At 41.8% G+C, this 70,330-nt stretch overlaps 6 protein-coding genes across 7 annotated transcripts; all 6 read right to left on the bottom strand.

The window, feature by feature from the left end:
* Positions 1-1,768: 1,768 nt before the first annotated feature.
* Positions 1,769-3,389, bottom strand: LOC307016268 (zona pellucida sperm-binding protein 4-like; the record flags this gene model as incomplete). Its single annotated transcript, XM_079645307.1, has 6 exons — positions 1,769-2,012; positions 2,083-2,203; positions 2,288-2,770; positions 2,862-2,992; positions 3,072-3,169; positions 3,240-3,389. The coding sequence occupies 4 exons, from the start codon at positions 3,387-3,389 to the stop codon at positions 2,577-2,579; spliced, it is 573 nt and encodes a 190-aa protein (XP_079501433.1). The 3' UTR covers positions 1,769-2,012; positions 2,083-2,203; positions 2,288-2,576.
* Positions 3,390-3,629: 240 nt separating this feature from the next.
* Positions 3,630-7,088, bottom strand: LOC307016727 (uncharacterized protein). The gene is made up of 13 exons (XM_079646000.1): positions 6,954-7,088; positions 6,806-6,876; positions 6,627-6,722; positions 6,417-6,541; positions 5,859-6,002; positions 5,693-5,779; positions 5,441-5,605; positions 5,268-5,364; positions 4,966-5,183; positions 4,727-4,883; positions 4,200-4,408; positions 4,000-4,117; positions 3,630-3,874 (listed from the first exon to the last, which is right to left on the bottom strand). Exons 1-13 carry the CDS (start codon positions 6,971-6,973, stop codon positions 3,645-3,647), a joined length of 1,737 nt encoding a protein of 578 aa, XP_079502126.1. The 5' UTR covers positions 6,974-7,088; the 3' UTR covers positions 3,630-3,644.
* Positions 7,089-24,589: 17,501 nt separating this feature from the next.
* LOC307016733 (uncharacterized protein) lies at positions 24,590-29,916 on the bottom strand. The gene is given in 21 exon segments (XM_079646007.1): positions 24,590-24,848; positions 24,919-25,039; positions 25,124-25,265; positions 25,417-25,606; positions 25,698-25,828; positions 25,908-26,005; positions 26,076-26,245; positions 26,328-26,505; positions 26,508-26,710; positions 26,836-26,953; positions 27,036-27,244; positions 27,559-27,715; positions 27,798-28,015; positions 28,100-28,196; positions 28,273-28,437; positions 28,525-28,602; positions 28,682-28,825; positions 29,233-29,357; positions 29,443-29,538; positions 29,622-29,692; positions 29,770-29,916. Coding segments are annotated over 21 exon segments (2,802 nt in total). The 5' UTR covers positions 29,790-29,916; the 3' UTR covers positions 24,590-24,777.
* A 10,929-nt stretch (positions 29,917-40,845) lies between these two features.
* LOC307016725 (uncharacterized protein) lies at positions 40,846-46,478 on the bottom strand. Its single transcript, XM_079645998.1, has 21 exons — positions 46,348-46,478; positions 46,200-46,270; positions 46,022-46,117; positions 45,812-45,936; positions 45,299-45,442; positions 45,133-45,219; positions 44,881-45,045; positions 44,711-44,807; positions 44,409-44,626; positions 44,170-44,326; positions 43,345-43,553; positions 43,145-43,262; positions 42,840-43,039; positions 42,657-42,771; positions 42,405-42,574; positions 42,229-42,326; positions 42,019-42,149; positions 41,738-41,927; positions 41,445-41,586; positions 41,240-41,360; positions 40,846-41,169 (listed from the first exon to the last, which is right to left on the bottom strand). Exons 1-21 carry the CDS (start codon positions 46,365-46,367, stop codon positions 41,099-41,101), a joined length of 2,745 nt encoding a protein of 914 aa, XP_079502124.1. The 5' UTR covers positions 46,368-46,478; the 3' UTR covers positions 40,846-41,098.
* Positions 46,479-46,635: 157 nt separating this feature from the next.
* Positions 46,636-53,342, bottom strand: LOC307016729 (uncharacterized protein). Of its 2 annotated transcripts, none has more exons than XR_013801881.1 (2): positions 48,824-51,176; positions 46,636-47,615 (listed from the first exon to the last, which is right to left on the bottom strand). XR_013801881.1 is itself a non-coding variant. In XM_079646003.1 (2 exons), exons 1-2 carry the CDS (start codon positions 52,865-52,867, stop codon positions 47,488-47,490), a joined length of 1,095 nt encoding a protein of 364 aa, XP_079502129.1. In that variant the 5' UTR covers positions 52,868-53,342; the 3' UTR covers positions 46,636-47,487. The 2 variants fall into 2 exon arrangements, 1 of the variants encoding a protein (XP_079502129.1); XM_079646003.1 differs by lacking the exon at positions 48,824-51,176 and adding an exon at positions 51,901-53,342.
* Positions 53,343-59,986: 6,644 nt separating this feature from the next.
* On the bottom strand, positions 59,987-65,255 carry LOC307016267 (uncharacterized protein). Its single transcript, XM_079645306.1, has 21 exons — positions 65,121-65,255; positions 64,973-65,043; positions 64,794-64,889; positions 64,584-64,708; positions 64,034-64,177; positions 63,868-63,954; positions 63,616-63,780; positions 63,446-63,542; positions 63,144-63,361; positions 62,905-63,061; positions 62,414-62,622; positions 62,214-62,331; positions 61,909-62,108; positions 61,726-61,840; positions 61,474-61,643; positions 61,306-61,403; positions 61,095-61,225; positions 60,814-61,003; positions 60,522-60,663; positions 60,317-60,437; positions 59,987-60,246 (listed from the first exon to the last, which is right to left on the bottom strand). Exons 1-21 carry the CDS (start codon positions 65,138-65,140, stop codon positions 60,176-60,178), a joined length of 2,745 nt encoding a protein of 914 aa, XP_079501432.1. The 5' UTR covers positions 65,141-65,255; the 3' UTR covers positions 59,987-60,175.
* Positions 65,256-70,330: the final 5,075 nt, after the last annotated feature.

Below are 70,330 nucleotides of genomic sequence, written 5' to 3'. Positions count from 1 at the left end.
CCTGTAGTTCGATGAAGGCGTGGGCCGAAGCTGTTGCCGAGGCGAAGGAAGAGGCCAGACAGGGTCCCGAAGCACGCCACCCATGGGCCGATGAAAATGTGAGCGATGTCCGAAACCGCCTTCGAGGTAGTGAAAAAGCGAGAGGGTCCACGCGAGGCCGACCAGACATGATCGAACCTCATCTCAGGCACTAAGGAAAAGCTCAAAGGTTGTCCTGTCCAGGATCAAAAAACAAGTGGGCGAAATTGCGAGAGGATCCACACGACTTGGGCGAACCTCCTCTCCGGCACCACCAAAAAGAGTTAACAGATTGACAATGTCAGCCGTTATCCGCTAGCTCTCAGTCATCGTTAGCTGCTAGCCGTTAGTTGTCGTTGTTAGCCGTTAGCTGTCGTCGTTAGCCATTAGCCGTTATTGTCAGCCGTTGTTGTTAGACGGCCGTTAGCCGCAAGTCGGTAGCCGTTATTCGATGTTGTCAGCCCCGGAGTCTCTGCTAGGCGGCGTGCCTCTACCAGGGAAGGTGCCGCTGCGTGTCGGGGCCAGTACCTCAGGGGTAAAACACAGGGCGGCCAGGAAGAACCGGTCAGCTCCTTCGGCTAAAGCGCGGGGCTCAACACTAGCCGTGTTAGCAAGCACTGTCTAGACATGCAGCCGCATGTCTGGAAGAAACAGTCCCGTAAACAAGAAGTCGGGTTCTTTCGTACCTAGCAGGTCGCGTATCGTCTCCATGTGGTCGGAAGGCTTGCTGTCTCCAAGTGCCGGATAGATGTGGGAATGGCGAGCGACGTCCCCGGCCATTCTGCAGAGGACGCACCGAGCCTCAGACCGTGTGCACGAGGCACCCACGGACATCTCCAAAAATCCCCGGCAGTTTGATAAAAACGGCGTTTCTAGCCATTTTCGGTCCAGTCTTGGAAACTTCTGCGAGACTTATGTCAAGGTCACCAGTGTAGTGCAGAGAGAAGGGAGTCGGAGGCGGTGCATCGAAGGTGCAAAGCTGGCTTTGAGCAGCAGAAAAGCACATGTTGCCGGCTTGAAGTCCGGGAAGAGAAGGGAAGAAGAGAACACAGTAGGTACAGTAAACGTGTACGTGCGGACCAATACCCCCAACCTGTAGTTCCATGAGTGAATTATGATAAACAGTCATCACCACAGGCTTCACATTCCTATGACAGTGTTAAAGAAAGTCTCAAACAATACATGTAATGTAATGACAAAGTGAGAGAAACACGATGGATGTTAGATTTAACCGGGGTCACAGAATTTGACGGATAGCAGAATAAGCTGTAACACTAGTAGCCTACAGACTTGCTATACATCGCCAAAGATTGAACAAACAGTACCTGGACTGTAAGCAGGAAGAGATACACTTTGTATACAGTTATTCTGCACATTTGAAGTTCTGGTTTTTAAACTTAGAGTGAGCATTTCCAAGTATTTGAGGGTTGTCTTGCTCCATTGGCTGTGAATGTTAAGGTTTGTTGTGTTTCCTAAAGGCGGAAGTGAGGACAGTCAAACATCACATTTTAGTGCGTCTCCAGTAGGCGGGGCTTATCAATGGGGAAATAATAACTTCAGAATGTATTTCATTTAGCGCCCAACACAACTTATCATTTTGTTTATTATACAAGATGTATTTTCTACATATGTTGATGATTCTCTGCATTTTGTTGGAGTTATGAGGGTACTGGTTGACACAAAACCTGCTTTTACAGTTGACCACAGAAGATGCAACACATTGATAAAAGAGACTATGAATAAATGTGGCTTTTATTTTTTGTATTCGTTTATTTTTCAAAATGCGCGAGTCGTTATCGTCATCCATCAATTTAAAAGGCAGTACATTCATAGATAAAACTGTGTTCCCCTGGTCCTGGAGCCAAACAATGAATACATATACATAAGGTGCAAACGACACAATGTAAATACTTCAGAAAATATTCAGAGGTTAGACAGAATAATTGCCCCAGAGGAGATCTGCTTTCGGCGTGTTGAGTCGGTGCTTCTTCGCTCTGCAAAACGAGTAAAGATTACCAGCAGCACATCCAGATTGAGTCTGATCAAATGTAGTCAATCACTTACCCCTTTTTACACCTGCAGGTCTTGAGTAGCTCTGACCTGGAGGATGCACACACTGGCCTCTGCAGGAACCATCTGCCTGGCTGCTTGTGTCACAAATCACTGCATCACAGTGGACATAGATCTGTGGACAGACAGGATGATTTATTACACAGGGCTACATGCAGCAGTGGCCAAAAGACTCCTGACTTGGATTTACAAGTCTTACCTGGTCTTTCAGAACCTCGTCATCTTTAGTGAAAGTGAACATCTTTACAGAGAAGCGCTTGATGTGGGACGGGACTAAAACTCTGGAGTCACTCACAACGGGATGGAAAACTGTGGCATAGCTGTCATTGTGATTCTCACAGCTAGTGAAGGAATTTGAAAGTTAAAATAAAGCTGCCATTAAATGAAATTAGAATGCTTTTTAGTGAATCATTAAGACAGTGTTTACACAACTCACTTCTGGCCAAAGGTCTCAGTCGAGAACATGTAGTAGTTAGTTTTGCACAACATTACCTGTCCACAATGATGTCCCAGCTTGGCAGAGATGTCCTATCTTCATAAAGGGTTGCCCAACAGTTCTCAGCAATGAGTTCCAAGTGCGGGTCGGTAGAATGCATCAGCTCCACCTCAAAATACAGAGGCTGCCGCAGATATTTCACCACTGGATAATCCTCTGCTTGATAGAAGAGCTCGTAGGATGGATCTGCAGGAGAAGAGTCCCGTTAAAGAAAGGAGGCCTGGACATTTACAGTGTTTTGTATGCATGAACAAGATGTTGTAAAATTCCACCATGCCTTGGGCTAGCCTAATCTGCACCATCAGCTGCCCGGCGCCGATCTCTGCAGCGGGCTCAAAGGTTCTTGGTTTAGCGCTGAAGGCAACAGCCTGAGTCTTATTGACCACATAGAAGCAGGAAATGGTTTGCCTATTAGGGGAAAAATAAAATATATAAACGCATACATTGAAGGTGTTCATCTCCAATTATACAGAATCAAATATTTTACCTGTAATCAGGATCAACTGGTGATGTGTTGCCTGCTCCTTTGGCGTTGTTGTAAGACAGGCGGATCTCATTTTCATACATCATGTAGTTGTCAAAGAACTATTTAACAAAAATACATTAACATTTGACAAAATTCCCCTTTGATATTTAAATGTGATTTCACACTCACCGTTCTGGTGGTTCCACAGGTATCCACACTGAAGGAGAAATATGCAAAGCGATCGTCGCTGAACTGTGGTGTGCAGGACTGGTCCTTTAGCGTCAGCTGACTTGGCTCCAGATTACGAGTAGATTCAACCTTCACAGCCACAGCGGTCATTGTGCCATTGGGGTGGCACTCTGGAGGAAGAAGCAGGCAATGTGTAAAGCAACAAAAATCCATCAATTAAAGCAGCAAATATACTTAGATGTCACATCTTACCAGTTGCTTTTAAGGGGAAGTAGCAAGCCAGATAGAGATCAGCAACCACCCAGTCGTTTGTACGATCCAACAGAAGCAGGTCAATTCTGGATTTGACTGATTCTGCAGTGAGCAGCTGTGGAAAAGAAAGTAAAGTTGGCCAATGCAGAAGATCTATGGTGGGATGTTGTAGTTTTGACATACCTCGAAAACAGCGTCCTTGGCAGTGTATGGCAGAATGAGGCTGAGGTGTGTGCCGTTCTCATAGAAATTGTAGTCTTCAGCCATCTCAGCCGTCAGCTCTCGAGGTCCAACGATAGCCTTGAAATTAGAGCCGTGACTCCCGAACTTCACGCTGATGTGAAACTGGTTCTGGTCACAGGTGCCAGCCATGATGGGTAGCACTAAAGCAGCAAAACATGCATTATCCATTTGATTGTGTAGCTTTTACTCCAATATGTTTCATTTCATTTTAGAAAACACAATTTGCATAAAGATATTTTCAAAAGCAAATTCAATATGATCTCACCAACATCCTGCAGAGAGGCCTGCAAGTCGACCGGGAGAGCAAAAGGAGTTTCTTCAGGCAGGATGATCAACCCAAAGATCAGAGGGAGGAAGTAGGATGTAACCATGCGCTCAGGATTCTGCAACAAATGAAATAAAAGCTCAGCAACACTGAAAATATGCTGGTACAAAGTGATATTTTGTATCTATAATGTCACATACACGTTTTAAGACAACATCGGCATCAAAGGGCACTTGAAGAGAGAAAATCTTGGAGCCATTAGCCAAGCTGTGTTCCTGGACTGTGAAGCCTTTGGCATTGCTCTCCTCAACAGTGAGGACCCCGGTGGAGAAGGTGATGTTCCTCAGCTCAACATCATGGAGGAAGGTTCCCAAGAGAACGCTGAACACCCGAGTCTCTGGGACAGTGTCTGAGGAACAGAAAGTGGCAGGTTTACAAATTTTAAACCAACCTCAACATTGATAGAGAACAATTGAGTAGTTGGCCTGAGTGCTACTTTAAAAAAAAAAAAAAAACACAATTAAAAAAGGCACTCTTTGTAAGCAAAAGTGGATTATACTGTACTTGGCTTTCTTGAATTCCTATACAAACACACCATTTTGGCAAAAATGACCACTGAAACAGGCCTCGAGTTTGTGTCAGACTTGTTGATCCAAAGCTAGGTAAAAGTCTAACCTCTTTTTGGTCGCCAACATTTTTTTCATACTCACTAGGAAATGTGACTTACCATCCTGGAATTGGGGAGATTGAGGCATCAGAGGAGTCATGATGGGGAACAAAACCTTGTATCTGGTATCATCTTGGGTGTCATCTTCCCTCCACAGTACCTCTAGCATGGGCTCCACGAAGTAGGTGATGTGGTACTGGTCATCTGGGGCATGGCTCTGCAATAATTCATGACATTTCAATAAAACATGCAAATGCACTAGTGACTCTTGCATTTCTAATCTAGAGATTTCCCCCAACCTTGTAGTAACCATCAGGCGAGCCCACTGGGATCTCGACGACGATGTGGAAGTCTGTGGTGCTCAGTGTGTACCCCCGTGCGACCATCTGAGATCTATCAAGCCTCTGCCCGTTGATGCCCATGTGCATTTCTGAGACTGTAATTCTGCCGTCCAACAGAGGAGTCACACGGCGAGGTACGTGCCAAGAGATCATATCCTCGGTGAAGAGGACGCCACCTGTTAATGACAAAATGGAGCTGTTGAGGTTAACTGTGCAACAATTAAGCTTACTGTGAAGGAAATATGTTGCTCAGGACTCACCTTTGGGACAAGCAGCTGCCAAGTTCACTACATTCAGACCCTGTGGTGCCATGTAGTAGGCGCTCACCCTGAAAACTTCCATGGGGATTCCAGCCACCTAAAGAGAGGAGAAGTTTAATATAATTGACAAGGAGGGAAAGGAAAGAAACACTGTATAAGAGTGTGTTGCTTACATCCTCTGAATAAGTCTCTGCTGTATTGTACGGGCTTCGCATAACCAGACGACTAGAGGTAGTTTTGGCAGCGTAGCCGGCTTGTTCAGCCTCTTGCAGCACCATGGCCACTGGTTCTGGGGTGTAAAACGTCATCTTCCAGATACCTTGTGATGCACCAGAGGCCTACAGGAAAGAACAAATAATAATTAAATCCTCATTGGTGTAGGGAGGAATTAAACTGTAGTATCTGAACAGTTTAATTCAACATACTTCAGGATTGGCGTTGAGCTTGTCGTCTTTACCATCCCGAGTCTGACCCTTAGCTTCAGCGTCAAGGTTAGCCATGTGGTGCGAAACCTAAAACAGAAAATTGTGGTTTTAGCATTAGTTTCCATACACACAAGATGGTGGAATCATTAATTTAAAGATGACCTACTTCCATGTAGTTCCTGTCACAGAGGATCTCCCTGGAGGCCCAGCGAGTGTAGCTGCAAGTCTGATACACGTCATGACTGACCACGTCTGATGGATTCTCGCCGTACATCTGGAGTCTCAAGCCAACGTTAAATGTAGCATCATCCTATAAATATAAAACAAATTGAGAGAAACTCCGTAATATTCTTTGGTTCCAGCTTTTTTTTCATTGAAAATGTAATATCCTTGCCTTCAGGGACACATTTGAAGTCTAAATGGATATTTCTGTATATAACAAATGAGTCAAGAAAGTACCTAGTAGATGAATTGAGGAATACAGTTGAATGGAGCAGTGTTAATATCTTAGGGATGTACCAAACAAAAAAGGGAAATGTACTTTGTGTCTTTTAAGGGTAAGGGGTTAAAAATTAAATTCAGGGAAACACAAAAATGGGAGCAACCATGTGCTTGTTGAGCCATTAATTCAGTCACTCGAGACAGAATTAGCACATGTGGCCCCAACTAAACTTAGTAGAAAATGACATTGAATGCTGTTAAACCACTTTAGCTCAAAACAAACCTTGTTGTCCACAAAGCAGCCCATCAGGGAGGTGTAGATTCTGGTGTTACCCCACGGGTCAGACTCCATGCTGTATCCACACTGAGCAGCCATGCTAGGTGTCAACAAAATGTGCTTGGTGCCATCTGAGGGGAGAGAATAAGCTTTGTCAGGGACCCCTTTCCTCAGTGATGAACCAATCAGCTCATTATTAGCAGTTTGAGTACTTACTGATAGCCTCCACCTCAAGCTGGTTTCCCACTGCTAAAGCCTTGTCCAACGACAGTCTCATTACATTTGCGGCACAGTCAGACCTTAACCCACTGCCTGTTAAAAGAAAAGGCTTGTGAGGAGAATGTAAACCGACTTAATATGCTGTATAAAATGACTTCATGAGAATTGAAGCTTACTTGATTGTGAATTTGGCTTCACATTAGGCCTGGCTTGACCCAAGATGATAGCTGCAGCCATCCATAACAAGCTTGAACACATAAAACACATCATTTAGAGACAATTAAGTATACACATAGAAAGAAATTCACAAGAAATGTAACTTACATGCTCCCAAGCCTCAGCATGGTGCCGTTTGTAAGCAGCAAAACCCAAAACTACAAGAATACAGTCAGTATCAGAGCTTGGCAAATGTCCAGCACACCTTCCAACAAAAACACAAGTCTCAAAGGAAGGGGACTGGATGATTAACTGAGACATCAGCAGCTGCTTTATATTCCACTTAACGACAAAGCACAGGTGAGGCTTGTTAAGGATTCTCCACACACACACACACACACACACACACACACACACACACACACACACACACACACACACACACACACACACACACACACACACACACACACACACACACACACACACACACACACACACACACAGGGTGAGCTGATGTATGCCTAGTTTATTAAGAACATATTGTAAAAACATATGTATGGAAAGGAAAACACACATTCTTCAGTAGTGTAAAAAAAGTATTTATTGTTCAGCAAAAGTAGATTTGTATTTGATATTATACATATATTACATTTTTATATTTCAAGAAGCAACAAAAATAATCCGCAGTTAATAATAAATTAAACTTTTCCTTAAAACCACATGTTCATTTGTTGTTTTTTGCCTTTGAGCCTCTTTATTATGACTCTAATCTAATAAAAGATTATTGTTTGTGCATATTCTCAAACCTCCTTGCAAGATGATGCACTAACATTTATTACAGACAGTAAAACCAGAGCTTATCGTTTCACCCGGGTCGATTAGTCTGCTCTGTCCAATTATGCAATGATATATGTACAGGCCATAACAATATGTTCCAACTGGAAGAGTGTTGAGTCAGTGCAGAAGAAGGAATAATCAATGCTCTGCTTAACAAAAACCATATCAAAATGTTGCACCCATCCCTGTGGGATTTCTACTTGGTTTCATAGGTTCTAACTGAATGTTTTTGCAGCAATAGTTTTATTTTCATTGTTTCTGTTCCTTGTGTAGGTTATTTTTTATGTGGTTTGTGTTTACTTTAAGGTTCATCTTCATTCTGATATCTTTAACAAAGGGTTCACGTTCAGATCAAATACGATTCTAATTTTCGATACGATAGCTGTACATTATTGGAAATAATTTGACAAAACTTGACCGATTTTTTTTCTTCAAGCCAACAGATTTCAGGATTTATAAAAAGGTAAATTCTATAGTTTATGGAGTTGTCAGTATCCCCTGTCTATCTTGTGCTGCTGGTCCAGAAGTGTCTGTTTCAGGCTCACTTTGGCATCTTCAAAATCTGGATTCATCTTCAATACTTGTTGGAAGTCACTCTTGGCGTCATCGAAAAAACCTGTAAGACATTAAACATGTTCATAGATAAATGTCATGATATGTAAAGTACTGCCAAACTAGCTCATTAAGAGTCAGCAGCTTTAAGTTATGGGCATCATGAGAACAAGTGAGTACACAGCTTCATCTGGTGTTAAAAGAAGAACACACCAACTGACTCGAACACACATTAACCCATCTAATGCTGGGACCACACCACAACACAATTAATGACAGATTTTATAAATCTATATTAAAAGAGAGCTGGTTGACTTCTCAAGAAAGAGTCACTGGCACAAGGTATTCTGCTAAAACAACAAACAGGAAGCTTGTGGAAAGGCTATTTAAAGAAAGCTTAGTTTCTATAGTTCACTGAGCCAGTGCTGTGCTTTTTTGATTGATCATTTCACCAATCTATGTATCTACTAGGGATGTAACGATATACCGAACATCGCGGTATCGCGGTAAATAAACGTCCCAATACCGTCGTGAGACTGACTAACTCTACCGACAATTAAAAAAAAAAAAAATGTAATCTTTTTTTTTTTTAAACCTTTATTTAACCAGGTGGTCCCATTGAGATCGTCGATCTCTTTTTCAAGAGAGACCTGTCCAACATGGCAGCAAGTAGGTTACAACATGAACATAAAACAACACATAACACAAAAGGATATCGTATTTACAGGGCTACATTTACACACCTAGAGACATTGACAAGTACCAACAATATATTTATATCTCGCCCTGTCAATAAGCCTCACCTTCTTGGTGGAGAGACAATGCACAGTTTGACCCACTGCTGTCACCCATGGCCAAAGCATATCTCTCCGTCCCACTGAGGTGGCGTTAGACTTTTTCGCTGTCCGTCATTTTGACAGACAGGATTGTAAAATATCCGTCATAATCCCTTATTACCCGTCGGGTCTGAACAGTTCACGAAAGAGCACGCTCGTGAACTGTCAACGGGGGGGGGGGGGGCGGTGTTATGCCGTGTGTGTATGCACCTCGCGGGAGCGCGCACAGCGTAAAGCAAAACCTCCCAGACATGTATTGATCTGTACGGCAAAGTACGGTTTGGAAACTATATCATTTCCTTTTGGAGGGCATGCATAACACGGCATAACACCAGAGCCTCGCTGCGGGGAAACGTTGGCGTTGTTCCAAGTTTGTTCTAATCTGTCAAAATGACAGACGGCTTTCAGATTTTTCCGTCATTGTTAAATAAAATATTCCGTTAACGCGACCACTGCTGTCCCAGCAACATCAGTACCAAGCGAGAGAGTTTTTTCCAGAGCAGGGGATATTGTAAATGCCCAAACATCCCAGCTTCTAAATACCTGGAAACCGTGGACATTCTCATATTCCTAAAAACCTGTCTGATGATGCTGAGTGAGTGACTAGTGAGTTTGAGTTGAGTTACTTGAAAAACCAAAGTGAAACTTGATTTATTTTATTGAAGGGTCTGATTATTAAATGTCCTTGTTTATTTGTGAGATGCAGTGGCACAAAGAAAATGCCTACTTTGTTTGGTAGTACTAGTAGGTCCAAAAACACTGCTTTTCTTGTTCCTATCTGTTACTGTCACTTTGTTTTTGACACTTTAAAATACTGCTATCCTACTAAAATGCTGTACAAATCAGATGTATTATGTAATAAAGAAACATTTTCCGAGTAAAAATGTTTTTATTGAAAAAGAAATTGAATTTCTTTTTCTTTATTATTCAATATCGCGATAAATACCGTACCGTGGACTTATTATCGCGATATTATCGTACCGTGAGTTTTTGGTATCGTTACATCCCTAGTATCTACTGTACCACAATGTGACCATGTGACTCCAAATCAATGCAGCATTGTATTAATACACCTCTTTTTTATAGGATTTTAGTCGACCTATTCTATTTAATTTTGTTTCCTTTCTGGCATCATGTGAAGCATTGTCCTAGCCAAAGCAAACCAGATATTAATCCTACACTGGACAAAATATGATATAGGAGCCAATGAACATTGCAGCCAATAAAGAAACTCCATAGTTGTCATGACTACTTCTGAAGCAATTGGAGTCGGGACTCAGAGAGACACGAGGAGAGCTTGAGCTTTGATGGCAAACACTGACAGTTTATTTGGAGCTTCGGCCAGAGAATTCACAAGACATGTCACGGGCCACGATCTGAGCTTACGTATTTCAATTTTTTGGCAGATTCAATACAGTGGGTTGAGTCTTACTTATCGAACAGAAAACAGTGTGTTTTGGTCATCGGTACCAAATCCCCCTACCTTGTCAACCCTGTTGGGGTTCCACAAGGTTCCATTCTTGGACCATTACTGTTTTCTCTGTACATTAATGACTTGCCTAATGTATGTCCTGATTTGAATGTACAAATGTATGCCGATCAGCGAAGTGCAGTCAGGGGAGGCAGGGGAGGCAGAGCCTCACCTGTCATACTCCAATGTAACGGAAAAACAACTAAAGACAAACTAAATAGTAATAATAATAAAATGTCTCCACTGATCTATGATGTAAGTGTGATTTGTGTATGATTCCAATCGCTTTTTAAAGTCAAAATCAGCCAATTTGCCGAGCTCCGCTACAACTACAGGTAGCGATGAGAAGTGAGGCAGGGACGAGCTCTGCCTCTCGTAAGCCCACAGTAACTTGCTGGAGCACGGTTACTAATTTAGCGTGGGCACAAAATAAGTGCCCGCGCTCAAGCCAGTTACTGTGGGGTGAGGTGAGGCACAGATGAGCTCTGCCTCACCTCAGAATGTGTCACCCCACAGAAACTGGCTGGAAAGCGGGCACTAAGCGCATGCCTGTTACCATCTCACTGTAGGTCACCAATGTAATGTTTGTAGATCCCTTTATTACATTTATCCTCGCCATCCATAGTCTCTAAATAACTTATTTAACGTATATATGATATTTAGTCTCGCTGGTCTCATCATATAACGGCAATGAAAAAAGCAGCAGGAGAGGCAGCCATAACCTCTGCCGCACTGAAGGGGGCGCACGTGAGCCCACAGGTTCTTGTTGCTACTGTTATTCTACGCAGAGACGGATAGACACAAACAACAAACTAGACTTTTGAAACTACAGGAAAGATAAGGAGGACTTTTACAAAAAACTAATAGAGATTGTTGTCCAGAAGGAGAGCATGGACTTAATCTTCAGGTCAAGGTAAGACCACAATTGTAATGAAAATGGGATATTACTAAGAAAGAACAATCCAATATTTGGATTTTGGGTATCCTTTTGTTGAACGGTCTGTTTAAAAGGAATCGAAGCATCAGACTAAAAAAGCTTTTGAAAATAACCGAATATTTTCATTAAGGTCCAGGGCCGTGGGAAGTAGGGGTGCTGAGGGTGCTGCAGCATCCCCTGGTGGAGGACAGGGGATCTGCACTTCCACAAGATATAATACAAAAAAACCGAATTTTCAGCCTTGATGTAACAACATTCATAATTAAGTAAAGATAACACCCTTTTTCAACCCGGTTACATTTTCCATTCACTTTAGTCGAAGTTATCTCAGTGGGTCTCAAACGTTTTGATCACAATTTATGTAAACAAATATTTCCAAGGCACACCTTTATAATTATTAGGATAAATAAAAACAGGTTTGAAATCATTTCAATGTATACTATAGGACAGTAAACCAAAAATATCATTTAAAACTGGAGAGATTTTAAAATATACATAAATAAATAAATGGTAACTGGTAAAATAAGATATGAATGAACAACACAAATAAAATAAGTTACATGTATTTGTTATTGGCTATGGTAGGTTATTGGTTATGTTCACATACTTATTTGATAAATAAAATGCAAACCGATCTTTTTCATATGGGTGTTTAGAGTTGTACCCCCTAGATCAGTCTCTAATTGGGCGCTCAAAGTGCACCAAATTGAAGCATTTTACATTAAAATGTTAAAAAAAATCTTTCCGGGGGATTACCCCCGGACCCCCCGAGAGGATGTGAGGTCCACCCCCCCAATTAAAACATGTTATAATATATAATACATTTGAAGCCTTGTTATATCAGCTGTCCACCATGTCAATATATTTCTCTTTTTGCAGTGTATTGGTCTTTTGTAGAGGTTTTTCATTGCCAGCTAAAATCTTGCCTATATGGCAGCACATTGGTCAGAACCAGCCCTGGTGTCATCCCCACAGCACCCCCCATTTGAAACATGTTCCCACGGCTATGTTAAGGTCAAAATATAACATTTGTAAATCTGACTCTGAAAGAGTCAGTGCCTCACCAACCATGAGTCACCGCACGTCACTGATGCCGATGATGCGGTCATCTTTGTACAGGGGGAAAATACTGAAAAGATTACATCCTTTCTCTCAAATGCATTGGACAAGGTTCAACACTGGCTGAACAACATTTGCTTACAGTTAAATGCAAAAAATACAGTTTGCATGATGTTCAGTAAACGACCAGTCAAAATCGAAGGATCCAATGTGTTTTTAAACGGAGCAGAATTGGAACTAGTCCCCCACTTCAAGTATCTTGGAGTCATACTGGACTCAAACTTGACTTTTAAGAAACATATCGAGAAATATCCAATACCGTTAAATTCAATTTGAAACAAATCAGACTTTTCTTAACTGTCAATGCTGCAAAGTCATACCTCCACTGTATGATTCCATCCCACATTGAATACTGTTTTACAAACTGGTCGTTTGCTTGTGCCACAAACCTGAAACCAATAGAACAGCTGTACAAGAGCGCTATCAAGGTGTTTGACAGAAAGCCAAATTCATACCACCACTGTACCATCCTTGAAAAACACAATTTCTTGAGTTTTGACGATTTTAAGTCTTTTAAAAGTCTGTGTTTTTTTTATAAATGTTTACATTCCCTTAGGGGAATTCATCCACAAAAAACACAATGGACACTGCATAGGTCAGAAACCAGAGGAGACTGTGAGGTCCACCATAGACGGACCACTTTTGGACAAAATGTCCTCTCCTTTAAAGGCAGCTCATTCTGGAATAGCCTCCCAACTGAGATACGGGATTGTCCCACTCTCAATAGCTTTAAAGGTCAACTAAAAGAATGGTTGAGAAATAAACAGACGTGCAGTCACCGCTAAATGCACTTTAATACAGGGGTATCTTCTCTTGCACTTTATATGTCGTAGCTGCTATATTGTACTGCCATGTGGTAAATACTTGTGTATGCTGCTCTTGCTCTTTTGAACTTTTTGCACATCATGTATTTTGTTTTAGCTTTGTTTGTAAAATATAATTTTCTTAAATGTTTTAAGTGAGGGACTGCGGATGGAAATTAGCTCAAATCTAAATCTGGCACTGTTACGCTTGACACATTTGAATGTTTTAAGTGTTCATTACTGTGCATTGTCCCTGCCAAATAAACGATTAAATGATAGGGCAGCCCCTCCTTATGGGAGATAACGGCTGCTCAAGGTTGGTCAATTATTCCCCAACAATGACAATATTCATATAAAAGGCAATTGAATTCTACAAAGAGGTGTGTATCCATCTCGTCTAGTTATGTTGTACAATGCTGCATTGATTTGGGGTCAATAGCTCACATTATATGGAAGCCATTTGTTGAAAGATTTGTTTTATATTCTTATAAAAAAAAGAGGGACTAAAATCCACCAGAAAGGGCAGTAGAAAAGCACATGTTGCCGGCTTGAAGTCTGGGAAGAAGAGAAAGGAGGGAACACAGTAGGTACTGTTAACTGTGTTCGTTATTCTCCCGACCAGGAGAGAAGCTTTAAAATAGGAGACTAAATGGAGTCTCTGTGAAAGTTCAATTGGGTACTTTAATTAAAAAAGGCGCGGTAGTGTTACAGACAGAATATTGTTCCGGCAGAAAAACAGCTGTGATCTGGCTCTTCTCGATAGGGAAGAGAAGAGAATGGATCTCTCCTCCGGTGCTGTTTATATATCCTCTGCTGGCTCCTCCCCGCCAGCCGGCTCGCCTCGTCTCCAATGTCCGTTATTGCATTTAAACAGAGGATAGGTTCTTTTCACATTCAATATATGCTTAACACGCCGTTTCTCCTCATATTCTCTTTCATCACTTTTCATTTAACACATTCTAAACGCTGTAATCAATACTCTAAACAATACTTCTCGGCTCGTTTGGTTTCCGGTCATTCCGGATGTTGTCACATGCTACTCTCGTCTGTAAACAATAATGTATTCAAATAAACTGTACCTTCATTTAATATTCAGCATGGTAGTACCTCGACATCTATAGTTGTAGTGTTAAATCCGTAGGTTTCGGTTTGCACCACTCCATATCATTTCGCTACTCAATTCACCTCTTTAGGAAATCGTATATTAGCCACATGCTAAATGCTAACCGGAGATGAAGGATTTTCAGAATAAAAGCTTAACTGCTTGTGCACAAGAATTTCTGGTTTTTCAGTATAAAAGAGCATTAAAACTGACGGCATGTTTAAACTACATTTCCCCATTAAAACATTGATTTTAATTTCTAACAGTCCCTCCTTACACACCTAAAAGGTGTGTATAATACTGAAATCAATGAGTTCTTCATCTGAACTTTGCATATTACATATCTCATATTAACAAACATACAATCAAATGGAATGGTTTTACAGAGGGCTTTACAAAAATACAAAATAAATTCTTGTCTGTGTTCAAACATAAAAGTTTTCCCTTGTGCATAACTTCTAGTGTTTACATTCAATATCATTCTTCAAAATAGCAGCAATGGCTTGGTATCAGAACATTTCTTCGTCCCTCCTTTCACAGAAACCGTTCTCATACCACGCTCAGTGTTAAGGCACTTGTTTTTACAAAGTGAAAAGAAATAAACCATTTTAGAATAGCAATAAAATAGTAAAGTCAAATAAAATAGACCATCTTGGTATAGTATAAAATAAATTGAAAATAAAAATACACTATCTTGGAATAGTATAAAAATAAATTGAAAATAAAAATACACTATCTTGGAATAGTATAAAATAAATTGAAATGGATTCACTCCATTTTAGCATTTTATTTTGCTCACTTCTTCACATGATTTCATAATGTAAAGAATCACATCAGCTGGACATTCATTGATCAATCTCATCTCCGAACATCCATATCATTTAAACTAACTCATCATTGTCATCAACATCTGAATACGGGGGTGGGTCGTCTTGTTCTGCTAGCATTTGTAACTGTCTCCTCCTGAGAAATGTACCCTCCCTCCTTTCATACCATTTAAGGTATGAAAGTAATATGTTCTCTAGAAGGGGCCGTCGTGATCAATCGGTACGTTCTACTCTGGGGTACGGCATTCTAGACAGTCATTTCTGGGAGAAGATTTTGGTCAGTTACAACAGTTGTAGAGTTTCATCACTTAAAAGTTCCTTCTCATTACTGGTGGTCTGTTCTAATGCAGTGATAAAGTCCCTGAAATGGTGTGAGAACCAGTGGAATATCAATAACTCATTATACTAATTTATTTTCAATTCTTGTCTACTTAAATAGCTATGCTAACCCCTTTAACAGAACCTTGGGTGCTAGAGCATGTGATAATTACTCCCTCCTTTAACAAGAACTTTAAAACAGAAGTCATTTCATTAATGGTTTGCAGTTCAATTCAGGAATTTACACCTATGGCAGATATGTTTCTCCTTTAAATAACATCTCTAAAAGTCAGGTCATCACTGATTGAATGGATGACCTTTAGGAGCTGGTGGCGCTTGTCTTTTAAAACTCATACTCTGGTGCCGTGCGCTCCCTCTGAAGCTGCAAGTAAGATTTAAAACATCTGCAGGGTGGATCGAGCGACCCCTTCTCCCTGAACGATATTTGTTGTAAAATATGCACCATCACAATGAGTGATCCAAGGCCCGCATGTATTACTCCCAATTATATTAGTTTTTTTTAATTAAAATGTGCAATCTCTCTTTTGTCTTTTTAAAACTCTACATCTTGGACAAAAAACAACTGTTATTTCCACCTTAATCTTCCCTCCTGAGGTAATAACCATGCTACAATGGAGAAATCAATACTCTAGATTGGAATACTATCTTTGGCTTGGTACTAGCGCTACCTTTAACATTTTCCATACAAATAAAGTAACAAATTAAATCTTACCCAAATTCACACATGAATAAAAAAACTCTTAAAGAATAATTTGTTCATATGATGAAAAGATTGAATAATATGTTCTACCCTCAGTGTGTTTTTAGGGTTATTTAATAGTTTCCTCTTTCTTTCTTTATAAATTCACCAATTGATTAATTCATGGCTAATAAACCTTTTTCTTTACGTATTTCTCGTTGGTGAATAAGTGTGTTTATGTGTAAACTCACTCACTCCCGTTTTCCTTCTCTCCCCCTCTGGTTGTCAAGCCACGCCCCCCTCACGTTCTGCCGGACCATGCCAACTCCTCCGTCCTGTCCTCTTCTCCGTCCACCTTCTCCTCAGTCCATCTGCGCTTGGACCCTTCCGCTGTAACTCTTTTCAGTGTCCCATTTGCTTTGCTTTTCATCTCCTCCTTTAGTCTCTACTTTGTTGCATGGAGGGCGTATTCTGCTCTCATGTCCCACACTCTGCTCTTGTGTCCAAATCTTGTGGCTCAGCTTGGAACTTCAGGTCCTGTGGGGGACCGATGAGAGTGTGCCTTTTTATGTAACCTGTAGTTCTGGATTCCTCAGGTGGAGATGGTTCTGGATAAAGTCTTGTCATTGTTGGTTCAGCTCTGCTTCTCTGTCTGTTCGATGGAGGAGGAGGAGTCTTCCGTGGTGAGGTCTTTTGTCTGCTTGGAAGTTGGGGTCGTAGCGTTCTGACAGGCGGAGAGATAGAGAGAGAGAGATCTCGGGACGCATTATCTATAGTTAATTCTAACACACTGAGGTAAAATAAATCCAATCTTTCCCACTCTATTTTCCTAACCATACTATCTTTCTTTGATGTTAAATGTCATCTAAGCCCAGTTAATGTTTTCTAATAATTGTACCATATCCCTAAACATTGTTTTCACCCACTGTAACATGTTTACTCCAATTAACTCTTTCAGGAAACCACTTTCTTCCATAAATGTAAATACCCAGTTGCTTCAAGCACCACATATTTCACACACTATAAAGGAACGTCTCCATATTTTCTCCATCACTTTAAATCTCACTGTTATTTAGAACATAAGTAACTTTGGTGACTGGACATATCTGCAATGTCGCCACTGTCTGCTAGGAAATTTTGTTCATAGAGTTTGTACGTACAAAGCTATACTTTTGGGTTAGTAGCCTGTTTCAACTGTAATCATTTTCAATAATTCTACTCAGGTCACCGGTCGGTTGTTCATAAACTTAACAGGGGGTGTTTCTGGTACAGACTAAAACATGGATCCAGTGTATTTAGTGATTCCCCTAATCTGTAAATCCCCATCACTTACATATCCCGATCACTTAAACCCATCTCATCATTTGATACAAGAACTGCATATAGGGGGGTGAATCATCTTGATTATAACCGCCTCTTGTTTGGGAACGAGTATTTCTAACTCCTCCTCTTGTTGCTCAGCTGATCTTTTGGCTCTGAGGATAAGTGAAAGTCTGTGAAACTCAGCTGGAGTCTTGTTAGTGATGTGGGCATTCCCTATGAGTGAACTAATGGTTCCATGTTTTACTTGATATTGTACTCCCCATCCAACCAACAAGGTGCCAAGTGTAATGAGCACAATCAACAATGCTATTCTGACTCTTATCCCTAGGGGACCCCACAATTGGTTTGGCTTTGTTATTGTCATCATCTCTATTTTAAACCTGGTTGTGTCCGTTACAGAATTTAAATAATGAGTCCAAAAATAACATACAAAAAATTGGACTCTTTTTCAGATGTAAAACAAAAAAATAGGTTTTCACATTAATGTACAATCTATAAAAATCTATAGACAATTTGTCTTTTGAGCTGTTTCTATCTTTATCTTATTTATATTTATTGTTTTGTTCCAGCTCTGCCAAATCAGTCCTAACTCCCAATAATGTTCTGGAAGTTGCCAGTGAAGGGTGACAATGTGTGAGGTGGTGTCAATTTGCTCCTTTTTCTTTACCTTTAAACCGGAGCGCGTGTGAAGTTTGTTACAACCTTTCACGCTTCCGTCCACCGGGGATGAGCCCACTGTCTTTTGTGAACCTTCACCCTCACCCAATCACCTGGCCGAACAGGAGTCTCTTCTGGTGTCTCGTCTGGTATCTCTGTAGCTTTCCTAGCCTGCTGTGTAGACAAAACTTGCATAATATTACTCAGAGTTCTGACATATTCATCCACTTCTATTTGTCTAATATCTAAAACTGGACCACTCCCTCCTTGGAGAAGGCCCAAGCTTTGGCATACCTCTTGTTGTTTTATGACCTATTGTTGACTACATGTTATTATTTATTAACTACGTCACTGAAATCAACATATCTGTATAATCATGACACTCCCTCCTTTGAGCATAAAGTGCTCAATTAATATTGCAATGATTACCCTATTCTGAACAGGACATGTAAAACCCATAACGTTGCATTAAATAAATATAACTTCTCCGTGTACCCACAAGGCGTACAAAAATATCATATGATGTATGGCTTTCTGATGGCATAAATGCATATTCACAAAACATTTCCCATTAGCACTTCTAAAAGTTTACTTGTTTCAATAATGGCTTTGTTTCAATAATGGCTTTTGTCATGGCATTATGCATCATCGTTGCTGCGAAAAACAATACCCCTGGTGTCGCTAATGCGTCTCAATAACTCTAGGATTAGAGGATTGGTTGACACTGCTGAACTAACATATGATAAAATAATCTGTCTCCAAACTGGAGGGAAAATATGAACTATTCTCACAGAGGGTGACCTGCATGAAGGGCTGGTGCTCCTCACTCATAATGAGATATTGCCTTACGCACTACACTATAAATCAGTAAAGTTACTCAAGAATAAATAAATAAAGACTGATTCTTGAAACTGTTGTAAAAACCCTACAACTTCTTCATCCAAGCTCTCAATCAGTGTTATGTTATTTAATCTGCGGCTCATGCCTTAAAACAGATACTTCAGACCGATTATAAAATTGTGTTTATGAGAAAAATGTAATCTGACTCCATAAATCACATAATTGTTTGATTAAAAACTGCACTTCTGGAATGGTTTAAATGAAGTTCCCCTTTAAACACAGCCCCGGTCTTCGGACGGGGTCTATCTATGTACTGGCTGGAAAATGTTGGGCCAGTCTGTCGCTCCGTCACATCTTGACCTCACTAGTTGTGTGGACACAATAGTTTTCTGTGTGGGGGAACAACATCACTTGTAATCTGTATCCTTCTCATAATTACAAAAATAGTCTGCTAAATGTTCTACTCTGCTACTTCTAATTGATGGATGCTCTGTGTAAATGCAAATTCAAAGCAAAAGGAGCAAATTGAATTTGCATTTCAAGAAATGGCGATTGCCCTGTCTTTGTTTTTCCACATGTGGGGTGTAAACAAGATGGCACCCGATTATTTCGCACTCTGACCTGTAGACAAAGAGATTTGTCCATGCGGCTCTCAGGTGGGAGTTTAAACAATGGCGAGGTGATCTTTAAAGGAACCGTAACAAAGTAAACCACTGGTGTGGTATTATAAACCCTGAAATCCAAGCCAAAAAAACACTTAGTTTAAAATAACCACATTTCTATCTAGCTTACTATGAAAAAAAATGGGCTTTATCTTATTGATATCATCACTTAAAGTTAGGAACCCTTACGCACTAGCTATAAACCTGTTCACGTAATATTTGACTTTATAGTCGACTATGGTTAACTGTTGCTATTTGGACACGCCAAACTGGGACTAATATGGAGACCTATCAGCCACTGATAATAGACCGTCGTCTTATTACTGCACTGCTGCTGTAACTCCGATTACCGTAACCCACCCGCAATATCTTTTTTTAAACAGAACAGTTTTAACCACTGATTAAGGCTTAGACCTTAACCAAGCCTTTCTTGAAAAGGACTTTCTTCACTGACTTCGGTCTTAACCCTTAGTTGATTCACTATGCCCCGCTGGTTTTCACTTACTCGGCCCTTAACCGATTCGCTATGTCTCCAGATCTTAACAAAAAATCGTTAAATGGGCTATATACCCTTACGTCATAGGCTAAATAACTATTAACGTAACCAGAGACACCCATGTGAAAGCAGCAAGGCACCTATCCGAAGTACAATGTCCACACACTATATATTTAAAATTCAACACCCACACGTGGTTAATAGCATGCAGGGTTAATGGAACAAAAGAAAGTGTGAACTCACCCTGCTTGTGACAAAACAACGCCTCGTGGTTTTAGAGTGATTATTTTATCAATTTGGGTTGTTTTAACATTAAAATGCACAGCTATTTTCAGGATCAGCCGGCTGCCATCAAACACACAAATCTAACTTTGCCTAGTTTAACTAGTGAAGAATCTTTGTCATAACAGGCATCTTCTTACCGATTGATTTGAGCTCTTGTGTGTCGAATGGCTGCAAGCGTCTCCAGGAAACAGCCGGTTGGTTTTCTCTCCTCGGTCAGCGAGATCACGTCAGGGAACTCACCAGATTGTTAACTGTGTTCGTTATTCTCCCGACCAGGAGAGAAGCTTTAAAATAGGAGACTAAATGGAGTCTCTGTGAAAGTTCAATTGGGTACTTTAATTAAAAAAGGCGCGGTAGTGTTACAGACAGAATATTGTTCCGGCAGAAAAACAGCTGTGATCTGGCTCTTCTCGATAGGGAAGAGAAGAGAATGGATCTCTCCTCCGGTGCTGTTTATATATCCTCTGCTGGCTCCTCCCCGCCAGCCGGCTCGCCTCGTCTCCAATGTCCGTTATTGCATTTAAACAGAGGATAGGTTCTTTTCACATTCAATATATGCTTAACACGCCGTTTCTCCTCATATTCTCTTTCATCACTTTTCATTTAACACATTCTAAACGCTGTAATCAATACTCTAAACAATACTTCTCGGCTCGTTTGGTTTCCGGTCATTCCGGATGTTGTCACATGCTACTCTCGTCTGTAAACAATAATGTATTCAAATAAACTGTACCTTCATTTAATATTCAGCATGGTAGTACCTCGACATCTATAGTTGTAGTGTTAAATCCGTAGGTTTCGGTTTGCACCACTCCATATCATTTCGCTACTCAATTCACCTCTTTAGGAAATCGTATATTAGCCACATGCTAAATGCTAACCGGAGATGAAGGATTTTCAGAATAAAAGCTTAACTGCTTGTGCACAAGAATTTCTGGTTTTTCAGTATAAAAGAGCATTAAAACTGACGGCATGTTTAAACTACATTTCCCCATTAAAACATTGATTTTAATTTCTAACAGTACACAGGAGGTACAGTCAACATGTGTGTACGTGCGGACCAATACCCCCAACCTGTAGTTCGATGAAGGCGTGGGCGAGGTCCGAAGCTGTTGCCGAGGCGAAGGAAGAGACCAGACAGGGTCCCGAAGCACCGCACCCATGGGCCGATGAAAATGTGAGCGATGTCCGAAACCGCCTTCGAGGTGGTGAAAAAGCGAGAGGGTCCACACGAGGCCGACCAGACATGATCGAACCTCATCTCAGGCACCAAGGAAAAGCTCAAAAAGGTTGTCCTGTCCACGATCAAAAAACAAGTGGGCAAAATTGCGAGAGGATCCACACGACTTGGGCGAACCTCCTCTCCGGCACCACCAAAAAGAGTTAACAGATGGACAATGTCAGCCGTTATCCGCTAGCCGTTAGCTCTCAGTCATCGTTAGCTTCTAGCCGTTAGTCGTCGTTGTTAGCCGTTAGCTGTCGTTGTTAGCCATTAGCTGTTAGCCGTTATTGTCAGCCGTCGTTGTTAGACGGCCGTTAGCCGCAAGTCGGTAGCCGTTATTCGGTGTTGTTAGCCCCGGAGTCTCTGCTAGGCGGCGTGCCTCTACCAGGGAAGGTGCCGCTGCGTGTTGGGGCCAGCACCTCAGGGGTAAAACGCAGGGCGGCCAGGAAGAACCGGTCAGCTCCTTCGGATAAAGCGCGGGGCTCAACACTAGCCGTGTTAGCAAGCACTGTCTGGACATGTAGCCGCATGTCTGGAAGAAACAGTCCCGTGAACAAGAAGTCGGGTTCTTTCGTACCTGGCAGGTCGCGTATCGTCTCCATGTGGTCGGAAGGCTTGCTGTCTCCAAGCGCCGGAACGATGTGGGAATGTCGAGCGACGTCCCCGGCCATTCCGCAGAGGACGCACCGAGCCTCAGTCCGTGTGCACGAGGCAGCCACGGACGTCTCCAAAAATCCCCGGCAGTTTGATAAAAACGGCGTTTCTAGCCATTTTCGGTCCAGTCTTTGAAACTTCTGCGAGACTTATGTCAGGGTCACCAGTGTAGTGCAGAGAGAAGGGAGTCGGAGGCGGTGCATCGAAGGTGCAAAGCTGGCTTTGAGCAGCAGAAAAGCACATGTTGCCGGCTTGAAGTCCGGGAAGAGAAGGGAAGAAAACACAGTAGGTAAAGTCAACATGTGTACGTGCGGACCAATACCCCCAACCTGTAGTTCCATGAGTGAATTATGATAAACAGTCATCACCACAGGCTTCACATTCCCTATGGAAAATATGACAGTGTTAAAGAAAGTCTCAAACAATACATGTAATGTAATGACAAAGTGAGAGAAACACGATGGATGTTAGATTTAACCGGGGTCACAGAATTTGACGGATAGCAGAATAAGCTGTAACACTAGTAGCCTACAGACTGCAGACTTGCTTTACATCGCCAAAAATTGAACAAACAACTGTACTGGACTGTAAGCAGGAAGAGATACACTTTGTATACAGTTATTCTGCACATTTGAAGTTCTGGTTTTTAAACTTAGAGTGAGCATTTCCAAGTATTTGAGGGTTGTCTTGCTCCATTGGCTGTGAATGTTAAAGACCCTGTGAAGTGTGCACCTGTGCATGATCTGTTATGCTAATACGTATAGTAATGACCAAAATTGTCCCCTGGAACCCATATCAAAAGATGTTGGAATAGCAACGAATTTGATGAGTTTTGAATTTGCCGGGGAAATCTGCAGTCGACCTTCGCCTTCGTGGGCGTGGCTTGCGATCTACTGCGTGACTTCACGAGATGGACGCCGCCGCACTGTTTACATTCACCACCGTTCATTTTTTCTCTTTTTCAAAGTCGAATTTCTCAACGTTTTTGAGCTAGTATTTTCCTGGAAAGTGTGTCGGAGTCGACTGGAAGTGATTGCCAATCGAGAAAACCTGACAATGGAGGCGACAGTGAAGAAAGAGGGATGAAAAACACAGGGGAAACGATGCATTGCCGCTGGCTGTAGTAATGTCAAGTCTGCCGAAGTGGCGATGTTTCTGTTCCCAAAAGATGAAGGTGAGCCTGGCTGGTGTCATTGTTTCGTAGATTATTTGATTGATCATGATAAATAAAGGCCACTTGTCGATTCGAGAGAGAGAGAAAGAGAGACTGAGAGAGTTACAGGGTTGTCGTTAGCATCTGGTGCTAGCTCGGAGCTAACGGAGATTAGCTGTTTCAACAATAAGGAGAGGGAGAGTGCTCTCCTGTGGGACTGAGAGAGATAACGTCAGCTCAGGGAGGTAAACTGTAGCCTAAGTTATCTCAGTGGGTTTGGTCATCTATGTAAACAAATATTTCCATCTATGTAATATTAGTTGTATAAAATAGGTTAAGAAATCCTTCCAATGTTTTTTGATTATTGAAATATGTTTCATATGAGTGTTGAGAGCTGTATCCATAAATCTCTTAATGTTGCCCTCAAAGTGCACCAAATTGATCACTTTCCTCATCTATCCTGTCCGAAAAGCTGTCCAAATCAATCATTTCTCTCACACTAGTATCACTTTCCAAAGTCTCCGCCATGTTTACAATCGTAACTGGGTACATCTTGTGACGTCACAGCCACTATCGTCTGCAACTTCCGTTAGGCTCAGACGGCAAAATTAATAATTCTTTAATTATGAATAATTACAAATTATTTTAGCCATGAACAGGCACAATATGTAAGGCATGAAACTGCCTTTTCATTTTGGTGCAAAAACATGCACTTCACTGGGTCTTTAAGGTTTGTTGTGTTTCCTAAAGGCAGAAGTGAGGACAGTCAAACATCACATTTTAGTGCGTCTCCAGTAGGCGGGGCTTATCAATGGGGAAATAATAACTTCAGAATGTATTTCATTTAGCGCCTAACACAACTTATCATTTTGTTTATTATACAAGATGTATTTTCTACATATGTTGATGATTATCTGCATTTTGTTGGAGTTATGAGGGTACTGGTTGACACAAAACCTGCTTTTACAATTGACCACAGAAGATGGAACACATTGATAAAAGAGACCATGAATAAATGTGGCTTTTATTTTTTGTATTCGTTTATTTTTCAAAATGCGCGAGTCGTTATCGTCATCCATCAATATAAAAGGCAGAACATTCATAGATAAAATTGTGTTCCCCTGGTCCTGGAGCCAAACAATGAATAAATATACATAAGGTGCAAACGACACAATGTAAACACTTCAGAAAATATTCAGAGGTTAGACAGAATAATTGCCCCAGAGGAGATCTGCTTTCGGCGTGTTGAGTCGGTGCTTCTTCGCTCTGCAAAACAAGTAAAGATTACCAGCAGCACATCCAGATCGACTACATTTGATCAGACTCGATCACTTACCCCTTTTTACACCTGCAGGTCTTGAGTAGCTCTGACCTGGAGGATGCACACACTGGCCTCTGCAGGAACCATCTGCCTGGCTGCTTGTGTCACAAATCACTGCATCACAGTGGACATAGATCTGTGGACAGACAGGATGATTTATTACACAGGGCTACATGCAGCAGTGGCCAAAAGACTCCTGACTTGGATTTACAAGTCTTACCTGGTCTTTCAGAACCTCGTCATCTTTAGTGAAAGTGAACATCTTTACAGAGAAGCGCTTGATGTGGGACGGGACTAAAACTCTTGAGTCACTCACAACGGGATGGAAAACTGTGGCATAGCTGTCATCGCGATTCTCACAGCTAGTGAAGGAATTCGAAAGTTAAACTAAAGCTGCCATTAAATGAAATTAGAATGCTTTTTAGTGGATCATTAAGACAGTGTTTACACAACTCACTTCTGGCCAAAGGTCTCAGTCGAGAACATGTAGTAGTTAGTTTTGCACAACATTACCTGTCCACAATGATGTCCCAGCTTGGCAGAGATGTCCTATCTTCATAAAGGGTTGCCCAACAGTTCTCAGCAATGAGTTCCAAGTGCGGGTCGGTAGAATGCATCAGCTCCACCTCAAAATACAGAGGCTGCCGCAGATATTTCACCACTGGATAATCCTCTGCTTGGTAGAAGAGCTCGTAGGATGGATCTGCAGGAGAAGAGTCCCGTTAGAGAAAGGAGGCCTGGACATTTACAGTGTTTTGTATGCATGAACAAGATGTTGTAAAATTCCACCATGCCTTGGGCTAGCCTCATCTGCACCATCAGTTGCCCGGCACCGATCTCTGCAGCGGGCTCAAAGGTTCTTGGTTTAGCGCTGAAGGCAACAGCCTGAGTCTTATTGACCACATAGAAGCAGGAAATGGTTTGCCTATTAGAGGAAAAATAAAATATATAAACACATACATTGAAGGTGTTCATCTCCAATTATACAGAATCAAATATTTTACCTGTAATCAGGATCAACTGGTGATGTGTTGGCTGCTCCTTTGGCGTTGTTGTAAGACAGGCGGATCTCATTTTCATACATCATGTAGTTGTCAAAGAACTATTTAACAAAAATACATTAACATTTGACAAAATTCCCCTTTGATATTTAAATGTGATTTCACACTCACCGTTCTGGTGGTTCCACAGGTATCCACACTGAAGGAGAAATATGCAAAGCGATCGTCGCTGAACTGTGGTGTGCAGGACTGGTCCTTTAGCGTCAGCTGACTTGGCTCCAGATTACGAGTAGATTCAACCTTTACGGCCACAGCGGTCATTGTGCCATTGGGGTGGCACTCTGGAGGTAGAAGCAGGCAATGTGTAAAGCAACAAAAATCCATCAATTAAAGCAGCAAATATACTTAGATGTCACATCTTACCAGTTGCTTTTAAGGGGAAGTAGCAAGCCAGATAGAGATCAGCAAGCACCCAGTCGTTTGTACGATCCAACAGAAGCAGGTCAATTCTGGATTTGACTGATTCTGCAGTGAGCAGCTGTGGAAAAGAAAGTAAAGTTGGCCAATGCAGAAGATCTATGGTGGGATGTTGTAGTTTTGACATACCTCGAAAACAGCGTCCTTGGCAGTGTATGGCAGAATGAGGCTGAGGTGTGTGCCGTTGTCATAGAAATTGTAGTCTTCAGCCATCTCAGCCGTCAGCTCTCGAGGTCCAACGATAGCCTTGAAATTAGAGCCGTGACTCCCGAACTTCACGCTGATGTGAAACTGGTTCTGGTCACAGGTGCCAGCCATGATGGGTAGCACTAAAGCAGCAAAGCATGCATTATCCATTTGATTGTGTAGCTTTTACTCCAATATGTTTCATTTCATTTTAGAAAACACAATTTGCATAAAGATATTGTCAAAAGCAAATTCAATATGATCTCACCAACATCCTGCAGAGAGGCCTGCAGGTCGACCGGGAGAGCAAACGGAGTTTCTTCAGGCAGGATGATCAACCCAAAGATCAGAGGGAGGAAGTAGGATGTAACCATGCGCTCAGGATTCTGCAACAAATGAAATAAAAGCTCAGCAACACTGAATATATGCTGGTAAAAAGTGATATTTTTAATCTATAATGTCACATACATGTTTTAAGACAACATCGGCATCAAAGGGCACTTGAAGAGAGAAGCTCTTGGCGCCATTAGCCAAGCTGTGTTCCTGGACTGTGAAGCCTTTGGCATTGCTCTCCTCAACAGTGAGGACCCCGGTGGAGAAGGTGATGTTCCTCAGCTCAACGTCATGGAGGAAGGTTCCCAAGAGAACGCTGAACACCCGAGTCTCTGGGACAGTGTCTGAGGAACAGAAAGTGGCAGGTTTACAAATTCCAAACCAGCCTCGACATTGATAGAGAACAATTGAGTAGTTGGCTTGAGTGCTACTTTAAAAAAAAAAAACAATTTAAAAAAAGGCACTCTTTGTAAGCAAAAGTGGATTATACTGTACTTGGCTTTCTTGAATTCCTATACAAACACACCATTTTAAGATAAATGACCACTGAAACAGGCCTCGTGTTTTTGTCAGACTTGTTGATCCAAAGCTAGGTAAAAGTCTGACCTCTTTTTGGTCACCAACATTTTTTTCATACTCACTACAAAATGTGACTTACCATCCTGGACTTGGGGAGGTTGAGGCATCAAAGGAGTCATGATGGGGAACAGAACCTTGTATCTGGTATCATCTTGGGTGTCATCTGCCCTCCACAGTACCTCTAGCATGGGCTCCACGAAGTAGGTGATGTGGTACTGGTCATCTGGGGCATGGCTCTGCAATAATTCATGACATTTCAATAAAACATGCAAATGCACTAGTGACTCTTGCATTTCTAATCTAGAGATTTCCCCCAACCTTGTAGTAACCATCAGGCGAGCCCACTGGGATCTCGACGACGATGTGGAAGTCTGTGGTGCTCAGTGTGTACCCCCGTGCGACCATCTGAGATCTATCAAGCCTCTGCCCGTTGATGCCCATGTGCATTTCTGAGACTGTAATTCTGCCGTCCAACAGAGGAGTCACACGGCGAGGTACGTGCCAAGAGATCATATCCTCGGTGAAAAGGACGCCACCTGTTAATTACAAAATGGAGCCGTTGAGGTTAACTGTGCAACTATTAAGCTTACTGTGAAGGCAATATGTTGCTCAGGACTCACCTTTGGGACAAGCAGCTGCCAAGTTCACTATATTCAGACCCTGTGGTGCCATGTAGTAGGCGCTCACCCTGAAAACTTCCATGGGGACTCCAGCCACCTAAAGAGAGGAGAGGTTTAATATACTTGACAAGGAGGGAAAGGAAAGAAACACTGTATAGGAGTGTGTTGCTTACATCCTCTGAATAAGTCTCTGCTGTATTGTACGGGCTTCGCATAACCAGACGACTAGAGGTAGTTTTGGCAGCGTAGCCGGCTTGTTCAGCCTCTTGCAGCACCATGGTCACTGGTTCTGGGGTGTAAAACGTCATCTTCCAGATACCTTGTGATGCACCAGAGGCCTACAGGAAAGAACAAATAATAATTAAATCCTCATTGGTGTAGGGAGGAATTAAACTGTAGTATCTGAACAGTTTAATTCAACATACTTCAGGATTGGCTTTGAGCTTGTCGTCTTTACCATCCCGAGTCTGACCCTTAGCTTCAGCATCAAGGTGGTGCGAAACCTAAAACAGAAAATGGTGGTTTTAGCATTTGTTCCCATACATACAAGATGGTGGAATCATTCATTTAAAGATGACCTACTTCCATGTAGTTCCTGTCACAGAGGATCTCCCTGGAGGCCCAGCGAGTGTAACTGCAAGTCTGATACACGTCATGACTGACCACGTCTGATGGATTCACGCCGTACATCTGGAGTCTCAAGCCAACGTTAAATGTAGCATCATCCTATAAATATATAACAAATTAAGAGAAATCCCTAATATTCTTTGGTTCCAGCTTTTTTGTCATTGAAAATGTAATATCCTTGCCTTCAGGGACACATTTGAAGTCTAAATGGATATTTGTGTATGTAACAAATGAGTCAAGAAAGTACCTAGCAGATGAATACAGTTTTGAGTGGAGCAGTGTTAACATTTTAGGGATGTACCAAACAAAAAAGGGAAATGTACTTTGTGTCTTTTAAGGTTAAGGGGTTGAAAATTAAATTCAGGGAAACACAAAAATGGGAGCAACCATGTGCTTGTTGAGCCATTAATTCAGTCACTCGAGACAGAATTAGCACATGTGGCCCCAACTAAATTTGGTAGAAAATGACATTGAATGCTGTTAAACCACTTTAGCTCAAAACAAACCTTGTTGTCCACAAAGCAGCCCATCAGGGAGGTGTAGATTCTGGTGTTACCCCACGGGTCAGACTCCATGCTGTATCCACACTGAGCAGCCATGCTAGGTGTCAACAAAATGTGCTTGGTGCCATCTGAGGGGAGAGAATAAGCTTTGTCAAGGACCCCTTTCCTCAGTCATGAACCAATCAGCTCATTATTAGCAGTTTAAGTACTTACTGATAGCCTCCACCTCAAGCTGGTTTCCCATTGCTAAAGCCTTGTCTAACGACAGTCTCATTACATTTGCGGCACAGTCAGACCTTAACCCACTTCCTGTTAAAAGAAAAGGCTTGTGAGGAGAATTTAAACCGACTTAATATGCTGTATAAAATAACTTAATGAGAATTGAAGCTTACTTGATTGTGAATTTAGCTTCACATTAGGCCTGGCTTGACCCAAGATGATAGCTGCTGCCATCCATAACAAGCTTGAACACATAAAACACATCATTTAGAGACAATTAAGTATACACATAGAAAGACATTTACAATAAATTTAACTCACATGTGCCCAAGCCTCAGCATGGTGCAGTTTGTAAGCAGCAAAACCCAAAACTACAAGAATACAGTCAGTATCAGAGCTTGGCAAATGTCCAGCACACCTTCCAACAAAAACACAAGTCTAAAAGGAAGGGGACTGGATGATTAACTGAGACATCAGCAGCTGCTTTATATTCCACTTAACGACAAAGCACAGGTGAGACTTGTTAAGGATTCTACACACACACACACACACACACACACACACACACACACACACACACACACACACACACACACGCAAACCCGCACGCACGCACGCACACACACACACACACACACACACACACACACACACACACACACACAGGGTGAGCTGATGTATGCCTAGTTTATTAAGAACATATTGTAAAAACATATGTATGGAAAGGAAAAACACACATTCTTCAGTAGTGTAAAAAAGAGTATTTATTGTTCAGCAAAACTAGATTTGTATTTGATATTATACATATAATACATTTTTATATTTCAAGAAGCAACAAAAATAATCCGCAGTTAATAATAAATTCCACTTTTCCTTAAAGCCACATGTTCATTTGTTGATTTTTGCCTTTGAGCCTCTTTATTATGACTGTAATCTAATACTTGATTATTGTTTGTGCATATTCTCAAACCTCCTTGCAAGATGATGCACTAACATTTATTACAGACAGTAAAACCAGAGCTTATCGTTTCACTCGGGTCGATTAGTCTGCTCTGTCCAATTATGCAATGATATGCAACCCAGTCTCATGGCATTTCGTGTTCACCAACACGATTTTTAATCTATTGATTCGTAGCAGCACGTCTTTTTCTCCGGTCTGGTCGTGGAAGACCGGAAGCTGTGTAGTTCATAAAAACAAGTTCTTACTCAATATTAAGCCACAATTATTCCTTTTATTTTAAATCGTATAATTTCGGACTTTTGTTGCCGTCTGTGAGGAAAATAAATGGGGCTCAGAGCCTCAGAATACTGAAATCTGTATTTTTAAATCTTTTTTTCCTTCTAATTTGTTATTCTTTTCAAAATAATACACTGTTATTTACTCACCAATAACACACAATTATCCTTGCTTTTATTTATTGGTTTAATTCCATAATCTCTGGCTTTTTTGGTGTCCGTCAGGAACTGAATTTCAAAATAAAAATAACCGGAAACAGACGTAGGCCTCTAGGAGTTTAGGATGGCCGAAGACACTACACTACCCAAAATCCCCAGCTATCGTTTAGGACTACAGTCCCCGTGATTAATCTTCAAGCGCTGGGATTGAATGTTGGAGTGGCAGTGCGCCAAGGTTACGCCGAGCGTCAAACAGCTGTTTGAAATGGAACAAAACCACGCCAGACTATCCAAAACTGGAATCGAACGCCCCCCCCAGAACTACACATGCTGGCTATTGTGTTTCGCAAAATGTTCCATGGGACGTCTCTACTGAACATTTTCGTTTTTCCCAAAATGAGAAGTTGCAAGTATTAAACACATTGGTGTTATCAAATGTAAAACATATAATTAATAAATGGGTGATAATCGCTTGTGTCCATAATAAGCAGCATTAATATATACCCACGTGACAGCTCATTGTTACTTTCTAATTCTACTCCACAATTCAGAGGTTAACCTGATTGCCAAGTGCCAACAATCAGGAGAGATATTTGATAGTTGGTGCTTGAGAAGACTAAACATTTATCTGCAATTGACATGAATGGAAACGAGTAATAACGTATATTCATTACTCGTTATTCTCTACTAATAGTTAATTAAAGACTGTATAATGGCTATTTTGCACATCCCTTTTCAAGATTTCAAGATTTTCAAAGGTTATTGACATATCATATACAAAACTACGGTGTATGCAATGAATGAAAATCTTGGGTCACAGGTTCCTCAACAGCACATTACAAGACATCTATCAACATGGGTTTGTACCTCCACCATTAAACTGTCATATTCTGCACATTTCTTATACTATCTACATACATAAGAGTATAATTCATATGTATAATATCAGTTAAAATAAGTGCTCCAACATAGTTAACATTGCAGGAAAGCAATATATTAGACGTTAAGTACTTTGTCAGGCTTAATATTTATCTGTAGATACCCCCAAAGTTTTTTTCTTATTTAAAAGAGGACCTTAATCTAAAGTATTATTTAATGTTTGAATAAAGGTTAATTCGTTTTTCTGTTTTGCACATCCTCCTATTAATATCTTTGTACATCCTGCTCTAAACTGTTTTATTGTAGAGATCACTTACAGTATCTTCTTGATTTTTTATATTCTATATTTCTATCACAGACCTTCTACTTTCCCCCTATGAAAGAATGTACTCTTAATATTTTTTTAATCAAATATAACATAAAAACAATAATTCAATAACGTGCTTTAACCACTAGGCGGTGCACACAAGGTACACACAGCTATAATAACTTTGTATTATTAGTGTAGGACACTTATGTATGTACAACATCTGAAGATGTGTAGTTTTATTCATGTTTTCACATAATTTTATAGCATATTGCTATACTATTTCAGACTCAGTATTTACATTCTTATATTCAAAGAAAATGAAAGTCCTTTTATATCAGCTGTGTATGGTGTAAATATAACCTATCTACGAATTACATCAAATATAAAAGTCAGCCGAATTAAGGTTGATACTGCAAGGAGACGTATTGTGTGAAGAGAAATTGAAGATGTTGTTTAATTGTTGATATATTTATGATCCACGTTAAGTATTCAGTTTCGGCGGGATTTCTTCCAGTTTTTCCAAAGGTCTTCTCATCAGGGCTCTATAAATAAAGAACTACGGCAGATCTGTAATATGTAATGCAGCCGGACCGTGTATTACAATGCCGTTATGTGATGACTTTCAAAGAGAAAAGCAAAACCACTCGGAATTAAGTATTATTTTATTCTTTTAAAATGTTTTCCGGATTTCATATCATATAAACACCAAATCCCAGCATGCATTGCGGCTAAAACATCCAATCAGCGAGCTTAAACCATAGCTGAGGATCTTGGGTAATCGCTCGAAATGCCTACGTCTGTTTCCGGTTATTTTTATTTTGAAATTCAGTTCCTGAAGGATGCCAACAAAGCCCGAGATTATGGAATTAAACCAATAAATAAAAGCAAGGATAATTGTGTGTTATTGGTGAGTAAATAACAGTGTGTTATTTTGAAAAGAATAACAAATTAGAAGGAAAAAAATATTTAAAAAATACAGATTTCAATGTTCTGAGGCTCTGAGCCCCATTTATTTTCCTCACAGACGGAAACAAAAGTCCAAAATTATACGATTTAAAATAAAAGCAATAATTGTGGCTTGATATTGGTTAAGAACATGTTTTTATGAACCACACAGCTTCCGGTCTTCCACGACCCGACCGGAGAAAAAGACGTGCTGCAGGCACGAAACACATTACCAGTAGAAATACATTGCTTTTAAAATCGTGCTGTGCAACACGAAAAAAAGGGGGAAATCGTGTTGGTGAACACGAATCAATAGATTCAAAATCGTGTTGGTGAACACGAAATGCCATGAGACTGGGTTGTGATATATGTTCAGGCCATAACAATATGTTCCAACTGGAAGAGTGTTGAGTCAGTGCAGAAGAAGGAACAATCAATCAATCAATCAATCAATGTTTATTTATATAGCCCAATATCACAAATGTTACATTTGTCTCAGTGGACTTCACAGTTTGTACAGAATATCAGTATGACAATACGACACCCTCTGTCCTTAGACCCTCACATCGTACAAGGAAAAACTTCCAGAGAAAACCCACAGTTTAAAGGGAAAAATGGGAGAAACCTCAGGGAGAGCAACAGAGGAGGGATCCCTCTCCCAGGACGGACAGACGTGCAATAGATGCCGTGTATAAATTGAAAAGATAATACATTTGCAACATAGGTAGTCCAAATGTTTGGAAATGCATGTGTGTATAATAGGAAGATGAATCCACGAGTATATCCATCCAGGACTTATGATCCAGGACCACAGCCACGACTCAAGATCCAGGACTCGCAATCCATGACACAGGACCGCAGGATCATCCATGACTCCGGATCCCGGCGTATATAGACACCAAAAAGAAAGACATTTGGGGAAGCTGGGTTAATCGGAACATGAGAGTACACAGGTATAGACAGAGAGAAGGAAGAAGTAAGATGTCCCCCGACAAACTAAGCCTATATCAGCAAAACTAGGGGCTGAATCTAATCAGCCCTAACTATAAGCTTTATCAAAAAGGAAGGTCTTAAGCGCACTCTTAAAAACAGATAGGGTGTCTGCCGTCCGAACACAAACTGGAAGCTGATTCCACAAAAGTGGAACTTGATAAGAAAAGGCTCTGGCCCCCATTGTACTTTTAGAGACTCTAGGAACAACCAACAACCCTGCATTCTTGGAACGCAATGCCCTAGTGGGACAATAGGGTATAATGAGTTCTTTAAGGTAAGATGGCGCCTGCCCATTAAGGGCTTTGTAGGCGAGAAGAAGAATTTTAAATTCTATCCTGTGTTCTATAGGGAGCCAGTGTAAGGCAGCCAGAACAGGAGTAATGTGGTCCCTTTTCCTAACTCCGGTTAGTACACGAGCTGCAGCATTTTGAATCAGCTGAAGCGACTTGACTGACTTCTTGGTACACCCTGATAATAAGGAGTTACAATAATCCAGCCTTGAAGTAACAAATGCATGGACTAGTTTCTCTGCATCGTTTTGAGGCAAGATATGCCTGATTTTTGCAATGTTACTTAGATGGAAGTAGGCGGTCCTTGAAATTGATTTTATGTGGGTGTTAAAGGATAAATCCTGATCAAATATAACATCAAGATTCCTGACAGTCTCACTGGAGGCCAAATTAATGCCATCCATAGTTAATATATGTTTAGATAATTTGTTTCGTAGATGCTTCGGGCCAAGTACAATAACTTCAGTTTTGGTCGTGTTTAACATCAAAAAATGTAAGGTCCTCCACGTTTTTAAGTCCTTGAGGCAGTCTTGAATTTTATTTAGATGATTAATTTCATCAGGCTTGATTGATAAATATAGTTGAGTATCATCCGCATAACAATGAAAGTTTACAGAATGATTCCTTATAATATTGCCTAACGGAAGCATATATAGGGTGAACAAAATAGGTCCAAGCACTGAGCCCTGTGGCACTCCATGGCTAACTTTGGTTTGTATTGAAGATTCATCGTTGACACGTACAAACTGAGAGCGTTCAGATAGATAGGACCTAAACCAGCCTAAAGCAGTTCCCTGTATGCCAACTAAGTGCTCTAGTCTTTGCAATAGGATATCATGGTCGATAGTATCAAATGCAGCACTAAGATCGAGCAAGACAAGAATAGAGACAAGTCCCTTGTCAGAGGCTATTAGAATGTCATTTGTGACTTTAACCAGAGCTGTCTCTGTGCTATGTTGTGTTCTAAAGCCAGACTGAAAATCTTCAAATAAATCATAGTTTTTTAAGTAATCACACAGCTGTTTTGCGACTGCTTTCTCAATAATTTTTGAGAGGAACGGAAGATTAGAAATAGGTCTATAGTTGGCTAAAACCTCTGGATCGAGGTTGTGCTTTTAAGAAGCGGTTTTATCACTGCTACTTTGAATGATTGTGGAACATAGCCTGATAATAAAGACATATTCATAATATTTAATAAAGAAGTGCTAATTAATGGAAAAACTTATTTTAACAGCTTAGTTGGAATCGGGTCTAAGATACACGTTGATGGTTTAGAGGAGAGAATCATTGAATTTAATTGTTCAAGGTTTATGGCTGAAAAGCATTCTAGTTTACTATCTAGTGTAATATTAGAACTTACGTTTCCGGGAGCTGTTGATAACACTATACTGGTCAAAGGCAAGAGGTCATTGATTTTGTTTCTAAGAGTAACAATTTTATCGTTAAAAAAGCACATAAAATCATTACTACTGAGTGCTATGGAAATAGAAGGCTCAGTCGAGCTGTGGCTCAATGCTCTGCTTAACAAAAACCATATCAAAATGTTGCACCCATCCCTGTGGGATTTCTACTTGGTTTCATAGGTTCTAACTGAATGTTTTTGCAGCAATAGTTTTATTTTCATTGTTTCTGTTCCTTGTGTAGGTTATTTTTTATGTGGTTTGTGTTTACTTTAAGGTTCATCTTCATTCTGATATCTTTAACAAAGGGTTCATGTTTAGATCAAATACGATTCTAATTTTCGATACGATAGCTGTACATTATTGGAAATAATTTGAAAAAACTTGACCGATTTGTTTCTTCAAGCCAACAGATTTCAGGATTTATAAAAAGGTAAATTCTATAGTTTATGGAGTTGTCAGTATCCCCTGTCTATCTTGTGCTGCTGGTCCAGAAGTGTCTGTTTCAGGCTCACTTTGGCATCTTCAAAATCTGGATTCATCTTCAATACTTGTTGGAAGTCACTCTTGGCGTCATCGAAAACACCTGAAAGACATTAAACATGTTCATAGATAAAAATGTCATGATATGTAATGTACTGCCAAACTAGCTCATTAAGAGTCAGCAGTTTTAAGTTCTGGGCATCATGAGAACAAGTGAGTACACAGCTCCATCTGGTGTTAAAAGAAAAACATACCAACTGACACAAACACACATTAACCCATCTAATGCTGGGATCACACCACAACACAGTTAATGACAGATGTTATAAATCTATATTAAAAGAGAGCTGGTTGACTTCTCAAGAAAGAGTCACTGCCACAAGGTATTCTGCTAAAACAACCAACAGGAAGCTTGTGGAAAGGCTATTTAAAGAAAGCTTAGTTTCTATAGTTCACTGAGCCAGTGCTGTGCTTTTTTGATTGATCATTTTACCAATCTATGTATCTACTGTACCACAATGTGACCATGTGACTCCAAATCAATGCAGCATTGTATTAATACACCTCTTTTTTATAGGATTTTAGTCGACCTATTCTATTTAATTTTGTTTCCTTTCTGGCATCATGTGAAGCATTGACCCCCCCAAAGCAAACCAGATATTAATCCTACACTGGATAAATATGATATTGAAGCCAATGAACATTGCAGCCAATAAAGAAACTGCATAGTTGTCATGACTGTACGGGAAACTTCTGAAGCAATTGGAGTCGGGACTCAGAGAGACACGAGGAGAGCTTGAGCTTTGATGGCAAACACTGACGGTTTATTTGGAGCTTCGGCCAGAGAATTCACAAGACATGTCACGGGCCACGATCTGACCACACGGTTGAGATGCCACAATCAATTCTGAAGAAATCTACCCCAGACCCATGTATTTAGCTAGTTCAGAGAGAATAATCAACATTCTTCAATGCAGTTTGGTTTTCGTGCTCACCACTGAACTGAGACAGCTAACTGTGTCTTTGTGGAAAAGGTTAAATCTATGTTGGACACGAGCCCATATGTAGGTGCTGTCTTCCTTAATCTCAGGAAGGCTTTTGACACTGTTGACCACCAAGTGCTCCTTACAAAGCTGACGTATTTCAATTTTTCGGCAGATTCAATACAGTGGGTTGAGTCTTACTTATCAAACAGAAAACAGTGTGTTTTGGTCAACGGAGCCAAATCCCCCTACCTTGTCAACCCTGTTGGGGTTCCACAAGGTTCCATTCTTGGACCATTACTGTTTTCTCTGTACATTAATGACTTGCCTAATGTATGTCCTGTTTTGAATGTACAAATGTATGCCGATGATGCGGTCATCTTTGTACAGGGGAAAAATACTGAAAACATTACATCCTTTCTCTCAAATGCATTGGACAAGGTTCAACACTGGCTGAACAACATTTGCTTACAGTTAAATGCAAAGAAAACAGTATGCACGATGTTCAGTAAACGACCAGTCAAAATCGAAGGATCCAATGTGTTTTTAAACGGAGCAGAATTAGAACTAGTCCCCCACTTCAAGTATCTTGGAGTCATACTGGACTCAAACTTGACTTTTAAGAAACATATCAAGAAAGTATCCAATACCGTTAAATTCAATTTGAAACAAATCAGACTTTTCTTAACTGTCAATGCTGCAAAGTCATACCTCCACTGTATGATTCCATCCCACATTGAATACTGTTTTACAAACTGGTCGTTTGCTTGTGCCACAAACCTGAAACCAATAGAACAGCTGTACAAGAGAGCTATCAAGGTGTTTGACAGAAAGACAAATTCATACCACCACTGTACCATCCTTGAAAAACACAATTTCTTGAGTTTTGACGATTTAAAGTCTTTTAAAAGTATGAGTTTTTTTTATAAATGTTTACATTCCCTAAGGGGAATTCATCCACAAAAAACACAATGGACGCTGCATAGGTCAGAAACCAGAGGAGACTGTGAAGTCCACCATAGACGGACCACTTTTGGACAAAATGTCCTCTCCTTTAAAGGCAGCTCATTCTGGAATAGCCTCCCAACTGAGATACGGGATTGTCCCACTCTCAATAGCTTTAAAGGTCAACTAAAAGAATGGTTGAGAAATAAACAGATGTGCAGTCACCGCTAAATGCACTTTAATACAGGGGTATCTTCTCTTGCACTTTATGTAGCACTTTATATGTCGTAGCTGCTATATTGTACTGCCATGTGGTAAATACTTGTGTATGCTGCTCTTGCTCTTTTGAACTTTTTGCATATCATGTATTTTGTTTTAGCTTTGTTTGTAAAATATAATTTTCTTAAATGTTTTATGTGAGGGACTGCGGATGGAAATGAGCTCAAATTTAAATCTGGCACTGTTACGCTTGACACATTTGAATGTTTTAAGTGTTCATTACTGTGCATTGTCCCTGCCAAATAAACGATGAAATGAAACAATAGATAGACTAAACAGCTGAGGACACTGAATCACTTGTCATCATTTGTTGTCGCTTATGGCTTGGGGTCATCAACACCCAGAGAAGGATGTGCTCCAGGTGTCCCACAGCAATAACTATCTCCGACAGAGAGTTGCCCCGTCATAAACTGGCAAAATCAACAATATGATAGGGCAGCCCCTCCTTATGGGAGATAACGGCTGCTCAAGGTTGGTCAATTATTCCCCAACAATAACAATATTCATATAAAAGGCAATTGAATTCTACAAAGAGGTGTGTATCCTTCTCGTCTAGTTATGTTCTACAATGCTGCATTGATTTGGGGTCAATAGCTCACATTATATGGAAGCCATTTGTTAAAAGATTTGTTTTATATTCATATAAAAAAAATAAGAGGGACTCAAATCCACCAGAAAGGGCAGTAGAAAAGCACATGTTGCCGGCTTGAAGTCTGGGAAGAGAAGGGAAGAAGAGAAAGGAGGGAACACAGTAGGTACACAGGAGGTACAGTCAACATGTGTGTACGTGCGGACCAATACCCCCAACCTGTAGTTCGATGAAGGCGTGGGCCGAAGCTGTTGCCGAGGCGAAGGAAGAGGCCAGACAGGGTCCCGAAGCACGCCACCCATGGGCCGATGAAAATGTGAGCGATGTCCGAAACCGCCTTCGAGGTAGTGAAAAAGCGAGAGGGTCCACGCGAGGCCGACCAGACATGATCGAACCTCATCTCAGGCACTAAGGAAAAGCTCAAAGGTTGTCCTTTCCAGGATCAAAAAACAAGTGGGCGAAATTGCGAGAGGATCCACACGACTTGGGCGAACCTCCTCTCCGGCACCACCAAAAAGAGTTAACAGATTGACAATGTCAGCCGTTATCCGCTAGCTCTCAGTCATCGTTAGCTGCTAGCCGTTAGTTGTCGTTGTTAGCCGTTAGCTGTCGTCGTTAGCCATTAGCCGTTATTGTCAGCCGTTGTTGTTAGACGGCCGTTAGCCGCAAGTCGGTAGCCGTTATTCGATGTTGTCAGCCCCGGAGTCTCTGCTAGGCGGCGTGCCTCTACCAGGGAAGGTGCCGCTGCGTGTCGGGGCCAGTACCTCAGGGGTAAAACGCAGGGCGGCCAGGAAGAACCGGTCAGCTCCTTCAGCTAAAGCGCGGGGCTCAACACTAGCCGTGTTAGCAAGCACTGTCTGGACATGCAGCCGCATGTCTGGAAGAAACAGTCCCGTAAACAAGAAGTCGGGTTCTTTCGTACCTAGCAGGTCGCGTATCGTCTCCATGTGGTCGGAAGGCTTGCTGTCTCCAAGTGCCGGATAGATGTGGGAATGGCGAGCGACGTCCCCGGCCATTCCGCAGAGGACGCACCGAGCCTCAGACCGTGTGCACGAGGCACCCACGGACATCTCCAAAAATCCCCGGCAGTTTGATAAAAACGGCGTTTCTAGCCATTTTCGGTCCAGTCTTGGAAACTTCTGCGAGACTTATGTCAAGGTCACCAGTGTAGTGCAGAGAGAAGGGAGTCGGAGGCGGTGCATCGAAGGTGCAAAGCTGGCTTTGAGCAGCAGAAAAGTACATGTTGCCGGCTTGAAGTCCGGGAAGAGGAGAACACAGTAGGTACAGTCAACATGTGTACGTGCGGACCAATACCCCCAACCTGTAGTTCCATGAGTGAATTATGATAAACAGTCATCACCACAGGCTTCACATTCCCTATGGAAAATATGACAGTGTTAAAGAAAGTCTCAAACAATACATGTAATGTAATGACAAAGTGAGAGAAACACGATGGATGTTAGATTTAACCGGGGTCACAGAATTTGACGGATAGCAGAATAAGCTGTAACACTAGTAGCCTACAGACTTCATATACATCGCCAAAGATTGAACAAACAGTACCTGGACTGTAAGCAGGAAGAGATACACTTTGTATACAGTTATTCTGCACATTTGAAGTTCTGGTTTTTAAACTTAGAGTGAGCATTTCCAAGTATTTGAGGGTTGTCTTGCTCCATTGGCTGTGAATGTTAAGGTTTGTTGTGTTTCCTAAAGGCGGAAGTGAGGACAGTCAAACATCACATTTTAGTGCGTCTCCAGTAGGCGGGGCTTATCAATGGGGAAATATTAACTTCAGAATGTATTTCATTTAGCGCCCAACACAACTTATCATTTTGTTTATTATACAAGATGTATTTTCTACATATGTTGATGATTCTCTGCATTTTGTTGGAGTTATGAGGGTACTGGTTGACACAAAACCTGCTTTTACAGTTGACCACAGAAGATGCAACACATTGATAAAAGAGACTATGAATAAATGTGGCTTTTATTTTTTGTATTCGTTTATTTTTCAAAATGCGCGAGTCGTTATCGTCATCCATCAATTTAAAAGGCAGTACATTCATAGATAAAAGTGTTCCCCTGGTCCTGGAGCCAAACAATGAACACATATACATAAGGTGCAAACGACACAATGTAAACACTTCAGAAAATATTCAGAGGTTAGACAGAATAATTGCCCCAGAGGAGATCTGCTTTCGGCGTGTTGAGTCGGTGCTTCTTCGCTCTGCAAAACAAGTAAAGATTACCAGCAGCACATCCAGATCGACTACATTTGATCAGACTCAATCACTTACCCCTTTTTACACCTGCAGGTCTTGAGTAGCTCTGACCTGGAGGATGCACACACTGGCCTCTGCAGGAACCATCTGCCTGGCTGCTTGTGTCACAAATCACTGCATCACAGTGGACATAGATCTGTGGACAGACAGGATGATTTATTACACAGGGCTACATGCAGCAGTGGCCAAAAGACTCCTGACTTGGATTTACAAGTCTTACCTGGTCTTTCAGAACCTCGTCATCTTTAGTGAAAGTGAACATCTTTACAGAGAAGCGCTTGATGTGGGACGGGACTAAAACTCTGGAGTCACTCACAACGGGATGGAAAACTGTGGCATAGCTGTCATCGTGATTCTCACAGCTAGTGAAGGAATTTGAAAGTTAAAATAAAGCTGCCATTAAATGAAATTAGAATGCTTTTTAGTGGATCATTAAGACAGTGTTTACACAACTCACTTCTGGCCAAAGGTCTCAGTCGAGAACATGTAGTAGTTAGTTTTGCACAACATTACCTGTCCACAATGATGTCCCAGCTTGGCAGAGATGTCCTATCTTCATAAAGGGTTGCCCAACAGTTCTCAGCAATGAGTTCCAAGTGCGGGTCGGTAGAATGCATCAGCTCCACCTCAAAATACAGAGGCTGCCGCAGATATTTCACCACTGGATAATCCTCTGCTTGGTAGAAGAGCTCGTAGGATGGATCTGCAGGAGAAGAGTCCCGTTAGAGAAAGGAGGCCTGGACATTTACAGTGTTTTGTATGCATGAACAAGATGTTATAAAATTCCACCATGCCTTGGGCTAGCCTCATCTGCACCATCAGCTGCCCGGCGCCGATCTCTGCAGCGGGCTCAAAGGTTCTTGGTTTAGCGCTGAAAGCAACAGCCTGAGTCTCATTGACCACATAGAAGCAGGAAATGGTTTGCCTATTAGGGGAAAAATAAAATATATAAACGCATACATTGAAGGTGTTCATCTCCAATTATACAGAATCAAATATTTTACCTGTAATCAGGATCAACTGGTGATGTGTTGGCTGCTCCTTTGGCGTTGTTGTAAGACAGGCGGATCTCATTTTCATACATCATGTAGTTGTCAAAGAACTATTTAACAACAAAAAAAACAACATATAAACATTTGACAAAAAGCCCTTTTGATATTTAAATGTGATTCACACTCACCGTTCTGGTGGTTCCACAGGTATCCACACTGAAGGAGAAATATGCAAAGCGATCGTCGCTGAACTCTGGGTTGCAGGACTGGTCCTTTAGCGTCAGCTGACTTGGCTCCAGATTACGAGTCGATTCAACCTTTACGGCCACAGCGGTCATTGTGCCATTGGGGTGGCACTCTGGAGGAAGAAGCAGGCAATGTGTAAAGCAACAAAAATCCATCAATTAAAGCAGCAAATATACTTAGATGTCACATCTTACCAGTTGCTTTTAAGGGGAAGTAGCAAGCCAGATAGAGATCAGCAAGCACCCAGTCGTTTGTACGATCCAACAGAAGCAGGTCAATTCTGGATTTGACTGATTCTGCAGTGAGCAGCTGTGGAAAAGAAAGTCAAGTTGGCCAATGCAGACGATCTATGGTGGGATGTTGTAGTTTTGACATACCTCGAAAACAGCGTCCTTGGCAGTGTATGGCAGAATGAGGCTGAGGTGTGTGCCGTTCTCATAGAAATTGTAGTCTTCAGCCATTTCAGCCGTCAGCTCTCGAGGTCCAACGATAGCCTTGAAATTAGAGCCATGACTCCCAAACTTCACGCTGATGTGAAACTGGTTCTGGTCACAGGTGCCAGCCATGATGGGTAGCACTAAAGCAGCAAAACATGAATTATCCATTTGATTGTGTAGCTTTTACTCCAATATGTTTGCTTTTGATAAAGATATTGTCAAAAGCAAATTCAATATGATCTCACCAACATCCTGCAGAGAGGCCTGCAGGTCGACCGGGAGAGCAAACGGAGTTTCTTCAGGCAGGATGATCAACCCAAAGATCAGAGGGAGGAAGTAGGATGTAACCATGCGCTCAGGATTCTGCAACAAATGAAATAAAAGCTCAGCAACACTGAATATATGCTGGTAAAAAGTGATATTTTTAATCTATAATGTCACATACATGTTTTAAGACAACATCGGCATCAAAGGGCACTTGAAGAGAGAAGCTCTTGGCGCCATTAGCCAAGCTGTGTTCCTGGACTGTGAAGCCTTTGGCATTGCTCTCCTCAACAGTGAGGACCCCGGTGGAGAAGGTGATGTTCCTCAGCTCAACGTCATGGAGGAAGGTTCCCAAGAGAACGCTGAACACCCGAGTCTCTGGGACAGTGTCTGAGGAACAGAAAGTGGCAGGTTTACAAATTCCAAACCAGCCTCGACATTGATAGAGAACAATTGAGTAGTTGGCTTGAGTGCTACTTTAAAAAAAAAAAACAATTTAAAAAAAGGCACTCTTTGTAAGCAAAAGTGGATTATACTGTACTTGGCTTTCTTGAATTCCTATACAAACACACCATTTTAAGATAAATGACCACTGAAACAGGCCTCGTGTTTTTGTCAGACTTGTTGATCCAAAGCTAGGTAAAAGTCTGACCTCTTTTTGGTCACCAACATTTTTTTCATACTCACTACAAAATGTGACTTACCATCCTGGACTTGGGGAGGTTGAGGCATCAAAGGAGTCAGGTTTACAAATTCTAAACCAGCCTCAACATTGATAGAGAAACATTGAGTAGTTGGCTCGAGTGCTATTTAAAAGATCTCTTTGTAAGCAAAAGTGGATTTTGTACTAGGCTTCAAATCCCGTCCAAACACACCATTTTGCAAAAACTGAAGACTTTATTTAATGGGTTTAGCAGTCTTTAGGATATATCCGAGCAAGCACGAGTTCAAATGTTAAGCCAATTTAGCTCTTTTTTGTTGCCACATTTTTTTTCCATACTCTTACCATCCTGGACTTGGGGAGGTTGAGGCATCAGAGGGGTCATGATGGGGAACAAAACCTTGTATCTGGTATCATCTTGGGTGTCATCTGCCCTCCACAGTACCTCTAGCATGGGCTCCACGAAGTAGGTGATGTGGTACTGGTCATCTGGGGCATGGCTCTGCAATAATTCATGGCTTTTCAATAAAACATGCAAATGCACTAATGACTCTTGCGTTTCTCATCTAGAGATTTCCCCCAACCTTGTAGTAACCATCAGGCGAGCCCACTGGGATCTCGACGACGATGTGGAAGTCTGTGGTGCTCAGTGTGTACCCCCGTGCGACCATCTGAGATCTATCAAGCCTCTGCCCGTTGATGCCCATGTGCATTTCTGAGATTGTAATGCTGCCGTCCAACAGAGGAGTCACACGGCGAGGTACGTGCCAAGAGATCATATCCTCGGTGAAGAGGACGCCACCTGTTAATTACAAAATGGCGCCGTTGAAGTTAACTGTGCAACTATTAAGCTTACTGTGAAGGCAATATGTTGCTCAGGACTCACCTTTGGGACAAGCAGCTGCCAAGTTCACTACATTCAGACCCTGTGGTGCCTTGTAGTAGGCGCTCACCCTGAAAACTTCCATGGGGATTCCAGCCACCTAAAGAGAGGAGAGGTTTAATATAATTGACGAGGGAAAGGAAAGAAACACTGTATAGGAGTGTGTTGCTTACATCCTCTGAATAAGTCTCTGCTGTATTGTACGGGCTTCGCATAACCAGACGACTAGAGGTAGTTTTGGCAGCGTAGCCGGCTTGTTCAGCCTCTTGCAGCACCATGGCCACTGGTTCTGGGGTGTAAAACGTCATCTTCCAGATGCCTTGTGATGCACCAGAGGCCTACAGGAAAGAACAAATAATAATTAAATCCTCATTGGTGTAGGGAGGAATTAAACTGTAGTATCTGAACAGTTTAATTCAACATACTTCAGGATTGGCGTTGAGCTTGTCGTCTTTACCATCCCGAGTCTGACCCTTAGCTTCAGCATCAAGGTTAGCCATGTGGTGCGAAACCTAAAAAAGGAAATGGTGGTTTTAGCATTCGTTTCCATACATACAAGATGGTGGAATCATCAATGTAAAGATGACCTACTTCCATGTAGTTCCTGTCGCAGAGGATCTCCCTGGAGGCCCAGCGAGTGTAGCTGCAAGTCTGATACACGTCATGACTGACCACGTCTGATGGATTCTCGCCGTACATCTGGAGTCTCAAGCCAACGTTAAATGTAGCATCATCCTATAAATATAAAACTAAATTAAGTGAAACTCCCCAATATTCTTTGGTTCCAGCTTTTTTGAAGTCTAAATGGATATTTCTGTATGTAACAAATGAGTCAAGAAAGTACCTAGTAGATGAATTGAGGAATACAGTTTTGAGTGGAGCAGTGTTAACATTTTAGGGATGTACTAAACAAAAAAAGGAAAATGTACTTTGCGTCTTTTAAGGGTAAGGGGTTAAAAATTCAGGGAAACAAAAATGGGAGCAACCATATGCTTGTTGAGCCATTAATTCAGTTACTCGAGACAGAATTAGCACATGTGGCCCCAACTAAATTGTTAGAAAATGACATTGAATGCTGCTAAACCACTTTAGCTCAAAACAAACCTTGTTGTCCACAAAGCAGCCCATCAGGGAGGTGTAGATTCTGGTGTTACCCCACGGGTCAGACTCCATGCTGTATCCACACTGAGCAGCCATGCTAGGTGTCAACAAAATGTGCTTGGTGCCATCTGAGGGGAGAGAATAAGCTTTGTCAGGGACCCCTTTCCTCAGTGATGAACCAATCAGCTCATTATTAGCAGTGCAAGTACTTACTGATAGCCTCCACCTCAAGCTGGTTTCCCACTGCTAAAGCCTTGTCCAACGACAGTCTCATTACATTTGCGGCACAGTCAGACCTTAACCCACTGCCTGTTAAAAGAAAAGCCTTGTGAGGAGAATGTAAACCGACTTAATATGCTGTATAAAATGACTTATGAGAATTGAAGCTTACTTGATTGTGAATTTGGCTTCACATTAGGCCTGGCTTGACCCAAGATGATAGCTGCAGCCATCCATAACAAGCTTGAACACATAAAACACATCATTTAGAGACAATTAAGTACACACATAGAAAGAAATTCACAATAAATTTAACTTACATGTTCCCAAGCCTCAGCATGGTGCAGTTTGTAAGCAGCAAAACCCAAAACTACAAGAACACAGTCAGTATCAGAGTTTGGCAAATGTCCAGCACACCTTCCAACAAAAACACAAGTCTAAAAGGAAGGGGACTGGATGATTAACTGAGAAATCAGCAGCTGCTTTATATTCCACTTAACGACAAAGCACAGGTGAGGCTTGTTAAGGATTCTCCACGCACGCACGCACGCACGCACGCACGCACGCACGCACGCACACACACACACACACACACACACACACACACACACACACACACACACACACACACACACACAGGGTGAGCTGATGTATGCCTTGTTTATTAAGAACATATTGTAAAAACATATGTATGGAATGGAAAAACACACATTCTTCAGTAGTGTAAAAAAAGTATTTATGGTTCAGCAAAAGTAGATTTGTATTTGATATTATGCATATATTACATTTTTATATTTCAAGAAGCAACAAAAATAATCCGCAGTTAATAATAAATTAAACTTTTCCTTAAAACCACATGTTCATTTGTTGACTTTTGCCTTTGAGCCTCTTTATTATGACTGTAATCTAATACTTGATTATTGTTTGTGCATATTCTCAAACCTCCTTGCAAGATGATGCACTAACATTTATTACAGACAGTAAAACCAGAGCTTATCGTTTCACCCGGGTCGATTAGTCTGCTCTGTCCAATTATGCAATGATATATGTTCAGGCCATAACAATATGTTCCAACTGGAAGAGTGTTGAGTCAGTGCAGAAGAAGGAATAATCAATGCACTGCTTAAAAAAAACCATATCAAAATGTTGCACCCATCCCTGTGGGATTTCTACTTGGTTTAATAGGTTCGAACTGAATGTTTTTGCAGCAATAATTTTATTTTCATTGTTTCTGTTCCTTGTGTAGGTTATTTTTTATGTGGTTTGTGTTTGCTTTAAGGCTCATCTTCATTCTGATATCTTTAATCAAAGGGTTCATGTTCAGATCAAATACGATTCCAATTTTTGATACGATAGCTGTACATTATTGGAAATAATTTGACAAAGCTTCAGAGATTGTTTCTTCAAGCCAACAGATTTCAGGATTTATACAAATGTATATTCTATAGTTTATGGAGTTGTCAGTATCCCCTGTCCATCTTGTGCTGCTGGTCCAGAAGTGTCTGTTTCAGGCTCACTTTGGCATCTTCAAAATCTGGATTCATCTTCAATACTTGTTGGAAGTCACCCTTGGCGTCATCGAAAACACCTGTAAGACATTAAACATGTTCATAGATAAAAATGTCATGATATGTAATGTACTGCCAAACTAGCTCATTAAGAGTCAGCAGTTTTAAGTTCTGGGCATCATGAGAACAAGTGAGTACACAGCCTCATCTGGTGTTAAAAGAAGAACATACCAACTGACACAAACACACATTAACCCATCTAATGCTGGGACCACACCACAACACAGTTAATGACAGATGTTATAAATCTATATTAGAAGAGAGCTGGTTGACTTCTCAAGAAAGATTCATTGCCACAAGGTATTCTGCTAAAACAACCAACAGGAAGCTTGTGGAAAGGCTATTTAAAGAAAGCTTAGTTTCTATAGTTCACTGAGCCAGTGCTGTGCTTTTTTGATTGATCATTTTACCAATCTATGTATCTACTGTACCACAATGTGACCATGTGACTCCAAATCAATGCAGCATTGTATTAATACACCTCTTTTTTATAGGATTTTAGTCGACCTATTCTATTTTATTTTGTTTCCTTTCTGGCATCATGTGAAGCATTGTCCCCCCAAAGCAAACCAGATATTAATCCTACACTGGACAAATATGATATTGAAGCCAATGAACATTGCAGCCAATAAAGAAACTGCATAGTTGTCATGACTGTGCGGGAAACTTCTGAAGCAATTGGAGTCGGGACTCAGAGAGACACGAGGAGAGCTTGAGCTTTGATGGCAAACACTGACGGTTTATTTGGAGCTTCTGCCGGAGAATTCACAAGACATGTCACGGGCCGCGATCTGACCACACGGTTGAGATGCCACAATCAATTCTGAAGAAATCTACCCCAGACCCATGTATTTAGCTAGTTCAGAGAGAATAATCAACATTCTTCAATGCAGTTTGGTTTTCGTGCTCACCACTCAACTGAGACAGCTAACTGTGTCTTTGTGGAAAAGGTTAAATCTATGTTGGACACGAGCCCATATGTAGGTGCTGTCTTCCTTAATCTCAGGAAGGCTTTTGACACTGTTGACCACCAAGTGCTCCTTGCAAAGCTGACGTATTTCAAATTTTTCGGCAGATTCAATACAGTGGGTTGAGTCTTACTTATCGAACAGAAAACAGTGTGTTTTGGTCAACGGTACCAAATCCCCCTACCTTGTCAACCCTGTTGGGGTTCCACAAGGTTCCATTCTTGGACCATTACTGTTTTCTCTGTACATTAATGACTTGCCTAATGTATGTCCTGATTTGAATGTACAAATGTATGCCGATCAGCGAAGTGCAGTCAGGGGAGGCAGAGCCCTTGAGCATGTTTTATTCCTCTGCTTCACAGGTGATTCCTTCGCTCAGCCGAGCTAACTTAGAAGAGAACAAAAGATAGACAGTGTACATGTGCATCAGGTGAACACACCCTCATTTACATGACGCAAGCCTGGTCATTACGTAGCACGTAATACTACAGTGCCTCACAGTGGTACAATAACAGTATTACATCCCTATAGTACAGAATAGACACAATCTCTCTATACATACAATAACTGAGGACATACAGTATGTAAACATTTCCCTTAACACCCCAACTTGTTCTCAGGTTGCTGTATTCCAAAAATGTAAACAAAATGAAAATGTGGACCTCCTCTCACATTTTAAACTCCTAAAACGATTCCTGCAAACTTCTTCAGTTTCAGCTTAGTTACAGGTTTTGTCATTATGTCTGCCACCATTTCTTCAGTAGGGCAGTACACCAGAGTTACTTTCCCATCCTTTACAGTTGATCTTATGAAGTGGTACTTTATGTCAACGTGCTTACACCTCTGTCTGCTTACAGGGTTTTTGGCTAGGGCAATTGTTCCCTGGTTGTCCTCATACACTACTGTTTGTGTATATTTGTAATCATCGATACCCTCCAGTAACTGCTCTAGATATATACACTCTTGTATAGTTGAGGCCAGAGCCATGTATTCCGCCTCACAGGTGGAAAGTGCCACTGTAGGCTGCTTCTTACTCTTCCATGAGACTAAAGAGCTGTTCTTACTGAGGCTTACACAATATCCTGTGGTACTGCGCCTGTCGGTGACATCAGATGCCCAGTCGGCATCACCGTAGGCTAGTAAGCCTAGCTTCTCACTATCGTTTCTTCTGAAACACAACTCTTTCTCTATCGTGCCTTGAAGGTATCTTAACACGTGTTTCACAGTTACCCACTGCTCCTCTGTAGGCTCAGCAAAATATTGTGATAGTTTGCTCACAACAAAACTTAAATCTGGCCTTGTACATGTGGTCAGGTATATAAGGCTGCCTACCCCCTCTCTGTACATCCTGACATCATCCATTTTCACTGCATTTTCTGTATAGTCAAGTTTTTGATCACAGGGTGTTTCTCTGGGTTTACAGTTTTGCATGTTAAACCTCTCCAGTATCTTGTTAACATATTTTTCCTGTGACATCTTTACACATCCATCCAAATGTTTGAAATCGATACCCAGAAAAGGTTTTAGGTTGCCTAAATCTTTCATCTTAAATTTGGCAGAGAGCAACTCTTTCACTTCCTTCAGTATTTTGTCATTGCTAGCTGCAATGATCAGATCATCGACCCAGATGATTATTATCACCTTTCTACCTTCGGTCTCTTTGGCATAGACACAGTGGTCTGCTGGGTTCTGTGCAAAATCGTCTTCAGTTAAACAATCGTGCAAAATCCTGTTCCAATTTCTAATGGATTGTTTTAGACCATAAAGAGATTTTTCTAGTTTACACACTAGACCTTCCCCTCTTTCTTCGTAATCCTCTGGTTGTTCGATATAGATTTCATAATCTATAGGAGCGTGTAAGTACGCTGTTCTTACATCCATCTGATGCAGTAGCAAGTCCTCCTGTGCTGCTTTCTGTAACAACACTCTTACACTCGTCAAGCTGGCCGCGGGGGAAAAAGTCTCTCCATAGTCAATCCCCATCCTCTGGCTATAGCCTTTGGCCACAAGCCTTGCTTTGTACTTGTCCATTCCCTCAATATCACTTTTGATAGAGTAAACCCATTTGCCCCCCACTGTCTTTTTGCCTTTTGGCAGATTTGTCAGGGTAAATGTGTAGTTGTCGTTTAATGATTGTATTTCGTCTTCCATGGCTTTGACCCACTCTCTTGAGTCAGTTGACGTCATAGCCTCCTTAAATGTCTGTGGAATGCCACATACTGCTCTGTAGCAGTAGTCTATGGTAGTATGAATCACATCACTATCACTGTCTTCAGTTACAAAGTCCTTTAAGTGACTTGGTTTCCTTTTGTCTCTAGTCGGGTATCTCCCACCCTCAGATTCATCATCTGTCCCACTTGGTGGTGTTTGGCTACTGTCGTCAGACATAGTTACTGGACTTTCACTTTGTGCACTAGTCTCTTTAGCATTCTCTGTGCTCTCATTTATCTCCTGTGTGACCCTGCTAGCCCTAGGCTGCCTCACACTGTCTTTGTCATCATTTGGGTCTGACCCAAATGTCTGTGTCTGTTTCTCCACAGTTACCTTGTTTACAAACTTGACTAGCCTGTGCTTTTGTACTTTCTCAGTATCTGGGTGATAGACCAAATACGCGGGGCTGTTGTTGTCATAACCCACAACATTTTATCTGTCAGCATCTGGTAAGGGGTTTGTCCTGTACGCCTGTTGCAACATCTGTTACGCACTATGACTGCTGTTTGGACTGCGTAGTTCCATAACTCTTTTGGTAGCTGACTTTCAGTTAGCATACACCTACCCATCTCAAAAAGAGTACGCCAGCTTCTCTCAGCTGTACCGTTCTGGTGGGGTGAGTACGGGGCTGACGTCTCATGTCTTATCCTATTTTTCCTTAACAACGTTTGGAAATCCCTGCATGTGAACTCTGTGCCGTTGTCTGACCTTATACACTTCACTTTCCCGTATGGGGCTGTATCTGCTAGGAATTTTTCCGTTGCCTGTACCGTGTCACTTTTAGTTTTTAGAAAATATACAAATGTTGCACCCGAGTAGTCATCAGTGAATGACTGTACATATTTGTAACCATCTCTTGACTCTGTAGCTACTGGACCGGCTAGGTCCGTGTGTACCATTTGTAATGGAGCCTTTGCTCTACTATCAGGGTTTTTATTTCTGGTTTGTGCAAATTTCCCCTGAATACACACCTCACATTCTTGGTCGGGTTTATCTGTTTTGCCCTTGATCCGCATACCTTCAACCACATTTTGCATTTGTAGCACATCGTCATAATTACAGTGGCCTAGTATTTCATGCCATGTCTGTACATCATGGCAAGCATTGCATTTTTCATTATTCTTACCTTCAGTGTGCAAATAATACAACCTGTTGTACACATGAATGTCAAACCTGGTACCGTCTTTGTGTATCAAAGCGTCTTTTCCCTGCTTGAAAACGACCGTGGCTCCGCTGGCAGTCGCTGCCTTCACAGAGAAGATGTCCTGGGGATATGACGGTATAAACAACGCCTTTCTCAGAGTAGTGGTATTTCGCCGTCCTCCGCTGTCGACAAGACAAACCTCTGCCTCTCCCTTGCATTGAGCGACGCCGTTGCACCGGGTACCGTCTGCCAGCTCCACGCAGTGTGTCTCTGGCTTGAACGTGTCATCGAAGTCTTTGAACTTGGTGATGTCCGTGATGATGTGTGAGATGGCTCCTGTGTCGACCATCAGGCCCTTCTCCTGGATGCTGCGTGCTGGCTGCCGCTGGACCCTGTTTTCTCCGTCTTTGATCCTGAAGACGTAATCTGCGTCGCCGCCGCCGCCATTTTCTTCTGAGACTTTTCTCGCGCCATCTTGTCTGTCTTTACGCCTGCACGTAGCGTCTTTGTGTGTGTCACTTTTGCATTGACTACACCATGTCTTCTGCCGACACACTCTCGCTCGGTGGCCTTTTGTGCCGCACTTAAAACACACAATATCGGCATTGTCACTGTTCCTGTCATATGCACCTTGCTTGGCGGGCCGCCGTCCGGTTCTCGCTTGAGTCTTCATCACGTTATCACTCGACTCTGTCGTGCTTAATTTCTCTGTGTCTTCAAAACTCCTTAGCTTTGTCCTGAACTCTGGAAACGTTATATTGTCATCATTATGTGCCACGTGTATTGCAAATGGCCTAAACATCTCAGGCAGTCCTTTTAAAACCATGGCTATCAATAGGCCGTCGCCTAACGTTTCACCTGCGTTCCGTAGCGCAGTGATGGTGGTTTCTGCCCGTATGATATAGTCTGTGACACTTTCGCTGTTCGTCTTCTGAAGCGATGTCAACATGGTATACAAGTTTATTATCCGGGGTTTTTTCCCCTTCCGGCATAATATCCCCTTAATATCTTTAAGGCTTCTCTTGCATTGTCGGGCGCATCCCTCATAATTAGCGAGAGGCTTTTTTCGTCTAAAAGTTGTATTAGCTCAGCATACGCGTCTGCATTTTTCTTGCCGTCTGCCGCTATCTCGGCTTCACTATCTGGTTCTCTTAGAATCGTGTTCTTTAACCCTAATAGGTGAAGGTGTCCTAACACTTTTGTCTCCCACAGTTCATACTTAGTTTAATCTCCGTCGAACATCAGTCGAGGCAACCTGCTTGTCCCTCGATAATCCATGTTAGCTTATCTTGCTATCCCGTTAGCACGCTGTTCGCCGTGACTTTCTGACGGTGATAAATCTTCAAACTTCTCCCCGAATGACTCCTGGGCCCATAACCTGTTGAGGTTTAGGATGGCAGCTTCTTCTTACGCTGCATTCGGAGATAAATAATGGAGACGGAGACAATAAACTGTTTAGCCCTTGAGCATGTTTTATTCCTCTGCTTCACAGGTGATTCCTTCGCTCATCCGAGCTAACTTAGAAGAGAACAAAGGATAGACAGTGGACACGTGCATCAGGTGAACACACCCTCATTTACATGACGCAAGCCTGGTCATTACGTAGCACGTAATACTACAGTGCCTCACAGTGGTACAATAACAGTATTACATCCCTATAGTACAGAATAGACACAATCTCTCTATACCAGAGGTGCCCAGTACGTCGACCGCGGTCGACCGGTCGACCGCGGGGGCAATGCTGGTAGATCGCGAGTCATTCATAAAAAAAAAAAAATCCAGCTCCGTTAAAATAGACAAAACAGGTTTTGATCCCTCCTCCCTTGGCCTCCCTGCCACTTAATTCAGGAGTTGACTTGATTGACAGAAAAAGCGACCTATTGCTTTCCAGTCTGTTAACCCAGAATGCAAAGCGATACAAAATCAGTCAAGTGCCGGGAGAGACAAACAACAAAATGAGTGCGGGAACGAGCAAAAAGCTAAAGACATACCACTTCCACACAGAATGGGAGGGAGAATCTTTTTTGTGATGTCACATTCAAAGGTTATTTGCCTTATTTGTAAAGCAAGCGTCGCTCTGCCAAAGAAAGGTAACGTGGAGAGGCATTATCGGAGTGTTCACAAGGCATATGACAGCGACTTCCCTCCGAGTAGCGAGTTGAGAAAGAGAAAGGTCATGTATTATTGCTACACAAACATTATCTCTTAGTGTCGCCAACTCGTTTCTAACATGCAAAAAGACAAACAAATGCGTCTATGGTCGGTGTATTTTCTATCTTTCAAATCCAGAAGAGATCTCTCTCTCCCCCGTCAATTTGCAAGGGGGCGGGGCAGTTTACACACACGCATCTGCTACATGCAGCAACACACGGAGGAGATGGTGGAGAGAAGCGCTCCAAGGTGTGGTTACATGTTACCCGTCTTGAGGTGGACAATGCTCGTCACCAAAAGTGTTTAGCATGTAAGGGCGGTAACACGAGCAATTTGTCTAAACATTTAGCAAAAGTGCACCACATTCAGACGGACGAATGCACCGGGTTCGACTATCTTTCTAGTAGCTCTGTGGCCCCATCCACGAGTAACGTTTCCACGTCAGGTGTTATGTATGCTAGCAGCAACACACGGAGTTAACTACATTATACAAACATGGGTTAATGATTAGAGGTAACTGAGTTATTTATTTTGTTAAAGTTTCAGCTATTCTGTTTCCAGTTCTGTCATAAGATTATTTAATAAGATTTGTTAAAACATTGTTGTTTCTTTTGATGTGAAATATTATTTATTTAATTCAAATAAAAAGCAATGTTAATTTTGTTCACAATTTGTTAAGTTAATTTAATAATATATGTATTTTTGAATCAAGTATTCATCTTTATTGTCTTCATTGTTAGTTTCCACATGCCTAAAACAACCTCAAACTAAATCTAAAAGTTGATGGCTAAATAAGAGCGTTTGAGAAATTGTGCAAGGCACACAGTAGTAGTCCAAATAGTCGATTAATCGTTTCATTAATCTATAGATTAATCGATAATCAAATTAGTCGTTTGTTGCAGCCCCATTGTAGTTATCCCATGTAAAAATAAAACGTGTTATTCAGCAACCCTTGCAATTTGGGATTTTATTTTTGGTTGGTAGACCTCGGTTAGCTGGTCATTTCAAAAGTAGCTCACCAGCCAAAAAAGTGTGGGCACCCCTGCTCTATACATACAGTAACTGAGGACATACAGTATGTAAACATTTCCCTTAACAATTCCAATCGCTTTTTAAAGTCAAAATCAGCCAATTTGCCGAGCTCCGCTACAACTACAGGTAGCGATGAGAAGTGAGGCAGGGACGAGCTCTGCCTCTCGTAAGCCCACAGTAACTTGCTGGAGCACGGGCACTAATTTAGCGCGCTCAAGCCAGTTACTGTGGGGTGAGGTGAGGCACAGATGAGCTCTGCCTCACCTCAGAATGTGTCACACCACAGAAACTGGCTGGAAAGCGGGCACTAAGCGCATGCCTGTTACCATCTCACTGTAGGTCACCAATGTAATGTTTGTAGATCCCTTTATTACATTTATCCTCGCCATCCATAGTCTCTAAATAACTTATTTAACGTATATATGATATTTAGTCTCGCTGGTCTCATCATATAACGGCAATGAAAAAAGCAGCAGGAGAGGCAGCCATAACCTCTGCCGCACTGAAGGGGGCGCACGTGAGCCCACAGGTTCTTGTTGCTACTGTTATTCTAAGCAGAGACGGATAGACACAAACAACAAACTAGACTTTTGAAACTACAGGAAGATAAGGAGGACTTTTACAAAAAACTAATAGAGATTGTTGTCCAGAAGGAGAGCATGGACTTAATCTTCAGGTCAAGGTAAGACCACAATTGTAATGAAAATGGGATCTTACTAAGAAAGAACAATCCAATATTTGGATTTTGGGTATCCTTTGGTTGAACGGTCCGTTTAAAATGAATCGAAGCATCAGACTAAAAAAGCTTTGGAAAATAACCAAATATTTTCATTAAGGTCAAAATATAATATTTGTAAATCTCACTCTGAAAGAGTCAGTGACTCACCAACCATGAACCTCACCGCACGTCACTGATGCCGATGATGCGGTCATCTTTGTACACGGGAAAAATACTGAAAACATTACATCCTTTCTCTCAAATGCATTGGACAAGGTTCAACACTGGCTGAACAACATTTGCTTACAGTTAAATGCAAAAAAAACAGTATGCATGATGTTCAGTAAACGACCAGTCAAAATCGAAGGATCCAATGTGTTTTTAAACGGAGCAGAATTGGAACTAGTCCCCTACTTCAAGTATCTTGGAGTCATACTGGACTCAAACTTGACTTTTAAGAAACATATCAAGAAATTATCCAATACCGTTAAATTCAATTTGAAACAAATCAGACTTTTCTTAACTGTCAATGCTGCAAAGTCATACCTCCACTGTATGATTCCATCCCACATTGAATTCTGTTTTACAAACTGGTCGTTTGCTTGTGCCACAAACCTGAAACCAATAGAACAGCTGTACAAGAGAGCTATCAAGGTGTTTGACAGAAAGCCAAATTCATACCATCACTGTACCATCCTTGAAAAACACAATTTCTTGAGTTTTGACGATTTAAAGTCTTTTAAAAGTATGTGTTTTTTTAATAAATGTTTACATTCCCTAAGGGGAATTCATCCACAAAAAACACAATGGACGCTGCATAGGTCAGAAACCAGAGGAGACTGTGAAGTCCACCATAGACGGACCACTTTTGGACAAAATGTCCTCTCCTTTAAAGGCAGCTCATTCTGGAATAGCCTCCCCAACTGAGATACGGGATTGTCCCACTCTCAATAGCTTTAAAGGTCAACTAAAAGAATGGTTGAGAAATAAACAGACGTACAGTCATCGCTAAATGCACTTTAATAAAGGGGTATCTTCTCTTGCACTTTATGTAGCACTTTATATGTCGTAGCTGCTATATTGTACTGCCATGTGGTAAATACTTGTGTATGCTGCTCTTGCTCTTTTGAACTTTTTGCATATCATGTATTTTGTTTTAGCTTTGTTTGTAAAATATAATTTTCTTAAATGTTTTATGTGAGGGACTGCGGATGGAAATTAGCTCAAATCTAAATCTGGCACTGTTACGCTTGACACATTTGAATGTTTTAAGTGTTCATTACTGTGCATTGTCCCTGCCAAATAAACGATGAAATGAAACAATAGATAGACTAAACAGCTGAGGACACTGAATCACATTTGTTGTCGCTTATGGCTTGGGGTCATCAACTACCAGAGAAGGATGTGCTCCAGGTGTCCCACAGCAATAACTATCTCTGACAGAGAGTTGCCCCGTCATAAACTGGCAAAATCAACAATATGATAGGGCTACCCCTCCTTATGGGAGATAACGGCTGCTCAATGTTGGTCAATTATTCCCCAACAATGACAATATTCATATAAAAGGTCATTGAATTCTACAAAGAGGTGTGTATCCTTCTCGTCTAGTTATGTTGTACAATGCTACATTGATTTGGGGTCAATAGGTCACATTATATGGAAGCCATTTGTTGAAAGATTTGTTTTATATTCATATAAAAAAAATAAGAGGGACTAAAATCCACCAGAAAGGGCAGTAGAAAAGCACATGTTGCCGGCTTGAAGTCTGGGAAGAGAAGGGAAGAAGAGAAAGGAGGGAACACAGTAGGTACACAGGAGGTACAGTCAACATGTGTGTCCGTGCGGAACAATACCCCCAACCTGTAGTTCCATGAATGAATTTTGATAAACAGTGATCACTACACAAGCCCCCCCAGAATTCAGAACATGGACACAATCCTCGCGTTCGGGAGGAAGCACCACAGGGGCCGAGGAGGGTGGGGCCGCAGGCGAGGGTCGGGCCATGGAACGGGCTGTCGGAAGGAGGCCACAGGAGAGAGCAGGGGCCCAACGAGGGCGAGGGCATCCCCACCGGGGGGTGGGCCATGGAACGGGCCGTCGTAAGGGGGCCCCGGTAGGCGTCGAGGCGAACGAAGAAAACATCCGCCAGCCGTAGTAAGCTGGGTCGCTGAGCTGCGACGTGCGCACGGGCGTGAATATCCAGGTAGTCCCCAGCAGGGAGGAGCGCAACCCGGCCGCAGGCGAGCGCGCAGCAGCGGCGGGCACAAAATCCCCGGGAGGCAGAAGCAGTCTCCCCGGGAGGCAGGAGCAGTCTCCCCGGGAGGCAGGAGCAGTCTCCCCGGGAGGTAGGAGCCATGGACAGGCCAAACGGGGTCCAGAAGTGCGCCACCCAGGCGCCAATGAAGGCGTGGGCGAGGTCCGAAGCTGTTGCCGAGGCGAAGGAAGAGGCCAGACAGGGTCCCGAAGCACGCCACCCATGGGCCGATGAAAATGTGAGCGATGTCCGAAACCGCCTTCGAGGTGGTGAAAAAGCGAGAGGGTCCACACGAGGCCGACCAGACATGATCGAACCTCATCTCAGGCACCAAGGAAAAGCTCAAAAAGGTTGTCCAGTCCACGATCAAAAAGAAGTGGGCGAAATTGCGAGAGGATCCACACGACTTGGGCGAAACTCCTCTCCGGCACCACCAAAAAGAGTTAACAGTCAGATCTTAACAGATGGACAATGTCAGCCGTTATCCGCTAGCCGTTAGCTCTCACTCATCGTTAGCTGCTAGCCGTTAGTCGTCGTTGTTAGCCGTTAGCCGTTGTTGTTAGCCATTAGCTGTTAGCCGTTGTTAGCCGTTAGGTGTTATTGTCAGCCGTCGTTGTTAGACGGCAGTTAGCTGCAAGTCGGTAGCCGTTATTCGATGTTGTCAGCCCTGGAGTCTCTGCTAGGCGGCGTGCCTCTACCAGGGAAGGTGCCGCTGCGTGTCGGGGCCAGCACCTCAGGGGTAAAACGCAGAGCGGCCAGGAAGAACCGGTCAGCTCCTTCGGCTAAAGCGCGGGGCTCATCACTAGCCGTGTTAGCAGGCACTGTCTGGACATGCAGCCGCATGTCTGGAAGAAACAGTCCCGTGAACAAGAAGTCGGGTTCTTTCGTACCTAGCAGGTCGCATATCGTCTCCACGTGGTCGGAAGGCTTACTGTCTCCCAGTACCGAAACGATGTGGGAATGGCGAGCGACGTCCCCGGCCATTCCGCAGAGGACGCACCGGGCCTCAGTCCGTGTGCATGAGGCAGCCACGGACGTCTCCAAAAATCCCCGGCAGTTTGATAAAAACGGCGTTTCTAGCCCTTTTCGGTCCAGTCTTGGAAACTTCTGCGAGACTTATGTCAAGGTCACCAGTGTAGTGCAGAGAGAAGGGAGTCGGAGGCGGTGCATCGAAGGTGCAAAGTTGGCTTTGAGCAGCAGAAAAGCACATGTTGCCGGCTTGAAGTCCGGGAAGAGAAGGGAGGAAGTGAACACAGTAGGTACAGTCAACATGTGTACGTGCGGACCAATACCCCCAACATGTAGTTCCATGAGTGAATTATGATAAACAGTCATCACCACAGGCTTCACATTCCCTATGGAAATATGAGAGTGTTAAAGAAAGTCTCAAATACATGTAATGAAATGACAAAGTGAGAGAAACACGATGGATGTTAGCTTTAACCGGGGACACAGAATTTGACGGATAGCAGAATAAGCTGTAACACCTACAGACTTGCTATACATCGCCAAAAATTGAACAAACAGTACCTGGACTGTAAGCAGGAAGAGATACACTTTGTATACAGTTATTCTGCACATTTGAAGTTCTGTTTTTTAAACTTAGAGTGAGCATTTCCAAGTATTTGAGGGTTGTCTTGCTCCATTGTTGTGTTTCCTAAAGGCAGAAGTGAGGACACGCAATCACATTTTAGTGCGTCTCCAGTAGGCAGGGCTTATCAATGGGGAAATAATAACTTCAGAATGTATTTCATTTAGCGCCTAACACAACTCATTTTGTTTATTATACAAGATATCATTTCTACATATGTTGATGATTCTCTGCATTTTGTTGGAGTTATGAGGGTAGTGGTTGACACAAAACCTGCTTTTACAGTTGACCACAGAAAATGCAACACATTGATAAAAGAGACTATGAATAAATGTGGCTTTTATTTGTTGTATTCGTTTATTTTTCAAAATACGTGAGTCGTTATCGTCATCCATCAATATAAAAGGCAGTACATTCATAGATAAAACTGTGTTCCCCTGGTCCTGGAGCCAAACAATGAATAAATATACATAAGGTGCAAACGACAAAATGTAAACACTTCAGAAAATGTTCAGAGGTTAGACAGAATAATTGCCCCAGAGGAGATCTGCTTTCGGCGTGTTGAGTCGGTGCTTCTTCGCTCTGCAAAACAAGTAAAGATTACCAGCTGCACATCCAGATCGACTACATTTGATCAGACTCGATCACTTACCCCTTTTTACACCTGCAGGTCTTGAGTAGCTCTGACCTGGAGGATGCACACACTCGCCTCTGCAAGAACCATCTGCCTGGCTGCTTGTGTCACAAATCACTGCATCACAGTGGACATAGATCTGTGGACAGACAGGATGATTTATTACACAGGGCTACATGCAGCAGTGGCCAAAAGACTCCTGATTTGGATTTACAAGTCTTACCTGGTCTTTCAGAACCTCGTCATCTTTAGTGAAAGTGAACATCTTTACAGAGAAGCGCTTGATGTGGGACGGGACTAAAACTCTGGAGTCACTCACAACGGGATGGAAAACTGTGGCATAGCTGTCATCGCGATTCTCACAGCTAGTGAAGGAATTTGAAAGTTAAAATAAGCTGCCATTAAATGAAATTAGAATGCTTTTTAGTGGATCATTAAGACAGTGTTTACACAACTCACTTCTGGCCAAAGGTCTCAGTCGAGAACATGTAGTAGTTAGTTTTGCACAACATTACCTGTCCACAATGATGTCCCAGCTTGGCAGAGATGTCCTATCTTCATAAAGGGTTGCCCAACAGTTCTCAGCAATGAGTTCCAAGTGCGGGTCGGTAGAATGCATCAGCTCCACCTCAAAATACAGAGGCTGCCGCAGATATTTCACCACTGGATAATCCTCTGCTTGGTAGAAGAGCTCGTAGGATGGATCTGCAGGAGAAGAGTCCCATTAGAGAAAGGAGGCCTGGACATTTACAGTGTTTTGTATGCATGAACAAGATGTTGTAAAATTCCACCATGCCTTGGGCTAGCCTCATCTGCACCATCAGCTGCCCGGCGCCGATCTCTGCAGCGGGCTCAAAGGTTCTTGGTTTAGCGCTGAAGGCAACAGTCCGAGTCTCATTGACCACATAGAAGCAGGAAATGGTTTGCCTATTAGGGGGAAAAATAAAATATATAAACACATACATTGAAGGTGTTCATCTCCAATTATACAGAATCAAATATTTTACCTGTAATCAGGATCAACTGGTGATGTGTTGGCTGCTCCTTTGGCGTTGTTGTAAGACAGGCGGATCTCATTTTCATACATCATATAGTTGTCAAAGAACTATTTAACAAAAACGCATTAACATTTGACAAAAAGCCCTTTTGATATTTAAATGTGATTTCACACTCACCGTTCTGGTGGTTCCACAGGTATCCACACTGAAGGAGAAATATGCAAAGCGATCGTCGCTGAACTGTGGTGTGCAGGACTGGTCCTTTAGCGTCAGCTGACTTGGCTCCAGATTACGAGTAGATTCAACCTTCACAGCCACAGCGGTCATTGTGCCATTGGGGTGGCACTCTGGAGGAAGAAGCAGGCAATGTGTAAAGCAACAAAAATCCATCAATTAAAGCAGCAAATATATTTAGATGTCACATCTTACCAGTTGCTTTTAAGGGGAAGTAGCAAGCCAGATAGAGATCAGCAAGCACCCAGTCGTTTGTACGATCCAACAGAAGCAGGTCAATTCTGGATTTGACTGATTCTGCAGTGAGCAGCTGTGGAAAAGAAAGTAAAGTTGGCCAATGCAGACGATCTATGGTGGGATGTTGTAGTTTTGACATACCTCGAAAACAGCGTCCTTGGCAGTGTATGGCAGAATGAGGCTGAGGTGTGTGCCGTTCTCATAGAAATTGTAGTCTTCAGCCATCTCAGCCGTCAGCTCTCGAGATCCAACGATAGCCTTGAAATTAGAGCCGTGACTCCCGAACTTCACACTGATGTAAAACTGGTTCTGGTCACAGGTGCCAGCCATGATGGGTAGCACTAAAGCAGCAAAACATGAATTATCCATTTGATTGTGTAGCTTTTACTCCAATATGTTTGCTTTCAATAAAGATATTGTCAAAAGCAAATTCAATATGATCTCACCAACATCCTGCAGAGAGGCCTGCAAGTCGACCGGGAGAGCAAAAGGAGTTTCTTCAGGCAGGATGATCAACCCAAAGATCAGAGGGAGGAAGTAGGATGTAACCATGCGCTCAGGATTCTGCAACAAATGAAATAAAAGCTCAGCAACACTGAAAACATGCTGGTACAAAGTGATATTTTGAATCTATAATGTCACATACATGTTTTAAGACAACATCGGCATCAAAGGGCACTTGAAGAGAGAAAATCTTGGAGCCATTAGCCAAGCTGTGTTCCTGGACTGTGAAGCCTTTGGCATTGCTCTCCTCAACAGTGAGGACCCCGGTGGAGAAGGTGATGTTCCTCAGCTCAACGTCATGGAGGAAGGTTCCCAAGAGAACGCTGAACACCCGAGTCTCTGGGACAGTGTCTGAGGAACAGAAAGTGGCAGGTTTACAAATTCTAAACCAGCCTCAACATTGATAGAGAAACATTGAGTAGTTGGCTTGAGTGCTATTTAAAAGATCTCTTTGTAAGCAAAAGTGGATTTTGTACTTGGCTTCAAATCCCATCCAAACACACCATTTTGCAAAAACTGAAGACTTTATTTAATGGGTTTAGCAGTCTTTAGGATATATCCGCGCAAGCACGATTTCAAATGTTAAGCCAATTTAGCTCTTTTTTGTTGCCACATTTTTTTTCATACTCTTACCATCCTGGACTTGGGGAGGTTGAGGCATCAAAGGAGTCATGATGGGGAACAAAACCTTGTATCTGGTATCATCTTGGGTGTCATCTGCCCTCCACAGTACCTCAAGCATGGGCTCCACGAAGTAGGTGATGTGGTACTGGTCATCTGGGGCATGGCTCTGCAATAATTCATGACATTTCAATAAAACATGCAAATGCACTAGTGACTCTTGCATTTCTAATCTAGAGATTTCCCCCAACCTTGTAGTAACCATCAGGCGAGCCCACTGGGATCTCGGCGACGATGTGGAAGTCTGTGGTGCTCAGTGTGTACCCCCGTGCGACCATCTGAGATCTATCAAGCCTCTGCCCGTTGATGCCCATGTGCATTTCTGAGATTGTAATGCTGCCGTCCAACAGAGGAGTCACACGGCGAGGTACGTGCCAAGAGATCATATCCTCGGTGAAGAGGACGCCACCTGTTAATTACAAAATGGCGCCGTTGAAGTTAACTGTGCAACTATTAAGCTTACTGTGAAGGCAATATGTTGCTCAGGACTCACCTTTGGGACAAGCCGCTGCCAAGTTCACTACATTCAGACCCTGTGGTGCCTTGTAGTAGGCGCTCACCCTGAAAACTTCCATGGGGATTCCAGCCACCTAAAGAGAGGAGAGGTTTAATATAATTGACGAGGGAAAGGAAAGAAACACTGTATAGGAGTGTGTTGCTTACATCCTCTGAATAAGTCTCTGCTGTATTGTACGGGCTTCGCATAACCAGACGACTAGAGGTAGTTTTGGCAGCGTAGCCGGCTTGTTCAGCCTCTTGCAGCACCATGGCCACTGGTTCTGGGGTGTAAAACGTCATCTTCCAGATGCCTTGTGATGCACCAGAGGCCTACAGGAAAGAACAAATAATAATTAAATCCTCATTGGTGTAGGGAGGAATTAAACTGTAGTATCTGAACAGTTTAATTCAACATACTTCAGGATTGGCGTTGAGCTTGTCGTCTTTACCATCCCGAGTCTGACCCTTAGCTTCAGCATCAAGGTTAGCCATGTGGTGCGAAACCTAAAACAGAAAATGGTGGTTTTAGCATTCGTTTCCATACACACAAGACGGTGGAATCATCAATGTAAAGATGACCTACTTCCATGTAGTTCCTGTCGCAGAGGATCTCCCTGAAGGCCCAGCGAGTGTAGCTGCAAGTCTGATACACGTCATGACTGACCACGTCTGATGGATTCTCGCCGTACATCTGGAGTCTCAAGCCAACGTTAAATGTAGCATCATCCTATAAATATAAAACAAATTGAGAGAAACTCCGTAATATTCTTTGGTTCCAGCTTTTTTTTCATTGAAAATGTAATATCCTTGCCTTCAGGGACACATTTGAAGTCTAAATGGATATTTGTGTATGTAACAAATGAGTCAAGAAAGTACCTAGTAGATTAATACAGTTTGGAGTGGAGCAGTGTTAACATTTTAGGGATTTACCTAACAAAAAAGGGAAATGTACTTTGTGTCTTTTAAGGGTAACTTTAAAAATTTAATTCAGGGAAACACAAAAATGGGAGCAACCATGTGCTTGTTGAGCCATTAATTCAGTCACTCGAGACAGAATTAGCACATGTGGCCCCAACTAAACTTAGTAGAAAATGACATTGAATGCTGTTAAACCACTTTAGCTCAAAACAAACCTTGTTGTCCACAAAGCAGCCCATCAGGGAGGTGTAGATTCTGGTATTACCCCACGGGTCAGACTCCATGCTGTATCCACACTGAGCAGCCATGCTAGGTGTCAACAAAATGTGCTTGGTGCCATCTGAGGGGAGAGAATAAGCTTCGTCAGGGACCCCTTTCTTCAGTGATGAACCAATCAGCTCATTATTAGCAGTTTGAGTACTTACTGATAGCCTCCACCTCAAGCTGGTTTCCCACTGCTAAAGCCTTGTCCAACGACAGTCTCATTACATTTGCGGCACAGTCAGACCTTAACCCACTGCCTGTTAAAAGAAAAGGCTTGTGAGGAGAATGTAAACCGACTTAATATGCTGTATAAAATGACTTAATGAGAATTGAAGCTTACTTGACTGTGAATTTAGCTTCACATTAGGCCTGGCTTGACCCAAGATGATAGCTGCAGCCATCCATAACAAGCTTGAACACATAAAACACATCATTTAGAGACAATTAAGTACACACATAGAAAGAAATTCACAAGAAATGTAACTTACATGCTCCCAAGCCTCAGCATGGTGCCGTTTGTAAGCAGCAAAACCCAAAACTACAAGAATACAGTCACTATCAGAGCTTGGCAAATGTCCAGCACACCTTCCAACAAAAACACAAGTCTAAAAGGAAGGGGACTGGATGATTAACTGAGACATCAGCAGCTGCTTTATATTCCACTTAACGACAAAGCACAGGTGAGGCTTGTTAAGGATTCTCCACACACACACACACACACACACACACACACACACACACACACACACACACACACACACACACACACACACACACACACACACACACACACACACACACACACACACACACAGGGTGAGCTGATGTATGCCTAGTTTATTAAGAACATATTGTAAAAACATATGTATGGAAAGGAAAAACACACATTCTTCAGTAGTGTAAAAAAAGTATTTATTGTTCCGCAAAAGTAGATTTGTATTCGATATTATACATATATTACATTTTTATATTTCAAGAAGCAACAAAAATAATCCGCAGTTAATAATAAATTAAACTTTTCCTTAAAACCACATGTTCATTTGTTGATTTTTGCCTTTGAGCCTCTTTATTATGACTCTAATCTAATAATAGATTATTGTTTGTGCATATTTTCAAACCTCCTTGCAAGATGATGCACTAACATTTATTACAGACAGTAAAACCAGAGCTCATCGTTTCACCCGGGTCGATTAGTCTGCTCTGTCCAATTATGCAATGATATCATATATGTACAGGCCATAACAATATGTTCCAACTGGAAGAGTGTTGAGTCAGTGCAGAAGAAGGAATAATCAATGCTCTGCTTAACAAAAACCATATCAAAATGTTGCACCCATCCCTGTGGGATTTCTACTTGGTTTCATAGGTTCTAACTGAATGTTTTTGCAGCAATAGTTTTATTTTCATTGTTTCTGTTCCTTGTGTAGGTTATTTTTTATGTTGTTTGTGTTTACTTTAAGGCTCATCTTCATTCTGATATCTTTAACAAAGGGTTCATGTTCAGATCAAATACGATTATAATTTTCGATACGATACCTGTACATTATTGGAAATAATTTGACAAAACTTGACCGATTTTTTTTCTTCAAGCCAACAGATTTCAGGATTTATAAAAATGTATATTCTATAGTTTATGGAGTTGTCAGTATCCCCTGTCTATCTTGTGCTGCTGGTCCAGAAGTGTCTGTTTCAGGCTCACTTTGGCATCTTCAAAATCTGGATTAATCTTCAATACTCGTTGGAAGTCACTCTTGGCGTCATCGAAAAAACCTGTAAGACATTAAACATGTTCATAGATAAAAATGTCATGATATGTAAAGTACTGCCAAACTAGCTCATTAAGAGTCAGCAGCTTTAAGTTCTGGGCATCATGAGAACAAGTGAGTACACAGCTCCATCTGGTGTTAAAAGAAGAACACACCAACTGACTCAAACACACATTAACCCATCTAATGCTGGGATCACACCACAATACAGTTAATGACAGATGTTATAGATCTATATTAAAACAGAGCTGGTAGACTTCTCAAGAAAGAGTCACTGGCACAAGGTATTCTGCTAAAACAACAAAAAGGAAGCTTGTGGAAAGGCTATTTAAAGAAAGCTTAGTTTCTATAGTTCACTGAGCCAGTGCTGTGCTTTTTTGATTGATCATTTGACCAATCTATGTATCTACTAGGGATGTAACGATATACCGAACATTGCGGTATTGCGGTAAATAAACGTCCCAATACCGTCGTGAGACTGACTAAATCTACCGCGATTTAAAAAAAAAAAAAATGTAATCCTTTTTTTTTTTAAACCTTTATTTAACCAGGTGGTCCCATTGAGATCGTCGATCTCTTTTTCAAGAGAGACCTGTCCAACATGGCAGCAAGTAGGTTACAACATGAACATAAAACAACACATAACACAAAAGGACATTGTATTTACAGGGCTATATTTACACACCTAGAGACATTGACAAGTACCAACAATATATTTATATCTCGCCCTGTCAATAAGCCTCACCTTCTTGGTGAACAGTTCACGAGAGAGCACGCTCGTGAACTGTCAACGGGGGGGGGGGGGGGGGGGGGGGGGGGGGGGGGTGTTATGCCGTGTGTGTATGCACCTCCCCGGATCGCGCACAGCGTAAAGCAAAACCTCCCAGACATGTATTGATCTGTACGGCAAAGTACGGTTTGGACACTATATCATTTCCTTTTGGAGGGCATGCATAACACGGCATAACACCAGAGCCTCGCTGCGGGGAAACGTTGGCGCTGTTCCAAGTTTGTTCTAATCTGTCAAAATGACAGACGGCTTTCAGATTTTTCCGTCATTGTTAAATAAAATATTCCGTTAACGCGACCACTGCTGTCCCAGCAACATCAGTACCAAGCGAGAGAGTTTTTTCCAGAGCAGGGGATATTGTAAATGCCCAAACATCCCAGTTTATAAATACTTGGAAATGTGGACATTCTCATATTCCTAAAAACCTGTCTGATGATGCTGAGTGAGTGACTAGTGAGTTTGAGTTGAGTTACTTGAAAAACTAAAGTGAAACTTGATTTATTTTATTGAAAGGTCTGATTATTAAATGTCCTTGTTTATTTGTGAGATGCAGTGGCACAAAGAAAATGCCTACTTTGTTTGGTAGTACTAGTAGGTCCAAAAACACTGCTTTTCTTGTTCCTATCTGTTACTGTCACTTTGTTTTTGACACTTTAAAATACTGCTATCCTACTAAAATGCTGTCCAAATCAGATGTATTATGTAATAAAGAAACATTTTCCGAGTAAAAATTTTTTTATTGAAAAAGAAATTGAATTTCTTTTTCTTTATTATTCAATATCGCGATAAATACCGTACCGTGGACTTATTATCGCGATATTATCGTACCGTGAGTTTTTGGTATCGTTACATCCCTAGTATCTACTGTACCACAATGTGACCATGTGACTCCAAATCAATGCAGCATTGTATTAATACACCTCTTTTTTTATAGGATTTTAGTCGACCTATTCTATTTAATTTTGTTTCCTTTCTGGCATCATGTGAAGCATTGTCCTACCCAAAGCAAACCAGATATTAATCCTACACTGGACAAAATATGATATTGAAGCCAATGAACATTGCAGCCAATAAAGAAACTCCATAGTTGTCATGACTGTGCGGGAAACTTCTGAAGCAATTGGAGTCGGGACTCAGAGAGACGCGAGGAGAGCTTGAGCTTTGATGGCAAACACTGACAGTTTATTTGGAGCTTCGGCCAGAGAATTCACAAGACATGTCACGGGCCACGATCACTGATGCCGATGATGCGGTCATCTTTGTACAGGGGAAAAATACTGAAAAAATGACATCCTTTCTCTCAAATGCATTGGACAAGGTTCGACACTGGCTGAACAACATTTGCTTACAGTTAAATGCAAAAAAACAGTATGCATGATGTTCAGTAAACGACCAGTCAAAATCGAAGGATCCAATGTGTTTTTAAACGGAGCAGAATTGGAACTAGTCCCCCACTTCAAGTATCTTGGAGTCATACTGGACTCAAACTTGACTTTTAAGAAACATATCAAGAAATTATCCAATACCGTTAAATTCAATTTGAAACAAATCAGACTTTTCTTAACTGTCAATGCTGCAAAGTCATACCTCCACTGTATGATTCCATCCCACATTGAATACTGTTTTACAAACTGGTCGTTTGCTTGTGCCACAAACCTGAAACCAATAGAACAGCTGTACAAGAGAGCTATCAAGGTGTTTGACAGAAAGCCAAATTCATACCACCACTGTACCATCCTTGAAATACACAATTTCTTGAGTTTTGACGATTTAAAGTCTTTTAAAAGTCTGTGTTTTTTTTTATAAATGTTTACTTTCCCTAAGGGGAATTCATCCACAAAAAACACAATGGACGCTGCATAGGTCAGAAACCAGAGGAGACTGTGAAGTCCACCGTAGACGGACCACTTTTGGACAAAATGTCCTCTCCTTTAAAGGCAGCTCATTCTGGAATAGCCTCCCAACTGAGATACGGGATTGTCCCACTCTCAATAGCTTTAAAGGTCAACTAAAAGAATGGTTGAGAAATAAACAGACGTGCAGTCACCGCTAAATGCACTTTAATACAGGGGTATCTTCTCTTGCACTTTATATGTCGTAGCTGCTATATTGTACTGCCATGTGGTAAATACTTGTGTATGCTGCTCTTGCTCTTTTGAACTTTTTGCATATCATGTATTTTGTTTTAGCTTTGTTTGTAAAATATAATTTTCTTAAATGTTTTATGTGAGGGACTGCGGATGGAAATTAGCTCAAATCTAAATCTGGCACTGTTACGCTTGACACATTTGAATGTTTTAAGTGTTCATTACTGTGCATTGTCCCTGCCAAATAAACAATGAAATGAAACAATAAACAGCTGAGGACACTGAATCACATTTGTTGTCGCTTATGGCTTGGGGTCATCAACACCCAGAGAAGAATGTGCTCCAGGTGTCCCACAGCAATAACTATCTCTGACAGAGAGTTGCCCCGTCATAAACTGGCAAAATCAACAATATGATAGGGCAGCCCCTCCTTATGGGAGATAACGGCTGCTCAAGGTTGGTCAATTATTCCCCAACAATGACAATATTCATATAAAAGGCAATTGAATTCTACAAAGAGGTGTGTATCCATCTCGTCTAGTTATGTTGTACAATGCTGCATTGATTTGGGGTCAATAGCTCACATTATATGGAAGCCATTTGTTGAAAGATTTGTTTTATATTCATATAAAAAAAAGAGGGACTAAAATCCACCAGAAAGGGCAGTAGAAAAGCACATGTTGCCGGCTTGAAGTCTGGGAAGAGAAGGGAAGAAGAGAAAGGAGGGAACACAGTAGGTACACAGGAGGTACAGTCAACATGTGTGTACGTGCGGACCAATACCCCCAACCTGTAGTTCGATGAAGGCGTGGGCGAGGTCCGAAGCTGTTGCCGAGGCGAAGGAAGAGACCAGACAGGGTCCCGAAGCACGCCACCCATGGGCCGATGAAAATGTGAGCGATTTCCGAAACCGCTTTCGAGGTGGTGAAAAAGCGAGAGGGTCCACACGAGGCCGACCAGACATGATCGAACCTCATCTCAGGCACCAAGGAAAAGCTCAAAAAGGTTGTCCTGTCCACGATCAAAAAACAAGTGGGCGAAATTGCGAGAGGATC

The sequence above is a fragment of the Notothenia rossii genome (assembly GCF_949606895.1).
Source record: "Notothenia rossii genome assembly, chromosome: 8".
NCBI lineage: Eukaryota > Metazoa > Chordata > Actinopteri > Perciformes > Nototheniidae > Notothenia > Notothenia rossii.
The sequence above is the reverse complement of the archived record's forward strand: the minus strand, read 5'-3'. Positions and strand labels throughout refer to the sequence as shown.

Coding starts and splice junctions, on each gene's coding strand:
- LOC307016729 (XM_079646003.1), bottom strand. CDS start 52,867: ATGTTGACATCGCTTCAGAAGACGAACAGCGAAAGTGTCACAGACTAT. Junction 47,616..51,900: donor GTATTATTTGCACACTGAAG/GTAAGAATAATG, acceptor AATGTCTTACAG/GTGTTTTCGATGACGCCAAG.
- LOC307016725 (XM_079645998.1), bottom strand. CDS start 46,367: ATGCTGAGGCTTGGGAACAT. Junction 45,937..46,021: donor GCTTGAGGTGGAGGCTATCA/GTAAGTACTTGC, acceptor CTCTCCCCTCAG/ATGGCACCAAGCACATTTTG. Junction 42,575..42,656: donor CTTCCCCTTAAAAGCAACTG/GTAAGATGTGAC, acceptor TTCTTCCTCCAG/AGTGCCACCCCAATGGCACA.
- LOC307016267 (XM_079645306.1), bottom strand. CDS start 65,140: ATGCTGAGGCTTGGGAGCAT. Junction 64,890..64,972: donor GAAGCTAAATTCACAGTCAA/GTAAGCTTCAAT, acceptor TTCTTTTAACAG/GCAGTGGGTTAAGGTCTGAC. Junction 61,841..61,908: donor CCAAGGACGCTGTTTTCGAG/GTATGTCAAAAC, acceptor TCTTTTCCACAG/CTGCTCACTGCAGAATCAGT.
- LOC307016727 (XM_079646000.1), bottom strand. CDS start 6,973: ATGCTGAGGCTTGGGAGCAT. Junction 6,003..6,416: donor GCTGCTTTGTGGACAACAAG/GTTTGTTTTGAG, acceptor TTATATTTATAG/GATGATGCTACATTTAACGT. Junction 5,365..5,440: donor CAGAGACTTATTCAGAGGAT/GTAAGCAACACA, acceptor TCCTCTCTTTAG/GTGGCTGGAATCCCCATGGA.